General features: G+C 44.9%; 1 long non-coding RNA gene and 1 pseudogene across 1 annotated transcript; both read right to left on the bottom strand.

Moving 5' to 3' along the window:
• Positions 1 to 30,122: 30,122 nt before the first annotated feature.
• On the bottom strand, positions 30,123 to 69,176 carry LOC141073941 (uncharacterized; annotated as a pseudogene).
• Positions 35,537 to 36,185, bottom strand: LOC141073923 (uncharacterized). Its single transcript, XR_012227096.1, has 3 exons — positions 35,994 to 36,185; positions 35,813 to 35,910; positions 35,537 to 35,614 (listed from the first exon to the last, which is right to left on the bottom strand). It is a non-coding gene; the product is annotated as an uncharacterized lncRNA (long non-coding RNA).
• Positions 69,177 to 72,089: the final 2,913 nt, after the last annotated feature.

Raw genomic sequence — 72,089 nt, 5'->3', positions numbered from 1 at the left:
AGCTAACTGGTTACATAAGTCTGGGATGAGGGGAAGAGGGGAAGAGTTCCTAACCGTTATCTTGTTCAGTTCCCGAAAGTCGAGGCACGGCCGCAAACCACCATCTTTTTTCTTCACAAAGAACCCTGTTGCCACAGGTGACACAGAAGGCCTGATATGCCCTTTGCGGAGGCTCTCAGCTATGTACTCCTTCATGGCTTGGTTCTCAGGCCCAGACAAATTGAACAATCGAGCCTTAGGTAACTTGGCTCCCGGGTACTAAATCAATGGCACAATCGTAGGGTCTATGTGGTGGCAGCGCCTCAGCCTCACTTTTGGAAAAAACGTCTTTGAAATCCTTCAGGTACTCCAGAATACCTTCCAGACCGACAGACTACACAGACACGGATTTAACAGCGTTAACAAGAAGTCCCAGGTTACCACATGTATTATTGCATCCCCATTGAGTGATTTCCCCTGTAACCTAATCAATGGTAGGATTATGGCATTGAAGCCAAGGCATCCCCAGTACCAGTCCTGCAGGCAAGTTATCTAGCACAAGACAACTTAGTTTTTTCACATGAGTGGAACCCATTTTTAGAGAAAAAAGTTCAGACCTGCAACAGATACCGCCCTGGGTAAGAGGAGATGAGTCAATTGCCACAAGTTTAACAGGATCGTGAAGCCTGACTGTCCCTATCTTATTAAGAGTCATAACCTTGGTATCAATCAGGTTCACAGCAGAACCGCAGTCAATAAAAGCAGTAGTCTGAACAGGACCATAACCAAGTTCCAGTTCCACCTGCAGCACCATTTTTGCACATGAGGAAAATTGTACCTGAAGGTCTGGGTAGCCTCCTCGACTACTACCCAGACCTAGTCGTTTCCCGCCATCTTGGAGGATGACGGACAGGAGGGGCAGTCCTTCTTCCAATGTCCAGATTTCCCACAATAGAAGCACAACTGCTTTACCCGGCGGCATCTTCTTTCCTTTCCCTCACAGGTGACAGCGCTCACCTCGATAGCCATAGGAAGAGTCCGGGTCTCATCTCCACTGAAGAAAAATGGTGTTTCTCGTTGCATAATGCCTTTAGCCCGCAGCCTGCGATCCATGCGAACCGCTTGGATCATGGCATCCTCCAGGGAGTCAGGCGGAGGATGAAGTGCCAAAGCATCCTTCAGACGTTCACACAGGCCTCTGTGGAACAGCCCCCGAAGGGCGGCATCACTCCAGGAAATCTCGGCTGCCCAACGTCTGAATTCAGTACAGAACCATTCGGCCGAGTGCTCCCCCTGACAGACACTCATCACCTTGTCCACAGCCAACCGCACTCTATCAGGCTCATCATAAATAAGCCCTAAGGCTTCAAAAAAACGCATCCACAGACATTCTCTCAGGGGCAGAAGAGGAAAGCGAAAATGCCCAGGCTTGTGGGGACCCCCTAAGCAGGGACATCACCACCCACACCCTCTGTTTCTCATCCCCAGAGGAGGGGGGTCTCAAAGAGAAAAAGAGCTTACAGCCCTCCTTAAATGCCCTGAAATCATCCTTGTTACTAGAAACTGTATCTGGCAATTTAACCGGGGATTCGGGTGGGACCAAAATGACATCTCTATTCCCCACCTGCTGGAAGCCTGCGGAAAGCACCCCCTGAACTGAGTCCTCCACCCGCCGTTGGGACTGGGCCAGAGCTTGGTGTTCCAAACTTAGCATCTGCAGCGACTGAGTCAAGCATTTCACCTGCTCAGATAAAGCACACATTGGGTCCATGCTGCAGAAGTGAGGAGAGAGAAAAAAAAATTGTAGGCCAGTTATAATGTCAAGAACACCGCACTGAACTTGCTCACTGAGCAAGCGCGCGTGTCCTGACTCCTGAGTAAAGCGAACAGTGCTCAAAGATACATGTGGAGCGGGCAGCAGCCCAGTAGATGCGCATTTCAGAGCCGCAGGACCTGAATCACGTGACTGCTGGGGGCATGGCCTAAACTCCAGAGAGCTAGGAGCTGCAAGAGAACTCCTAGCAGGGTAACTGCGAGACAAAGTTACCCATGAGGCATAGACAGAGAGGATAGTCAGGACATAGCCAATGAGTCACACACAGAGATAGCTGCAAAGGTACAAGAGGGGCGAGCAGAGAGTAGTCAGGTCACAGGCAATGAGTCATACACAGAGATAATAACGCAGTACAAAATCAACAGGCAAACTCACAACGGGAAACAGAATCGGGTCAGAACCATATAAACAAGCTATAGCAACAAACAGGCACACAGTGTCAGCACACTAGGCCAAAGGCAGAAGTATAACTGGCAGGGATTGAAGCTTCCCAGGGGTTTAAGAAGCTCTCACAGAACCAGAAAGAGGCCACAATCATTAACCCCAGGTGTGCAGGTCAAAACCTGCACCGAGCTCCAGACATTAACCCCAGGTGTGCAGCTCAAAAACCTGCACTGAGATCATGACAAAAGTCTTCCCTAGCAACAGTAAAGACAAAAAGACTGAGGATCACATGTAAACCTGGTACAGGCCTAAAAGGCCCCAGGTATGTGAATGTGGGGTATTCCCAAAAAAGAGTTGTTATACCGAAATGCCTGTAACAAAAATATATGAATAACTGGAAATTACTAACAACTATATACCTGAAGAATACCTAAAGTTTCAGAATTCTATCTAAAGTAATCTTGCAGAAAATAGAAAACAATTAACCTAGCAGGTCTGCGAGGCCCCCGGTATGCGTTCTAGGGTTAAAAGCCTCTATCGCTTGGTGTATCAGTTTGTAATGCATCTCTCTCCACTGCTCATTAATCATTACCTTTCTTATTTTTTCCACCCGATCAGTATTTTGTTACCTAAGTCTTCATCTGGAATAGATTTATACCAGGTTGTAAATCTTTTTGAGCACCATGGTGACTGAATCTGGACACGAATACAGTCATAGATGCTGGAAAGCGATTCCAGGTCTGCACTCTGCCCCATCATGGAATCAAAATTGTTTATTCTTTCTACCTTCCCCAGGCCTTTCACCAAATTTGTGTAATGTTTGGTGATTTGTATAAATTGTAAATATTGATTATTTTGTATTCCAAATTTGCCCGAAAATTCCGACCAACTCAATAATCTTCCCTCTGCCGGTTGTAAGATATCCCCCAGAACCCAGATTCCTTTTTCCTTCCATTATCTAAAAAGTTTCTGTGTTCCTTGTGAAAAGTTCGGGTCTTTCCAAATCATCAAATATTTGGAGACACAGAAAGGGAGAGTGACCAGTTTCCTAATAGCTTTCCATGCCCCCAATGTGTCTCTGAGCAAACTGCTCGCTGTTACAGAGTTCGGTAGATGGGCACATTCTGTATGTGAGATTGTGCTGAGGTACAAAGGACCGGCTCGTCCCTTCTCCAGCACTAGATTGGAATAATCTGATGTGTCCTGTAGCCAGTCTCTAATGTGTCTCATCAAAGCTGCCAAATCATAGATTCTAATCAAGGGCACCTGCAATCCCCCATCATCTTATCTCAAAGCCAGTTTACTGTAAGCTATCCTTGGCCTTTATAAACCTAGTGAAGGCCGATTGTAAGGTTTTCGTGTCAGAGTGCTTTAATAGTAATGGAATGGTCTGCATTGGGTATAAAAGTCATACAAAGTTAACCATTTTTAGCAAGTGCATTCTCCCAAACAACGAGAGGTTTAGATTTCTCCATCTTTCCAATTCTAACAATATTTTTTCAACTAAACTAGAATCATGTAATCTATATAGAGATTTCACATCTCTCCCTATTTTCACCCCTAAGTAGGTTATATGTTTCTGTGCTACTGAGACTCCAGCAGTTATCCCAGGATCAGCTATTTTTTGTGTCAGATATAAGGGCTGGCATTTACTTACATTTACTTTGTATCCTGAATATGAGCCAAAATATGTCAATTTATCGAGTAATCCCTGCAAGTGTCTCCCCGGGCCTGCCATAAACAACAGCATATCGTCTGCAAAACATGTATAACTTCTCCATCCCCCATCTTTATGCCTTCAAAACACTCTGAATTAATCAAAAATCGGGCAAGAGGTTCTATGGCTAAGGTGAACAATACCGGTGATAGTGGCGCCCCTGCCTTGCTCCCTTTATGCAGATGAATTGTCTCAGATAGAAAACCTGGGGGGTAAATCTTGGCCTGCGGTGCAGTATACAAAGCAGTAAGATCATTTCTACAAGTCCCTGTTATTCCAAACTTATCCAATATATTACATAACCATCCCCATTGTATGTTATCAAAAGCTTTCTCAGCATCTAGTGCCAAGAGAGCTGAATGTTCCTTCCCTTTCCCTTCCCGATACAGACGATCTTGGACCGCTAATACTGTTCTAATATTAAATACCGCTGCCCGCTTTTTATGAAACCTACTTGATGTGAGCCGATCAAGTCTGGGAATAATTCAGCAAGTCTATCTGCCAATATTTTTGACAGAATTTTTATATCCTGGTTTATCAGCAAAATCGGTCTATATGACCCTGGCTCTTTGTTAGGCTGGTGGAACGCACCAAATAACAAAATGATAATGAGGTGCGTCCGCAGCCTGGAGTCCACTGTGCAGAGATGGAATACTGCAGCTAAGTAATGGCAGATACTATATGGCGGTATAATAAGCGAACACACACGGGTTAACGTCACCCGGTGTGTACAAGGCAGACTCTGTTGCCTCACAGAGCCGCACTACCGCCGAATATAAGTGCCGAAGCACGTTAAGCTCACAGAGCTCGGCGAAGTGAGCACTGGTGTAAAGTCACAGGACTCTGCCCCAAGACACAGGGTCGGAGTCCCTTTAGACTCACCAGCACTCGGCGCCACAGTAGATGCCGTACTTTTGTGTCTTGCGCTGGATGGCACAATATGGCGCTATGTGATATGCTGACCAGGAGCACTGTGGCATAAAGCCTAGCCACTGACAGGCGCTGACTCTAACCACTAGACCCTAACAACAGGCACAACCAAGGGTAGGGGTTTCCAATGAGTCAGTCACCAGATACATGCATCCATCATCATACACACCTTAAGCATAAGAGTCTATACTAGTGCATGGTCGAGCGGCCATGTGACTCTTTTATAGCGGGGTCCTTCCGGGACTTGCCCAGTAGTGGAGCAATCAGAGCAGGAACGGACCTGCGCTTGTTACCTCCGACCTCCAATGAGATGTCGTCCCACGGGCATGCTCAGTAGGCAAAATACAGGACATAGTCCCTGGAGCGTCTGCTTGCTGCTGACTCAAGCATGGTGTTGCAGCAGAGCCTAAAGGAGCAACCAGATGCCTAGCATTAGCCTGGGCAAGACGTCTGGACCAACGCCTCTGCTGAGCAGGAATCTCTGCAGCCACAGAGGAATGGGAGACTGCAGAGGACATGGCTTGAGATTCCCTCTGTGCAGTGGGAGAAACTCGACGCCTAACACTCTTTCTCATCTTTTCCTTGTTTGTGGAGAACTTTAATATAAGCCACGTTTCCTGAGTCTAGCAAAATTTTGTTTTGTAACGTGAAATTAAATACTTTGACAAAAGTATTAGTTATATCATCCTTAAGCAATTTATAGAACTCCCCTGGAAGTCCACCCGGGCCGGGGCCTTATTACTCTTCACATGTGTCATCATTTTGACTAGTTCTTCTTTCTTTATTAATCCGTTTATCTTCTCTCTGTCTGTTTCATTAAGCTGAGGCAATTGTAAGGAGTCAAGAAAGCGAGTCCCCCTCCGCCATATTCACGTCTCCTTCTTTGTATAAGGGTGAATAGAAATTGCTAAGAATTTTAGTTATTTTTTGGGGTCACCCTGTATAATACCCTCAGAGTCTCTTAGATTATATAAGGGATGGGCCTTTTACCTCTAGCCATTTTTGCCATAAGAGATCCGGCCTTATTCACAAATTTAAAGAATTCTGCCAATTTTCTTTGCCCCTTTAATTTTTCTGACCTTTCCAACCAAAGGTCAAATTCTGATTTGGATTGTAACCTTCTATCTCTATTGGAAACTGGCGGATTATTGATATATTCTGTGGAACTTACTCTAGTTTTCTGACTTGCTTCATTATCGGCTATCCTTGTTTTCTTTTATAAAGAATTTACATCTCCAATTATTCTCCCCCTCACAACAGCCTTTGCTGTATCCCAGTATAAATGCACTGAACCCCTATGTTCTCTTCTAACCACCAATTTTTTATGATTTTTTGAACATTTTCATCTTGTGCCAAGAACGTCGGAAATCTCCATAAGATATCAGAGCCTTTTGGGAAAGTGTCCTGCAAGGATAACGAGACCAGGGTATGATCCGAAATTAGAGTTGAACGACTTTGGTCGGATCGGGTTTCGTGAAACCCGAATGAAACAAAATTTGAGTCAGAAGAAACTGGTCCGACTAGGGCAAAAAAAGTCGGAGTTTCGTCCGAAACCCGACCTCAATGCAAGTCAATGGGGAATAAAAGTCGGCATTGAGTGAATGAATATTTCGGACGAAACTCCGACTTTTTCCGACAAATTTTGTTTCATTCGGGTTTCACGAAACCCGATCTGACCAAAGTCGCTCAACTCTATCCAAAATAATTAGATCTAGAATGTTAATATCATTCAGCCTATTCACCAAGTCTTGAGAGATCAGAAAATAATCTATTCTAGACCAAAAGTTGTGAACCTGTGAAAAATGAGTAAATTCTCGATCTATTGGATGAGATGTACGCCAGATATTTATCAACCCCGTGCTAGGAATGGTGCCACCACTCTGTCACTTGATCTACTACTGTCTGTCTGTTTCACTCTAGATCTATCTTCAATGTTACTCACAACTGTGTTATAATCACCACCAATGATTATCTTTTCCTCCTCGTCATCCAATATTTGAGTTTCCAGCTCTCTAAAAAAAGCTTTATTGTTCCCATTTGGAGCATATATGTTATATAATCTAACCCTGCCCACCGGGGTGCCTAATAATACTCTTATCTTCCTTCCATATTTATCTGAATCCCAAGATATTACTTTACACTTCGCCTGTTTGCTTATTAAAATAAGTACACCTGCTATCCTATTCACCGACGAAGATCCCAAAACAGAACCCACCCACATTATATCCATCCTGCAGAAATCTTGCTCTTTTATGTGCGTTTCTTGTAGCATCGCAATGTCTACTTTAAGTTTCTTAAGGTGTCTGAAAACCATCTTTCTTTTATGTGGGGATTGAAGCCCTTTGACATTCCATGTTACTACTTTCATATTAAATGTATAAAAAGAAATTAAATATTTTTTAACGAAACAGTCTGTTGAATTAAACAGTTTAAAACCTAAAGAGTATTAAGTCTTTTTTTGACCTCACTTTATTCGCACATGTATCTGTGGGCACTCTGTAAACCCAGCCTTTCACCAAAGCTAGACTTTCCCCCCTCCTTTAGAACTCAGCCTCCATCTCCTCCATTTTAACCCCCAAAATCAAACATATCATACAATTTATTATTTTGCAATGCGTGCCTTAGGAGGAAAAAAAAGAAAAAATGTGCCATCTTCTAACAGATTTTGCCATCACCTCTTAATACGACAGATTGTTATAGTCTCTCTCCATCTGGGTCTCATCCAGGGACTCATCCGCCATTATTCTGAAACAACTTCTTTATATATTCTCTGGCCATGTCCGGTGCATTAAAGCATCCTCTACCTCCTTCTGGGGGAAATATCTTCAGAGTAGCAGGAAATTGCAGTGTGAATCTGACCTTTTTTCCCACCAGTTCAGTACACAGATCACTAAATGCTCTCCTCTTCTTTGTGACTTCTACGGAACAATCGTTGAATAATAAACCTTTGTAGCCTCTAATAGTGATCTGAGTCGACTTTTTTCTGTCATGTTTTAGAAGGGCAGATTTATCCACAAAGTCCAGATATTTCACAATTACCGGTCTCGGTCTACTAGAAGGAGAGGGAGAATTGTGCTGCTGTGGCAGAGGTGGACCCACTCTGGGGGCTCTTTCTACTTTCATACTGTTTTCTATCCCCAAAGATCTGGGAAGTTCCTCCATACAAATCTTCATTAAATGAGTAGGGGGGATAGATTCTGGGAGACGTATTATCCTTAGATTGTTTCTCCTCGATCTGTTTTCTAGATTCTGGGAGACGTATTATCCTTAGATTGTTTCTCCTCGATCTGTTTTCTAGATCATTTACTTTTTCAGACAATTGCAGGCTCAATTTTGTGGCTTTTCTCAGCTTTAGTTGTATATTCTGAAGTTCATCCTCTGCTGCACTCAATCTGTGCTCAGCTATATCAAGCCTTTCAGACCGCTGGGTGATGGAAGCCTGCGGCTGCTGCAATGATGCAGAAACTGTTTGTTCGAGACTTTTTTATGTCTGGTGCCAATATTTTAGCCACCTCTGCAGCCAGAGCTTTATATGATATATTAAGTCCTACTGGTAGTTCCCCCTCTTCCTCCCCCGTCTGTATCGTATGCGGTGCTGTGCCCGAGGACTTACTAGATTTCTTTGCTTTTGGTGCATCCGGCGCCATCTTGTTGCACGCCTCTAGTGGTGTGTGGGGATTAAAACTTTTCCGGGACCCGCTTCTGTTAAGAAATCTCTCCATACGCCGATGGAGATGTCTGGAGAGTCTCACTGACAGACAATTAGCCAGTCGCAAGGTTGAATAGGTCCCAGGAATCACACTGGCAGAAGCTGGTTTACGGAGATCTTGTCACACCGGAAGTTCCTGATATGTGTTTTAGCGCATTTATAAATATTTATATCCCTGTTCATTTTAGTTAACATTTAACAAAATTCAGTAAAAATACCTATTTGAATAAAAAGCATAGTGAGCTCCTACTTCACTGCCAGAAGAGCAAGCACCGAGAACGGAGAAAAAGAAGGAGCCGATCGCCACATCAGATGGAAGCTCTGGGAAGGAATTCCCCTTAGTGCCGAGCTCAAAGAGTAAGATCAACTCAATTCAATAATGTCTCACATTTCACTCTGCTCACAACAGCATGAACAGGAAACCAGAGAGGTAATATACCAGGGTCGTGGACAGGAAACCAGAGAGGTAATATACCAGGGTCATGGACAGGAAACCAGAGAGGTACTATACCAGGGTCATGAGCAGGAAAGCATTGAGGTAATATACCAGGATCATGGACAGGAAACCAGAGAGGTAATATGCCAGGGTCATGGACAGGAAACTAGAGAGGTAATATACCAAGATCATGGACAGGAATCCAGAGAGGTAAGATATCAGGATCATGGACAGGAAACTGGAAAGGTAAGATATCAGGATCATGGACAGGAAACCGGAGAGGTAAGATATCAGGATCATGGATAGGAAACAAGAAAGGTAATATACCAGGGTCATGAACAAGAAACCAGAGAGGTAATATACCAGGGTCATGAACAGGAAGCCAGATAGGTAATATACCAGGGCCGTGGACAGGAAACTAGAGAGGTAAGATACCAGGGTCATGAACAAGAAACCAGAGAGGTAACATACCAGGGACATGAACAGGAGACCAGAGAGGTAATATAACAGGATCATGGACAGCACACCAGAAAAGTAATATACCAGGGTCATGGACAGGAAACCAGAGAGGTAATATACAAGGGTCAAGGATAGGAAACCAGAAAGGTAATATTCTAGGGTCATGGACAGGAAACCAGAGAAGTAATGTACCTGGGTCATGAACAGGATACTAGAAAGGTAATATATCAGGGTCATGGACAGGAAACCAGAAAGGTAAGATACCAGGATCATGGACAGGAGACCAGAAAGGTAATATTCCAGAGTTATGGACAGGAAACTAGAGAGGTAAGATACCATGGTCATGGACAGGAAAACAGAGAGGAAATATACCAGGGTTATGGACAGGAAACCAGAGAGGTAAGATACCAGGGTCATGGCCAGGAAACCAGAAAGGAAATATACCAGGGTCATGGACAGGAAACCAGAGAGGTAAGATACCAGGATCATGGACAGGATACCAGAAAGGTAATATACCACGGTTATGGACAGGAAACCAGAGAGGTAAGATACCATGGTCATGGACAGGAAACCAGAGAGGTAATATACTAGGGTCATGGACAGGAAACCAGAGGTAAGATACCAGGATCATGGACAAGAAACCAGAGAGGTAAGATACCAGGATCATGGACAGGAAACCAGGGTCATGGACAAGAAGCCAGAGAGGTAAGATACCAGGATCATGGACAGAAAACCAGAGAGATAATATACTAGGGTCATGGACAGGAAACCAGAAAGGTAATATACCAGGGTCATGGACAAGAAACCAGAGAGGTAATATACCAGGGTCATGGACAGGAAACCAGAAAGGTAATATACCAGGGTCATGGACAGGAAAACAGAAAGGTAATATACCAGAGTCATGGACAGGAAATCAGAGAGGTAATATACCAGGGTCATGGACAGGAAACCAGAAACGTAATAAACAAGGGTCATGGACAGAAAACCAGAGAGGTAATATACCAGGGTCATGGACAGGAAACCAGAGAGGTAATATACCAGGGTCATGGACAGGAAAACAGAAAGGTAATATACCAGAGTGATGGACAAGAAAAAAGAGAGGTAATATACCAGATTCATGGACAGAAAACCAGAGAGGTAATGTACCAGGGTCATGGACAGAAAACCAGAGAGGTAATATACCAGGGTCATGGACAGGAATCCAGAGAGGTAATATACCAGGGTCATGGACAGGAAACCAGAAAGGTAATATACCAGGGTCATGGACAGGAAAACAGAAAGGTAATATACCAGAGTCATGGACAGGAAATCAGAGAGGTAATATACAAGGGTCATGGACAGGAAACCAGAAACGTAATAAACAAGGGTCATGGACAGAAAACCAGAGAGGTAATATACGAGGGTCATGGACAGGAAACCAGAGAGGTAATATACCAGAGTCATGGACAGGAAACCAGAAAGGTAATATACCAGGGTCATGGACAGGAAAACAGAAAGGTAATATACCAGAGTCATGGACAGGAAATCAGAGAGGTAATATACCAGGGTCATGGACACGAAATCAGAGAGTTAATATACCAGGGTTAGGGACACGAAATCAGAGAGGTAATATACCAGGGTCATGGACAGTAAGCCAGAGAGGTAATATACCAAGGTCATGGACAGTAAGCCAGAGAGGTAATATACCAAGGTCATGGACAAGAAACCAGAGAGGTAATATGCCAGGGTCATGGACAGGAAATCAGAGAGGTAATATACCAGGGTCATGGACAGGCTACCAGAGAGGTAAGATATCAGGCTCAAAATTATGAGGTCCAGAATAAATGTTTGAATCATTTCTTATGTACTGATGTGTATTTTTGTGGCAATTTAAATGTATAAATATTTTAACCATGTTAATGTTATGTAGATTTTATTTTAGTTGTTTAAATGAAAATAATTATAAACTCAAACTTCACAGTGTGAGGAGCAGGTGCAGAGGGCAGTAAATCACCAGAATGAGCCGAACGCTGCATCACTTTCTAAATTGAGGTGAACGGAGTTCAATATTTTGGGAATTCGTTCTGCTCAGTAATAGCAGTATGGGCCAGAGACCAGAAGCACAGTGTACTAGGGCACAGAGAGAAACATGGGTTCCAGGACATATGGGCCCCCAATGTCCTGTTAAAAAACTAGAAATCAGGAATATCAAGGAATTTATGGAAAAAAGAAGACAAGAGAAAATGCTGATGGGTAAGTTTTTCATATTAGGCTCAATATATACCTGGCTTGGTTTTAATAAGGTGGAAATATAATTTTCCCACCAGGTTCAGGAATTGTCAAGGAAGTTATCGATTGTAACCAGAACCTTTGAAATTTCGGGATATTACAGACCCGCTTTTTAGTTTGACATATGTTAAATCTACCGATCTGAAAGAACAGCTGCCCATAATAATATATGCTATTCACAATACTGGACGTGAGGCACCATGTATCTTATCAATGGTATCTAGTGGAGCAGAAGCTCCAGAAACACAGACCAATATAGTATATCATTAATCTGCAGATAGCTTATCACTATAGTCGGATGGTAGATATACACTCACTGGCCACTTTATTAGGTACACCTGTCCAACTGTGTGTTAAGACTTAATTTCTAATCAGCCAATCACATGGCGGCAACTCAGTGCATTTAGGCATGTAGACATGGTCAAGACAATCTCCTGCAGTTCAAACCGAGCATCAGTATGGGGAAGAAAGGTGATTTGAGTGCCTTTGAACGTGGCATGATTGTTGGTGCCAGAAGGGCTGGTCTGAGTATTTCAGAAACTGCTGATCTACTGGGATTTTCACGCACAACCATCTCTAGGGTTTACAGAGAATGGTCCGAAAAAGAAAAAAAATCCAGTGAGCGGCAGTTCTGTGGCCGGAAATGCCTTGTTGATGCCAGAGGTCAAAGGAGAATGGGCAGACTGGTTCGAGCTGATAGAAAGGCAACAGTGACTCAAATTGCCACCCGTTACAACCAAGGTAGGCAGAAGAGCATCTCTGAACGCACAGTGCGTCGAACTTTGAGGCAGATGGGCTACAGCAGCAGAAGACCACACTGGGTACCACTCCTCTCAGCTAAGAACAGGCATCTGATGGCTACTTTCAGCAGGATAATGCGCCATGTCATAAAGCTCGAATCATCTCAGATTGGTTTCTTGAACATGACAATGAGTTCACTGTACTCAAATGGCCTCCTCAGTCACCAGATCTCAATCCAATAGAGCATCTTTGGGATGTGGTGGAACGGGAGATTCGCATCAGGGATGTGCAGCCGACAAATCTGCGCCAACTGTGTGATGCCATCATGTCAATATGGTCCAAAATCTCTGAGGAATGCTTCCAGCACCTTGTTGAATCTCTGCCACGAAGAATTGAGGCAGTTCTGAAGGCAAAAGGGGGTCCAACCCGTTACTAGCATGGTGTACCTAATAAAGTGGCCAGTGAGTGTATATCTAGATGGGAAAAGATGGCTGGGGGGGAAAGGGTGAGGATGGAAGTAAGATGGGGAATTGTGGCCAGGGAGAGAGCACAGTAGGAGCTCATCCGCGCTGATTCTACCGGCAAGAATCTTCTTATGGGAGACAAAGAGGGGGAAATACAATATATTTGATCATATATATTATATTTATACCTAATTTATAACCCACTTGCTGATTGTCTCTCTTAGGCCAGACACATCCACAATCACAGGGAGTGAGTGTGAAGACAAAATAGTATTGTGACCCGGTCACTGCTTCACATAGTCTTCATTGCTAGTGCACAAATCCAGAAGCAGGAGAACGTGGCGAACCCCACAATGTCCACATACCAAAGAGGCAGACACAGACAAGACCGATCTATAGAGATGGAACATTACCCAGAGGCGCCCTTTTAAGCACGTTTCGCTTGTAATGCTTCCTCAAAAAGGGGTTTCTACAAGAGAAACGCGTGTAATGTGCAGTTTGCCCCGTTCTGCTGCTTCTGGATTTATGCACCAGCAATGAAGACTCCATGTGAAGCCGTGACCGTGTCATGCCCATAATGCCACACATGCCCTATGGAATCGGCTTTATTACATTCATTGTTTGTACTATTTTTTGATTGTTTCCATGAGCACTGTCACTTTATGAGTCTACAATGTAATATTTATTCATGTGTGGATTGTAAACACGTTCTATATATTCTTTGTATCTGGGTTTATTGTGAATTGCTATTTACAATTCGGCGGAGACCTTACACCTGAGATATGTAATGATATAGGATGATATGCTATATACAGTGCCTTGCGAAAGTATTCGGCCCCCTGGAACTTTTCAACCTTTTCCCACATATCGTGCTTCAAACATAAAGATACCAAATGTAAATTTTTGGTGAAGAATCAACAACAAGTGGGACACAATTGTGACGTTGAACGAAATTTATTGGTTATTTTAAATTTTTGCGGAAATGCAAAAACTGAAAAGTGGGGCGTGCAATATTATTCGGCCCCTGTAACTTAATACTTTTTTGTGCTCCCTTTTGCTGCGATTACAGCTGCAAGTCGCTTGCGGTATGTCTATCAGTTTTGTACATCGAGAGACTGAAATTCTTGCCCATTCTTCCTTGGCAAACAGCTCGAGCTCAGTGAGGTTGGATGGAGATCGTTTGTGAACAGCAGTTTTCATCTCTTTCCACAGATTCTCGATTGGATTCAGGTCTGGACTGTGACTTGGCCATTCTAACTCCTGGATACATTTATTTGTGAACCATTCCATTGTAGATTTTGCTTTATGTTTGGGATCATTATCTTGTTGGAAGACAAATCTCCGTCCCAGTCTCAGGTCTTTTGCAGACCCCAACAGGTTTTCTTCAAGAATGGTCTTGTATTTGACTCCATCCATCATCCCATCAATTTTCACCATCTTCCCTGTCCCTGCTGAAGAAAAGCAGGCCCAAATCATGATGCTGCCACCACCATGTTTGACAGTGGGGATGGGGTGTTCAGGGTGATGAGCTGTGTTGCCTTTATGCCAAGCATATCGTTTGTTAGTGTTGCCAAAAAGTTTGATCTTGGTTTCATCTGACCAGAGCACCTTCTTCCACATGTTTGGTGTGTCTCCCAGGTGGCTTGCTGCAAACTTTAAACAACACTTTTTATGGATATCTTTGAGAAATGACTTTCTTCTTGCCACTCTTCCATAGAGGCCAGATTTGCGCAGTGTACGACTGACTGTTGTCCTATGGACAGACTGTCCCACCTCAGCTGCAGATCTCTGCAGTTCATCCAGAGTGATCATGGGCCTCTTGGCTGCATCTCTGATCAGTCTTCTCCTCGTTTAAGATGAAAGTTTAGAGGGATGGCCCAGTCTTGGTAGATTTGCAGTGGTATGATACTCCTTCCATTTAAATATGGTCGCTTGCACAGTGCTCCTTGGGATGTTTAAAGTTTTGGAAATAATTTTGTATCCAAATCCGGCTTTAAACTTCTCCACAACAGTATCACGGACCTGCCTGTTGTGTTCCTTGGTCTTCATGATGCTCTCTGTGCTTCAAACAGAACCCTGAGACTATCACAGAGCAGGTGCATTTATACAGAGACTTGATAACACACAGGTGGATTATATTTATCATCATTAGTCATTTAAGACAACACTGGATCACTCTGAGATCCACAATGAACTTCTGGAGTGAGTTTGCTGCACTGAAAGTAAAGGGGCCAAATAATAATAATATTGCACGCCCCACTTTCCAGTTTTTGTATTTCCACAAATATTTAAAATAACCAATAAATTTCGTTCAACTTCACAATTGTGTCCCACTTGTTGTTGATTCTTCACCAAAAATTAACATTTGGTATCTTTATGTTTGAAGCATGATATGTGGGAAAAGGTTGAAAAGTTCCAGGGGGCCGAATACTTTCGCGAGGCACTTTAATTGTTATACTTCTTCCATATGGACTTTCCACTTACAATTATATATATATATGTAAAGGATTTTTCTAAACTATACTTTGGGGCAGATTTAGATACGTTTTATATACATACCTGATGATTTTTCTCTGCATAATCTCTTCTTTTTACATTTTTTATGTGTTTTGTTGAAATACAGATATATTTCATACTGAAATGTTGTTTATGGGAGTAACGTTTGTAGGCTGTGTTGTTGTTTTCTACTACTGAATATATGGAGGACCTCATTTGGGCTTTTTATATATATGGTTAGACAAACGAACTACATATAGCAGCAAAAGGTGTATACATGATAACCTCATACTGCAGGGAAGACATGTATTCTAGAATACTAAAGAAAGTGATAATACAAAATGACAATATTTAGGAGTATTTCACCAAACTCCATTACAATCCATAAATCCCCATGTCCCTTTTATCTAATGTCATTACTCACATAACTCTTCACATATTGACTACTGTATTGTCCTCATCACAGACACTACTTACTACCATGTGACACCATTATTTACTCTCACAATGCCCTGCAGCTACTCCTATTAACCCTTGTGTATGCCAACCATACCTGCTAATGGCTCTGATGTCATTTATGTCGCCATTCTGGCTAGAGCTCCCATAAGGTCATCTCATTAGCTGCAAAGTTAGTTAGCGAAAGTTTTTCTAAGATGGCAGCTCAGTCTGACATGGCTGTTCAATATATTTACTACTGATCATTCTCGTACAATGAGTGCTTTTTAACATGGCCAAACATGAGGAATGACAAGGGGTGTTAGGAATCTGGGTCATTCTGTTATGGAAATATATATGTATTTCATATAGATCTCACTTGCCTGCTATAGGCTATATACTCCATATACTGCTATATACTCATGTATTCTTATATACTCATATATACACAGATGCATATTCACAGTTTGAACCTTGTAACTAGTTGGTGGAAATGACCTACTGCCCCCCCCATGAGAGAGTCTGGGGAGCAGATGGTATCTTATGATAGCATTGTCTTGTGATATTTGTCCCAGACATAGAAAGAGGAAGTTTAGGCCAGATGTACCAGCCGATATCAGAACATTGCTGACATTGTAAGACAAAGAGCAGTATATCATCTGATGCTTAAGTCACCTTAGGTCGACACCCATATATGTTTATGCATTAAAACTGGCCAATTAGCTAAGAAGTAAAGCCTTTCTGTACAACTGATAAAACCAAGTATATTGAATAAACTTCCAGAGTTTTGCTGGGAGGTATTGCTGCCAACCACGTCTGGCATCTTTCCTTCTTTGAGCGCTCAATAAGACTCTGTCTAATTAGGACAGGCCACAGTATGCACAGGGGTAAATCTACCCAAATCAAAAGTAAATCCACAACAATTCTATGCTTATGCAGCAACCCAGATTCTCACATTTGTCTCCAGAGGCTAAGTCCTTTTTCCCTGCTACTGAGCGTGCTCACGGGACGAGCTCTCACTGGAGTTCAGGAGTCAGGTGCTCAGGTCCTGCTCCTGATTTGATTGGTTATGCTCGGGGCTCTGGAGATTTCCGGCAGGTCCCGTACGCTATAAAAAGTGCGCATGGCCGCTATGCCATGCGCTAGTATTTTCTATACTTGCTGCTGTATGTTTGTTGATGGATGCTTGGTCTGGTGTATGACTTATTATGAAACCCTTCCCTCGGTTATTACGAGTATGTGAGTGATTGGGTCAGCCAGTAGCAGCGCTAGCGCCAGCGCGCTCAAGCTTCAGCCATCTCAGCAGCAAAGCGTCCTGCATCGCGCTTGTGTTATTACGGTTGCAGACTTCTGTGGCGTTCGCAGTTGCGACGCCGTGCACACGCTCATTCACGGTAAGTCCATTTGGTTGTAGTGCAACTTTAACTACTCCTGTGTTCAGCTACCGTACGTGTGCCGCTGTGTCCCTGTGTGTTTAACAAGCTCAGCGCTACCTTTTCCTTATTTTTCTGTTGTCCTAGTAGTGGTCAACACCTTTAAGAAGATACAATTTTGAGGTAAAATATTTCCAACATTTTGAACATGAAAAAAGCTTCTCCCCGTATGACTTCGCTGATGTTTATTAACCCCTTCCTGACATCAGACGTACTATCCCGTCCATGGGACCCGGAACCCTATGCCCATGGACGGGATAGTACGTCTAGCGCGATCAGCGGCGCCCACATGGTGAGCGCCGCTGATCGCGGCCGGGTGTCAGCTGATTATCACAGCTGACACCCGGCACTATGTGTCAGGGGCGGTCACGGACCGCCCCCGACACGTTAACCCCTTGCACACCGCGATCAAACATGATCGCGGTGTACCGGGAGTTAAAGGGAAGCATCGGCAGGGAGGGGGCTCCCTCCATGCTTCCCTGAGCCCCCCACGGCAGCGCAATGTGCAGCGCTGCTGCGGGGGACTCCTTTCCTCCAGGCCCCCGGATCCAAGATGGCGACGGGGGCCTTCGGGGGCCTGGAGGAAGCTGGCTTCCTCAGTGCCTGCAAAGCGCAGGCATGAGGAAGCCTTGTGCACTGCCTGTGACAGATTGCTGATCTGTCACAGTGATCTGTGATGTGACAGATCAGCGATCTGTCACAGGACAGTGATGTCCCACCTGGGACTATGTAATAAAGTAAAAAAAAAATAAAAAAAAAGTGTAAAAATAATTTTAAAAAAATCGCCAAATAAATTAGTAAAAAAAAAAAAAATATTCCCCAATAAATTCATTTTTTGAAAATAAAAAAAACCCAAAACAATAAAAGTACACATATTAGGTATCACCACGTCCGTAACGACCCACCCTATAAAACTTTCACATTAGTTAACCCCTTTAGTGAACCCCTTAAAAAATAAAAATAAAAACGAAGCAAAAAATAATGATTTATTATCATACCGCCAAACAAAAAGTGCAATAACGCGCGATCAAAAAGACGCATATAAATATCCATGGTACCGCTGAAAACGTCATCTTGTCCCGCAAAAAAAGAGCCAAACACAGCATCATCAGCGAAAAAATAAAAAAGTTATAGCTCGCAGAATAAAGTGATGCAAAAATAATTATATTTTATATAAAATAGTTTTCATTGCATAAAACCGACAAAACATAAAAAAAGACCTAAATGAGGTATCGCTGTAACCGTACTGACCCGAAGAATAAAACCGCTTTATCAATTTTACCGCACGCGGAACGGTGTAAACGCACTCCCCAAAAGAAATTCATGAAACGCTGGTTTTTGTTCATTCTGCGTCCCAAAAATCGGATTAAAAAGCGATCAAAAAATGTCACGTGCCCGAAAATGGTGCCAATAAAAACATCAACTCGTCCCGCAAAAAATAAGACCTCACATGACTCGGTGGGTCAAAATACGGAAAAATTATAGCTCTCAATATGTGGTGATGCAAAAACTATTTTTACAATAAAAAGCGTCTTTTAGCGTGCGACAGCTGCCAAAAATAAAAACCGCCATAAATAGTAAATCAAACCACCCGTTATCACCCCCTTAGTTAGGGAAAAATAATAAAATTTAAAAAATGTATTTATTTCCATTTTTCCATTAGGGCTAGGGTTAGGGTTAGGGTTAGGGCTAGGGTTAGGGTTAGGGATAGGGTTAGGGCTAGGGTTAGGGCTAGGGTTAGGGCTGAGATTAGGGTTAGGGGTGTGTTGGGGTTCGGGTTGGAGTTATAATTGGGGGTTTCCACTGTTTGGGCACATCAGGGGCTCTCCAAATGCAACATTGCGTCTGATCTCAATTCCAGCCAATTCTGAGTTGAAAAAGTCATATGGTGCTCCTTCCCTCCCAAGCTCTGCCATGCGCCCAAACAGTGTTTGACCCCCACATGTAGGGTATCAGCCTACTCAGGACAAATTGCAAAACAATTTTTGGGGTCCAATTTCTCCTGTTACCCTTAGGAAAATAAAAAATTGGGGGCAAAAATATCATTTTTGTGGAAAAAAATGATTTTTTTTATTTTCACGTCCGAGCGTTATAAACTTCTGTGAAGCACTTGGGGGTTCAAAGTGCTCACCACACATCTAGATAAGTTCCGTGGGGGGGTCTAGTGTCCAAAATGGGGTCACCTGTTGGGAGTTTCAATAGTTTAGGTACATCAGGGGCTCTCCAAACGCACATGACTCCCGCAGACCATTCCATCAAAGTCTGCATTCCAAAATGGCACTGCTTCCCTTCCGAGCCCCGACGTGTGTCCATACAGTAGTTTTCTCCAACATATGGGGTGTCAGCGTACTCAGGACAAATTGGACAACAACTTTTGGGGTTCAATTTCTCCTGTTACCCTTGGGAAAATAAAAAAATTGGGGACTAATTGATCATGTCTGTGGAAAAAATACAATTTTTTTATTTTCATGCCCTGGCATTATAAACTTCTGTGAAGCCCTTGGGGGTTCAAAGTCCTCACCTCACATCTAGATAAGTTCCTTAGGGGGTCTAGTTTTCAAAATGGGGTCATTTGTGGGGGGTTTCCACTGTTTAGGTACATTAGGGGCTCTCCAAAGGCAACATGACACCCGCAGACCATTCCATCAATGTCTGCATTCCAAAACGTCACTACTTCCCTTCAGAGCCCTGACGTGTGTCCATACAGTAGTTTTCTCCCACATATGGGGTGTCAGCTTACTCAGGATAAATTGGACAACAACTTTTGGGGTTCAATTTCTCCTGTTACCCTTGGGAAAATAAAAAAATTGGGGAATAATTGATCATGTTTGTGGAAAAAATACGATTTTTTTATTTTCATGCCCTGGCATTATAAACTTCTGTGAAGCCCTTGGGGGTTCAAAGTGCTCACCACACATCTAGATAAGTTCCTTAGGGGGTCTAGTTTTCAAAATGGGGTCATTTGTGGGGGGTTTCCACTGTTTAGGTACATTAGGGGCTCTCCAAAGGCAACATGACACCCGCAGACCATTCCATCAATGTCTGCATTCCAAAACGTCACTACTTCACTTCCGATCCCCGACGTGTTCCCATACAGTAGTTTTCTCCCACATATGGGGTATCAGCATACTCAGGACAAATTGAACAACAACTTTTGGGGTCCAATTTCTCCTGTTACCCTTGGGAAAATAAAAAAATGGTGACTAAAAGATCATGTTTGTGGAAAAAATACAAATTTTTTATTTTCACGCCCGGGCGTTATAAACTTCTGTGAAGCACTGGGGGGTTCAAAGTGCTCACCTCACATCTAGATAAGTTCCTTAGGGGGTCTAGTTTTCAAAATGGGGTCATTTGTGGGGGGTTTCCACTGTTTAGGTACATTAGGGGCTCTCCAAAGGCAACATAACACCCGCAGACCATTCCATCAATGTCTGCATTCCAAAACGTCACTACTTCACTTCCGATCCCCGACGTGTTCCCATACAGTAGTTTTCTCCCACATATGGGGTATCAGCATACTCAGGACAAATTGGACAACAACTTTTGGGGTCCAATTTCTCCTTTTACCATTGGGAAAATAAAAAAATGGTGACTAAAAGATCATGTTTGTGGAAAAAATACGAATTTTTTATTTTCACGCCCGGGCGTTATAAACTTCTGTGAAGCACTGGGGGGTTCAAAGTTCTCACCACACATCTAGATAAGTTCCTTAGGGGGTCTAGTTTCCAAAATGGTGTCATTTGTGGGGGGTTTCCACTGTTTAGGTACATCAGGGGTTTTCCAATCGCAACATGGTCTCCGATCTCAATTCCAGCCAAAAACGTCAAATGGCGCTGCTTCCCTTCCGAGCTCTGCCATGCGCCCAAATAGTGGTTTACCCCCACATGTGATGTTACCCTTGGAAAAATAAGAATTGAGGGTGAAAAGATCATTTTTGTGGAAAAAATATGATTTTTTAATTGTACGGCTTTATGTTATAAACCTCTGTGAAGCCCTTGGGGATTCAAAGTTCTCACCACACATCTAGATAAGTTCCTTAGGGGGTCTAGTTTCCAAAATGGTGTCATTTGTGGGGGGTTTCCACTGTTTAGGTACATCAGGGGTTTTCCAATCGCGACATGATGTCCGATCTCAATTCCAGCCAAAAACGTCAAATGGCGCTGCTTCCCTTCCGAGCTCTGCCATGCGCCCAAATAGTGGTTTACCCCCACATGTGGGGTATCAGCATACTCAGGACAAATTGCACAATAACTTTTAGGGTCCTGTTACCCTTGGGAAAATACAAATTGGGGTGAAAAGATCATTTTTGTGGAAAAAATATGATTTTTTAATTGTACCGCTGTACGTTATAAACTTCTGTAAAGCCCTTGTGGGTTCAAAGTTCTCACCACATATCTAGATAAGTTCCTTGGGGGGTCTAGTTTCCAAAATGGGGTCACTTGTAGGGGGTTTCCACTGTTTAGGTACATCAGGGACTCTCCAAACGTGACATACTATGAAAAGTATAATATTACAGGGTATATACACTAGTCTCCTTAATATTGCGTTGATCCAGGGAGCTAGTCTGATTGCCGTATGTGGAGTCGGGAAGGAATTTTTTTCCCCAATGTGAAGCTTACTGTTGCCACATGGGTTTTTTTTGCCTTCCTCTGGATCAACATGTTAGGGCAAGTTAGGATAGGATATGGGTTGAACTAGATGGACTTAAAGTCTCCCTTCAACCTTAATAACTATGTTACTATGTTACTATGTTACATGGCGTCCGATCTGAATTCCAGCTAATTTTGCATTGAAAAAGTCAAACGGCGCTCCTTCCATTCTGAGCTCTGTCATGTGCCGAAACAGTCGTTCCCCCCCACAAATCAGGTATCAGCGTACTCAGGACAAATTGCACAATAACTTTTGCAGTCCAATTTCTCCTGTTACCCTTGGTAAAATAAAAAAAATTGAACCTGAAGTATTTTTTTTGTGAAAAAAAGTTAGATGTTCATTTTTTTTTTAAATATTCAAAAAAATTCCTGTGACGCACCTAAAGGGTTAATAAACTTCTTGAATGTGGTTTTGAGCACCTGAAGGGGTGCAGTTTTTAGAATGGTGTCACTTTTGGGTATTTTCTATCCTATAGACCCCTCAAAGTGGCTTCAAATGTGATGTGGTCCTAAAAATAAAATGGTGTTGTAAAAATGAGAAATCGCTGGTCAACTTTTAACCCTTATAACTTCCTAACAAAAAAAAATTTTGGTTCCAAAATTGTGCTGATGTAAAGTAAACATGTGGGAAATGTTAGTTATCAAGTTTTTTGTGTGCCGTATCTCTGTGATTGAAGGGCATAAAAATTCAAAGTTGGAAAATTGCGAAATTTTCCAAATTTTTGCCAAATTTCCGTTTTTTTCACAAATAAACGCAAGTTATTTGAATGAAATCTTACCACTAACATGAAGTACAATATGTCACGAGAAAACAGTGTCAGAATCACCAGGATCCATAGAAGCGTTCCAGAGTTATGACCTCATAAAGGGACAGTGGTCAGAATTGTAAAAATTGGCCCGGTCATAAACATGCAAACCACCCTTGGGGGTGAAGGGGTTAAGAGTTGATTTCAGTAGAAAACATTTCCCACATTAAGAACAGGAAAAAGGTTTCTCCCCTGTTTGAGTTTTTTTGCCCTGATGACATTCACCCTCGGGTATTATGGGAGTTAAGCAATGTGATAGACAGGCCTCTATTCCTTATATTTAAAGACTCTATAGAAACAGGGTCTGTTCCTTTTGATTGGCGGCAAGCAAATGTGGTACCAATATTCAAAAAGGGGTGTAAAAGGGAACCTGGAAACTATAGGCCGGTAAGCTTAACATCTGTTGTGGGTAAAATTTTTGAAGGGTTTCTAAGGGATACCATTATGGAATATCTCAATGTTAATAAATGTTTAACTCCATATCAACATGGATTTATGAAGGATCGCTCCTGTCAAACTAACCTGATCAGCTTCTATGAGGATGTAAGCTCTGAAATGGACCCAGGAGAATCATTGGATGTCATTTCTCTCGACTTCACTAAAGCATTTGACACTGTCCCACATAAAAGATTGGTAAGTAAGATGAGAAAGCTTGGGCTGGGGGAAAATGTGTGTAGATGGGTAGGTAGCTGGCTTAGTGATAGAAAACAAAGAGTGGTTATTAATTGTGCATACTCAGATTGGGCCAGGTGTTATGAATGAGTCACCGGAGGAGGAAAAAACAAAAATGCAAGCTAAGTCCAGAAAACAGGAGAGGTTGGTAGCTAGCGGATTGCAGACCCCTTGTTAGGAATCTGTGTCCTGCCATACGTATGCAGAGATCCAGATACTCACATTTGTCTCCAGAGTCCTTTCAGCCAGCTTCTGTGCATGCTCCCATTGGAGTTCAGGAGTCAGGTGCTCAGGTCCTGCTCCTGATTCCATTGGTTCAGCTCAGGGCTCTGGAGATTTCCGGAAGGTCCCGGTCACTATAAAAAGTGCGCATGACTGTTCCGCCATGCGCTAGTATTTTTCATACTGCTGCTGCGTGTATAGTGATGGATGCTTGGACTGGTGACTGACTTATTATGAAACCCCTTCCCTCTGATAATACGTTTGTGTGAGTGATTGGGCATCAGCCAGTATTAGTGCCAGCGTGCTCAAGCTTCATCTCTGCCAGCAGCTAGCATCCTGCATCGCGCTTGCAGCATAGCTGTGCTTTTCCTGCGGCTCAGTTATCGCTGCGCTGCGGTTGCAGTTTCTTGGACATTCACAGTTGCAACGTTCCGCTTTTCAGTTTACGGTAGGTCTAGATGGAGTAGTCCTGACGTCTAAGGCTACTCCAGTGACTTTTAAATACCGTGTCTGCTCCGCTGGAGTCTGTGACCTAGAACAGACTCAGCGGTTTTGCATGCTTTAAAGCTTGCAGCTCTGTGTCTCTAACAGAGCTTGCTTTAGTGCACTGGGTGCAGGTAGAACCCTGTGCACATTACCGCCCTTGTGCTCTGCCTCTCTAGCAGCACTTTTTACACCTGCCGCACGGTGGACCCCGGGTGGCGAACACCCTTTAATTATATTTTTATTTAGCGTGTTCCACCGTCCCTAACCCCCCTGATCCTATTCACAACAACTAACAGTAGCCGTGGAGCATTCCTATGGTGGTCCAAGATGCCTCTTCACAGCCGGAGAACTAAATAAGCCTAAAGAAAGAAAGGGGAAATCTAAACTGCCCCAGAGCAGACCCCAAAGCAATAGACAGCCCCCAACATGTATTGTCAGTGAAAACAGATGAAAACACAAACACAGACAGAAAGACAGGCAGAGCAAACAATGGGGCCCAACTAACTAGATAGGAAAGGACAGAAAAGATGCTGGCTGCAATCCGCAAAAACCCTGCCAAAAATGTCCCAACACGTCTGAGAGGAAAAAACGGCCCTGAAGTCACTAGACTTCAAAATCCCTATATCAGCACTCCGATATATTCTGAAGACAGAGCAAAAGAGATTTAACCGATCAGGGACAAAAATGGAAATTCAGCAGAGCCCCAGCCGGGGCTGGCAGAACACAAAACTAAGCAAATCAGACAAAATCTTATGGAACAATAACAGAGCAAAACTTAGCTTTAGAAGACAGGAACTGAACTGGAGGCCAGAGCTCAGAGCAGAGAAATCACCAGCAACCCTACAGGGCGTCGGCTGCCTTATATCCACTCAGAGATTCCGGATGTCCAATCGCAATCCCCCTGTTCAGGTGACAGGTTTCTCCCATCCAAATCAGTTTCACCACCTCCTTTCACCAGCAGAGGGAGTTCATTGGACATCAAAGGTGAACGAGAAAATGAGCTCACAACAGTACCACCCCCTTGAGGAGGGGTCACCGAACCCTCATCCACGCCACCAGGCCGATCAGGATGGGCCCGATGAAAAGCACGAACCATTCTTTCGGCATGAATATCAGATGCTAAGACCCAAGAATTATCCTCCTGGCCATAACCCTTCCACTTAACCAGATACTGGAGTCTCCGTCTAGCCAGACGAGAATCCAGTATCTTCTCAACCTCATATTCCACAATACCTTCAACCAATACAGGGTCAGGAGGTGCCACCACAGGAACTACTGGTTCAACAAACCTCTTCAACAGAGACTTATGAAACACGTTATGGATCTTAAATGTAACAGGAAGAGCCAATCGAAAAGAGACCGGATTAAGAATCTCCAAAATCTTGTAAGGTCCAATAAATCTAGGTTTAAACTTTGGAGAAGCCACTTTCATAGAGATATTCTTTGATGACAACCAAACCATATCACCCACCTTAAACCGGGGACCAATCGTCCTATGCCGGTTGGAAAACCGCTGGGCCTTTTCCTGGGAGAGAGACAACTTATCCACCACTTGGTCCCAAATCTGGTGCATTCTCTCCACCACAGTGTCAACACCTGGGCAGGCAGAAGACTCCACCTGCCCTGAAGAGAATCGAGGATGAAACCCAAAGTTACAAAAAAAAGGTGACATCAAAGTGGCAGAACTAGATCTATTATTTAAAGCAAATTCGGCCAAAGGCAAAAATGAGACCCAATCATCCTGATCAGTAGAGATAAAACATCTCAAATAAGACTCCAAAGTCTGGTTTGTTCTCTCCGTCTGCCCATTGGTCTGAGGGTGAAACGCAGAGGAGAAGGACTACTGAATTCCCAGCTTGGAACAAAAAGTCCTCCAAAATCTAGAGACAAACTGAACTCCTCTGTCAGATACAATGTTCATAGGAATCCCATGCAAGCGAACCACCTGTTGCAAAAACAAGGGCACCAACTCTGAGGAAGATGGCAACTTAGGGAGTGGTACAAGATGGACCATCTTAGAGAATCTATCACAAATCACCCAGATAAGTCATTCTCTGAAAGACAGGCAGATCAGAAATAAAACCCATTGAAATATGGGTCCATGGCCTCCTGGGCAAAGGCATCAACAACCCACTAAAGCGAGAGCAAGGTTTAGACCGGAAGCAAGTCCCACAGGACTGCACAAAATTCCTGACATCACGAGATAAGGCGGGCCACCAAAAAGATCGACTCACCAAATCTCTAGTACCAAAAATACCTGGATGACCAGCCAATGCGGTGCAATGAACTTCAGACATTACTCTCTTCCTCCACTGGTCAGGAACATACAATTTTCCAATGGGACAACGCTCAGGTTTGTCCTCCTGAAACTCTTCCAGAGCACGTCTCAAATCGGGCGAGATGGCAGAAAGAACTACCCCCTCACCTAAGATGGTAGCAGACTTGGTCTCAATAGGAGAATCAGTAAAGAAACTCCTAGAGAGGGCGTCTGCCTTGACATTCTTAGTGCCCGGAAGAAAAGAGACCACAAAATCAAAACGTGTGAAAAACAAGGCCCACCTAGCCTGTCTAGGATTCAAGCGTTTGGCCGACTCAAGGTAAATCAAATTCTTGTGGTCAGTGAGGACCACGACTTGATGTCTAGCTCCCTCCAACCAATGTCTCCACTCCTCAAATGCCCATTTCATGGCTAACAGTTCCCGATTACACACATCATAGTTGCGTTCAGATGGGGAGAACTTTTGGGAAAAGAAAGCACAGGGATTCATTTTAGATGTTACCGGATCTTTTTGGGACAAAACAGCTCCTGCACCAATCTCTGAAGCGTCCACCTCTACCTGAAACGGGAGTGAGACATCAGGTTGCCGCAAAACTGGAGCAGAAGTGAACCTCCGCTTCAGCTCCTGAAAAGAAGAAACAGCCTCTGGAGACCAATTCAGCACATCAGCACCCTTCTTAGTCAAATCAGTCAATGGTTTGGCAATACCAGAAAAATTAGCTATAAATTTATGATAAAAATTAGCAAAACCCAAAAACTTCTAGACAGCCTTCAAAGAGGTGGGCTGAACCCAATCATAAATGGCCTGTACCTTGGCCGGGTCCATTTCAATAGTTGACGGAGACAAAATAAATCCCAAAAATGAAATCCTCTGTACACCAAAAAGGCATTTCGATCCCTTGACATACAGGGAATTCTCCCTCAAAATCCGGAACACAGTCCGAACATGTTCCACATGAGAGTCCCAATCCTTGGAAAAGATCAAAATATCATCCAGATAGATGATCAAAAATTTATCCACAAAGTCTCGGAAAATATAATTCATGAAGCACTGGAAGACAGAAGGGGCATTAGTGAGCCCAAAAGGCATCACCAGGTACTCAAAATGTCCCTCCGGAGTATTAAACGCCGTCTTCCATTCATCCCCATGCTTAATGCGAATAAGATTATACGCCCCCCTGAGGTCAAGCTTGGTAAACCAGCAAGCACCTTTAACTCTGGAGAATAGATCAGAAATCAGGGGTAACGGATACTGATATTTAACAGTAATTTTGTTGAGGGAACGATAGTCAATACAAGGCCTTAATGAACCATCTTTCTTGGCCACGAAAAAAAAACCAGCACCAAAGGGAGAAGAGGATGGTCTAATATGACCCTTCTCCAACGACTCCTTAATATAAGATCGCATATCCTCATGCTCGGGTACAGATAAATTGAAAAGTCGACCCTTGGGAAATTTACACCCAGGGCTCAGCTCAATTGCACAGTCATAACTCCTATGAGGAGGCAAAGACGCAGACTTATTCTCACTAAATACATCATAAAAATCAGCCAAATAGTCAGGAACATCATGCGACTGTGGAGAGGTGGAGAAAACAGGAGTGTCACTAAGAGCACACTGACAACCCCAACTCACCACAGACACAGATTTCCAATCCACAACTGGATTATGGATTTGCAAACAGGGAAACCCCAGAACAATGGTATCATGCAAATTATGCCACACCAAAAATCTGCAATTTTCTTGATGGTCTTGGGCGACCCGCATTACCACCTGGGTCCAAAACTGAGGTTTTTCTTCGCCAAAGGAGTAGCATCAATACTCCTCAAAGGGATAGGAGTCCGCAGAGGTGCCATAGGAAACCCACAAAGTTTAGCAAAATCCAAGTCCATCAGGTTCAGAGCCGCTCCTGAATCCACAAAAGTCTTAGCGGAAAATGTGGACAGGGAGCAGATCAGAGTAATTGCCAGAAGAAACTTAGTTGTGCACACCCACAGCAAATGTGTGTGCAAAATGTTTCTCTCGTTTAAGGCAGACAGAAATATTATGAGAGGCATCTCCACAGAAAAAACACAGTTTATTATGCCTTCTGAACTCCTGACGTTGCGCCCTAGACAAAACTCTATCACACTGCATAGGTTCAGACATTTGTTCAACAGGTGGCAACATTTCTCGTGTAATTTTACGTTCACGTAAACGCCGATCAACCTGAATGGCTAATGACATAGAATCATCAAGACCGGAGGGAACAGGAAATCCCACCATAGTATCTTTTACGGTTTCTGACAAACCCTTCCGAAAGAGAGCTGCCAAGGCACCATCATTCCAGGTAGTAAGGACCGCCCACTTTCAGAATTTTTGACAGTACAACTCTGCAGAATCCTGACCCTGGCTCAATGCCAACAGGGCTTTTTCAGCTCGATCAATAGCATTAAGTTCATCATACAACAACCCCAAGGCTTGAAAATATGCGTCCACATTAGTTAGAATAGGATCATCAGGTGTCAAAGAAAACGGGGATCGCCGTGCAGCAAAGAGATGACAATTTTAAGCTGCTGCGCAGAGCTCCCCAATGAGCTAGGTTTCAAGACAAGAAATAATTTACAATTATTCTTAAAATTCAAAAATTTAGACCGATCCCCAAAAAACACATCAGGAGTAGGGATCTTTGGTTCAGCAGCACGTGAATGAGCAAGATAGGCAGAAATTCCCCACACTTCAGCAGCGAGCTGCTCCACACGATCAGAAAAAATTCCTCCTACGGCCCCAGAGAAAAAGAGGAAAAAAATATACATTAAAAAAAAAAAAAATTCTGACACTTTTTTTTTTTTTACAATTCTTTCCTGCTATTGAGTACCCTAGAATCTGCGGTATGGCTGGTGATTCTGTTATGAATGAGTCACCGGAGGAGGAAAAAACAAAAATGCAAGCTAAGTCCAGAAAACAGGAGAGGTTGGTAGCTAGCGGATTGCAGACCCCTGATCCTATTCACAACAACTAACAGTAGCCATGGAGCATTCCTACGGTGGTCCTAGATGGCTCTTCACAGCCGGAGAACTAAATAAGCCTAAAGAAAGAAAGGGGAAATCTAAACTGCCCCAGAGCAGACACCAAAGCAATAGACAGCCCCCAACATGTATTGTCGGTGAAAACAGATGAAAACACAAACGTAGACAGAAAGACTGGCAGAGCAAACGATGGGGCCCAACTAACTAGATAGGAAGGACAGAAAAGATGCTGGCTGCAATCCGCAAAAACCCTACCAAAAATGTCCCAACACGTCTGATAGGAAAAAACGGCCCTGAAGTCACTAGACTTCAAAATCCCTATATCAGCACTCAGGTATATTCTGAAAACAGAGCAAAGAGATTTAACCAATCAGGGACAAAAATGGAAATTCAGCAGAGCCCCAGCCGGGGCTGGCAGAACACAAAACTAAGCAAATCAGACAAAATCTCATGGAACAATAACAGAGCAAAACTTAGCTTTAGAAGACAGGAACTGAACTGGAGGCCAGAGCTCAGAGCAGAGAAATCACCAGCAAACCTACAGGGCGTCGGCTGCCTTATATCCACTCAGAGATTCCGGATTTCCAATCGCAATCCCCCTGTTCAGGTGACAGGTTTCTCCCATCCAAATCAGTTTCACCACCTCCTTTCACCAGCAGAGGGAGTTAATCGGACATCAAAGGTGAATGAGAAAATGAGCTCACAACATCCAGGGTTACTAGTGGGGTACCACAGGGTTCTGTATTGGGCCCCCTACTATTTAATATATTTATTAATGATCTAGTGGATGGCTTACACAGTAAAATATCAGTATTTGCAGATGATACAAAACTATGTAAGGTAGTTAACACAAAGAAGGACAGTTTGCAACTACAGACAGATTTGAGTAAATTGGAGAATTGGGCTGAAAAATGGCAAATGAGGTTTAACACAGATAAGTGTAAGGTTATGCACATGGGAAGGAGAAACAGATGCTATAATTACTTACTAAATGGGAAACTGCTGGGGAAATCAGGCATGGAAAAAGACTTAGGCATCTTAGTCAATAAGAAGCTAAATTGGAGTGCCCAGTGTCAGGCAGCTGCCACCAAAGCAAATAGGGTCATGGTATGCATTAGAAGAGGTCTGGGGACACGAGATGAAAACATAATTCTCCCTCTGTACAAATCACTCGTCAGACCACACTAGGAGTATTGTGTGTAATTTTGGACGCCGATGCTCAAGAAAGACATTACTGAACTTGAAAGGGTTCAAAGGCGGGCTACTAAAATGATAAATGGAGTTGGTTCACTACAATACCCAGAAAGGTTATCAAAATTAGGTCTATTTACTCTAGAAAAGAGAAGACTTAGGGGAGAACTAATAAATATGTTCAAGTATATCAGAGGGCAATACAGAGATCTCTCCAATGAACTGTTTGTACCAAGGACTGTGACAAGAACAAGGGGGCATTCTCTTCGTTTGGAGGAAAGACAATTTCTGCACCAGCATAGAAGAGGGTTCTTCACGGTAAGAGCAGTGAGGCTCTGGAGTTCTCTTCCTGAGGAAGTGGTGATGGCCAACTCACTGAATGAATTTAAGAAAGGAATGGATGCTTTTCTTGTGAGTAACAGTATAGAAGGTTACGAATAACAGAATATTATAGGTAGATGGTTGACCCAGCTTAGGGGAAGGAATTTTTTTCCCTATGGAGAAAATTGGCTTCTACTCTGTGGGTTTTTTGCCTTCCCCAGGATCAACAATGCAGAACAGCTGCACTAAAAATAGGCTGAACTAGATGGACATAAGGTCTTCCTTCAGCCTTCAAAACTATGTTACTATGTTACTATGACTAAGAAGAGATGATTTCCTCACAAAACATTTCCCACATTCTGAAGAGGAGAAAGGATTCTCCCCCGTGTGAGTTCTTTGATGCTTAAACAAATCTGATTTCCAGTTAAAATACTTCTCACATTCTGAACAGGAAAAAGGCTTCTCCCCTGTGTGAGTTCTTTGGTGCTTAATCAAATTTGATTTCTGGGTAAAACATTTCCCGCATTCTGAACAGGAAAAAGGCTTCTCGCCTGTGTGGGTTCTATGGTGACTAACCAAATCTGATTTCTGGTTAAAACATTTCCCACATTCTGAACAGGAAAAAGGTTTCTCGCCTGTGTGAGTTTTATGGTGAGTAACAAAATGTGATTTATGTGCAAAACATTTCCCTCATTCTGAACAGGAAAAAGGCTTCTCCCCTGTGTGGGTTCTATGGTGATTAGCCACATATGATTTCTTTGTAAAACATTTCCCACATTCTGAACAGGAAAAAGGCTTCTCCCCCGTGTGAGTTCTTTGGTGCTTAAACAAATCTGATTTCTGGATAAAACATTTCCCACATTCTGAGCAGGAAAAAGGCTTCTCCCCTGTGTGAGTTCTTTGGTGCTTAAACAAATCTGATTTCTGGCTAAAACATTTCCAACATTCTGAACAGGAAAAAAGCTTCTCCCCTGTGTGAGTTTTCTGGTGTGTAACAAAATTAGATTTCTTGTTAAAACATTTCCCACATTCTGAACATGAAAAAGGCTTCTCCCCTGTGTGAGTTATTTGGTGTGTAACAAGATTCCCTTTATGGTTAAAACATTTCCCACATTCTGAACATGAAAAAGGCTTCTCTCCTGTGTGAGTTTTCTGGTGTGTAACAAAATTAGATTTCTGGTTAAAACATTTCCCACATTCTGAACATGAAAAAGGCTTCTCCCCTGTGTGAGTTTTTTGGTGACTAAGAAGAGATGATTTCCTCACAAAACATTTCCCACATTCTAAACAGGAAAAAGGCTTCTCCCCTGTGTGAGTTCTTTGGTGCCTAACCAAATCTGATTTCTGGTTAAAAAATTTCCCACATTCTGAACAGCAAAAAGGTTTCTCCCTTGTGTGAGTTCTTTGGTGCTTATCCAAATGTGATTTCTTTGTACAGCATTTCCCACATTGTGAACAGGAAAATCTATTGTCTGTTATGTGAATTTTTTCATGTGTAAGACAAGTCTTTTCAAGAAAACTATTTCCATATTCTGAATATGAAAATAGCTCCTTTCCTTTAGAATCAATTAATTTTTTAATGCTTATATCGTGACTTTGATTTTTCTTAGTAGTTGGTAATGAACCAAAAGATGGGACCTGTTTCAAAGTATTAGATGACAGATCTTGGCTATGAAGGGATGATGGTATATCTGGAGTAATGGCATTAACTTCAATTGGGTCCTGTGATATCTCAAGATCATCAGATTTAAAAATTGAAGATGTCAGCGTTCCCTCTGATCTCCTGGTACAGTCATCTGCTAAAAATAAAACCAATTAATAATTTTGAATAAAATATCTTCACATTTTATACTTTTGAACATTTCTACTTAAGCTGTCCATAAAAAATACAAGCTTTTTAAAAATACTGAATTATTCTCCAAGACAATGACAGTTCACAGTCTAATCGAAAGCCTCATAGCATGAACCAGCGCATCATGGTGTTCAATGGTTTGTTCATTCTGCTTCCCAAACATGGAATAAAAAGCCAACAAACAATGTTATATAGGTAAAAATTATACCAATAAAACTTCTACTCATCTCACGGAAACACAAGACACCACTAAGGTCCATCATCTGTCAGAGGAAAACCAAAAGGTTTCCACAATATTTGTGGGTCAAAAGCTCTTGAAAAGCAACATGGCTTCCATAAACCAATCCAGCAATATCCGCTCTCCCAAAGTCAAATATCCACTCTCTTCTGAGCCTTGTAGTGCGCCCAAACCATATTTAGCATCCATATATTGGGCATTACTATAGTGAGAAGAACCCACTTAATTTACGGTGTGTGTTTCCTGGAGCACAATCTGGGCATTATGTGCTGGGTAATAAAATGGCAAATGTGCAATTTTCATGTTGCAACATCCAGTGCGAGCTAATTTCCGTAAAGTGTCACTACTCCCATAGAATAATTCACTGAGGGTTATAATTTCCATAATGGAGCCACTTTATGGGGATTTCTACTGCTTTAGTTCCCTGTAATTTTGTTATATTAGGGCATCTGCAGATGGTGTGTCCCCTCTCCACTGGAATCTGCTCCTGCGATGTTTGGTTCCATCACCAAGCAGCGCCTTATTTATTGTGCAGGCGTTGCTGGTAATAGAAGAGACGTCGAAACCAGAAGCTCTGGGTGGCGCTGGCTCTGTCCAGCCACTAAGATTAGGGTGCCTGAGACCAGTAGTTTCATCCAGCCTGGCAGTATGGGTTTGTGTGCTGTCCAGCAATCTGGTAGTAATCTGCTACCTGCTTAAGCCAATTAGAAAGCACCAAACCCTCCTAAAGCTTGAAGCCTATTCCCGGAATCTGCCAGATACAGCCTTGTTCTCCTCTGGTTCAGTCCTCTGTGCTCAGCTGGTGTATTTGTTTCCTGGTGTAATCCCAGCCCGCTTACTGACTACACTTGTGTCTTCTGATTTTGTACTTTCTCTGCCCTCCTGGTTATGACCAACTACCTGACTATTCTTCTTACCATCTCGCTCCACAGAATAGCAGGTAACACCATGGCCCAAGCCTAGGGGTCTCTGTGTAAGTCCAGATCCATGAAGAGGGGTTAAAGGATGATGCGCAAGGCAATCACTGGGATCTAGGAAAATAGAGTAGATAGAGCCAAGCCTTCTCGTGGTGGCCATCTTCTGATCTGCCAGGTGATCACTAACAGTGCTCCCAATACATAGTGTCTGCAAACTATTCCATCAAGATCTGTGTACGAATAGCTAAATGGCGCTCCTTCCTTTCTTAACCCTACCATGTGCCCAGAGAGTAGTGTACAACCATATATAGGGGATTGTTGGATTCATGAGACATTGGGAAATAATTTGTAAGGTGCATTTGTTTCCTATTATCCTGGTGAAAACTCTCTGGGTAATTAGAGTATGGGGCTCGGTGGCTCTTGGCAATCTAAACTATCGTAAGGGCCAATATTTTCTGTCAGATGAGTTTCAAGAAGAAATATTAGATATTCATAGAGAACTTTTTATAATAGTGCAGAGCTGATGTGTCTTAAATTTAGATCTCAGCCATTTGGCAGAGGTAATGGAGACTTATTTTAAAGGCTACCAGGTAGTTGCAGACTCACATAAGTGAGGCAGGCCGATCCCACAATCATCAGACTACCATACAAAATGAACCTGTACAAAAAGAACTAGAATAAAAAAACATGTTGGAGGTATTTTTTGGATTATAAGACACTCTGGATTATAAGACACACCCCAAATTTTGAGGAGAAAAATAGGAATATTTTTTTTTAATAACATGGTGGCGCTTCTTATAATCCATGCGTCTTACTGCTATGGTGAAGCGGGGTCCCAGGGTCACTGCTGGAGGAGGCAGGAGTGGGGAGTGATGCTGCAGGCCGCAGGGTGGGATGAGGGGGTGTCCGATGAGCAGTGCCCCGCTGCGAGTGTTTGGTGCTGCTGGGGTGCCTGGCGATGCTGCCCAGGGTGGCCACCGCCAATGCTGCTGCCGCTGCTCTGGGTGTCCGCCGCTGCTGCTGCCTGGAGAGTCCGCCGCTGCGGGGGGACTCTGCTGACTTTTCGTGAAAGTCCAGAGCCCCCCGCATGTCCGTGGTTTCCTCCTGTGTGGTGGACTCTGTGAATATGGCTGCCGGGGGGCGGCACATGCGCAGATGGAGATCTCGGTAACAAGATCTCAGGATATGAGATTTCAGCCCTGAAATTAGATCTCAGGATTCTATGAAGCCAACAGCATCATTACCCTCCGCTTTCTCTTATAGGCCAATCATAATATTTTTCATCAAGTGATTTTCTATCTTGTCAGCACATTCTACGTACGCTGTCATTTGGCTTTATAGTTACATATCTGGGCAGGTAACGGTCAGCGTCTCCTAATCCCAGGGGGTAGGTGGCTCCTCCAGGTTGTAAGTTCTATAGAAAAGGGCTTTCAATGTCCAAAGTCATTTGAACAGTTTTGGGTGGAGGAGAATGTTGTGGTCTAGAGGCAAAATGGTGATCATGGTAATACGGCCGGACTACACCACCGATAAAGCAGCCACAGCCGGTGACTGAGAGGAATCTGTGACTTCTCTGCATTCAGTGGTTACTACTCACCTGGGTAGTCATATGTGGGAATCTCCTCTTTACACCACTCATCACCCCTCACATATGTCTCTGTAGTATTAATATGGGTCAGATCTTCACCCTGAAACAAATATTGTAAGAGTCACCGACAGATGGAGACGTCCCATCTATGATCAGCTCTAATCCTGCCATCTCCACCGTTCTCATTACACAAGTATAAAACATATAATACTGGTGGATAAAACAAGACTGAGCACAAGACCTTCACAGCCGTCTACACATCATAGGGGAGATCTCCTGACACCTTCTCTCCATCTACCTGATGATCCTGAGGAGCACTGGGATCTTCTTGGTTACAGTCCTGTGGAAGAAGAGGACGGGGACATCTCTCTGGTGTTGTCCTCTTACTGGATAGATCTGGAGGAAACACATACAGGGACTGAATTCATTCTCTACATACAGATAATTATAGGCCGTGTGTATTTAGTCCTGTCTATTACCTGGTGATGTGAGGGGCTGGGGAACCTCCATTATGACGTTCTTGTAGGTGAGTTCTAGGATCTTCTGGTCATTGATGTCCACATGGATCAGGGGGAGAGGTGGAGGCCCCGTGATTGGGCTCAGGGGTCTTTCACATCCCTCAGACACAGGGTCCTGACAGCGATCACTAGAGGTCTTCTTCACCACTGTGTAATCCTGGTTATGGAGAGACACATTAATAAATCTCACTACAGACATTCCCAGAGTCCTCACCTCTCCAGTTCTGTCCATCTGTTATTCCCATAGATAAGAATGATGTTATGTGACGTCATCAGAATCTCTCACCTCTCCAGTGAGACGGAAGAGGATCTCTAGGGTGAGGTGTAACATCCTCTCCGCCATCTTGTCTCTGTCCATATCCATCCTTGATGGGTAAATCAGGAAAATTCTCTTCTGTAGAAGATCTTCACTGAGAGGATCCGATATTGTAGAGACCTGAATGAGAAGAAGATGATCCGATGTAACATCATAAGAATCCTGTGTAATAATACAATTACTGGAGATAATAAGGGAAACATATGAGGAGATTTATTATCTTACAGGGTTTAGTTTTCTTCCCTGACATCTACTAATAAAACCTATATATTTAGGCCACAGACAACAAGCAGTTTCCTCCTCGGAGTCGGCAGCTGAACACGTTCCTCATAGACTCATCTTCCATAACGCTAATTCTCGTCTCATTACCGACACTGGAATCGGCATTAGCAATACTGCAGGAGAGATTCATTACACGCGACATGAGAAATAACTCCTTCATGATGAGGACGACATCTTCATCTTCTACTGCGGCTCTAGAGACAGATGTGGCCAGAGTCGGTCACTGCCTCCATCCCCACCGGCCGTCTATATGAAGGTTTCCCGTCTTTCCCGCACTGGAATCTTCTCTCCCGTTAGATCTCAGCTCTGAGTCACACACAGAAGTTTGAGGCTTTTCTGGAAGAACAGGACAGGAGAGATCTGAGGCCGATGTCTCCATGTACAGGGTTTCCCCTCGGGATAAGAGGCTTTTCTATCCCTTTCCCCCAATTAGAGGGGACACCTGTGGATATCGGGGTCTTTACCGGCTGCAGTCCTGTGGGGATTTACTCGGTAACGTGGACGTTGGACAAACGTCACCATCAATTCCCATCAGACTGAAGGAACATCGCTCCTCTATTCAGCTCTATGGATCCAGGATGAAATCCACTGCGGCCCCTGCAAGAAAAGAGCGAAGTCTGGTGAGACCCCAGAGGCCGGAGATTTCTACAGCTGCTCTGTGCGCACAGGACCTGTGATGAGGTCACAGGAGGGGAGGAGTCAGGGGTCAGGTCACATGATCAGGGGCCTCAGTGTGTGCAGGACTTTGAAGTTTATGTGTGGGGTCAAGAGGGGTTTACAGGGTGGATGTAGAAAAGCCGTGTGTGTACGAGGTGTACGGAGCGGAGCCCTGTGTGTACGAGGTGTACGGAGCGGAGCCCTGTGTGTACGAGGTGTACGGAGCGGAGCCATGTGTGTACGAGGTGTACGGAGCGGAGCCATGTGTGTACGAGGTGTACGGAGCAGAGCCGCGTGTGTGTGGGGAAGGTGACTTTACGGACAGATGTGACTGGTAGAAGGAGGGGACGGTTTGTGCACTAGGGACAGAGATTGACAGGTTAGAGAGGTAACAGTAGGGAAAGACAGAAAAGGGAGTGCAGTACTGTGAAATGACCACAAGATGGCAGGGGAGAGTAGTACAGGACTTTACATCAGCTTAGGGCTATAGAAACTGCATAGTCATGGGGGGCGGGGAGATAGGAGCCGGGGTGGGAAATTCCCCTGTGAGAGGGGATAAATAGAAGAAGGCGGATCCAGGAGAGTCTAGTCCCGGGAGGAGCTCAGAAGAAGACGGAGAAAGTGAGAAGAGCTCGGCCAGGGGGACGGACAAATGAGAGACAGTCAGGGGGTGGCCCTGACCTGATGGACTGCAGGACAGGCAAGGAGAAGAGACAGTCAGGGGGAGACCCTGACTCAACGGACCGCAGGACAGACGAGGCCCCGGGGGTACCGATTCGAAGACGACCTCGGGCAGGTGAAGCGCTGGGGGTAGATTGGTCTAGGACAGCCCCCAGTGAAAGATCCGCGAGGTGCATTACTGGAGCTGAAGAATAGGTACCCGGGCCTGGTGATACAGTGGTGTAAAGAAGCTGCGGTGCATGTTTGGTGGTCGTCAGAGGACGACAAATAAATCCAGAACTGTTACAAGTGGAAGTGGAAGCTGTCTCCGTCTCGTCTTTGCCTCGTCTGGTAAGCAGTGGTCCACCCCCCTAGCCCAGCCCCCTACCACATGTGTACGAGGTGTACGGAGCGGAGCCGTGTGTGTACGAGGTGTACGGAGCGGAGCCCTGTGTGTACGAGGTGTACGGAGCGGAGCCCTGTGTGTACGAGGTGTACGGAGCGGAGCCGTGTGTGTACGAGGTGTACGGAGCGGAGCCGTGTGTGTACGAGGTGTACGGAGCGGAGCCGTGTGTGTACGAGGTGTACGGAGGGGAGCCGCGTGTGTACGAGGTGTACAGAGCGGAGCCGTGTGTGTACGGTGTGTACGAGGTGTACGGAGCGGAGCCGTGTGTGTACGAGGTGTACGGAGCGGAGCCGTGTGTGTACGAGGTGTACGGAGCGGAGCCGTGTGTGTACGAGGTGTACGGAGGGGAGCCGCGTGTGTACGAGGTGTACAGAGCGGAGCCGTGTGTGTACGGTGTGTACGAGGTGTACGGAGCGGAGCCGTGTGTGTACGAGGTGTACGGAGCGGAGCCGTGTGTGTACGAGGTGTACGGAGCGGAGACGTGTGTGTACGAGGTGTACGGAGCCGTGTGTGTACATGGTGTACGGAGCGGAGCGGAGCCGTGTGTGTACGAGGTGTACGGAGCGGAGCCCTGTGTGTACGTGTACAGAGCGGAGCCGCGTGTGTACGAGGTGTACGGAGCGGAGCCCTGTGTGTACGAGGTGTACGGCGCGGAGCCGTGTGTATGAGGTGTACGGAGCGGAGCCCTGTGTGTACGAGGTGTACGGAGCGGAGCCGCGTGTGTATGAGGTGTACGGAGCAAAGCCGTGTGTGTACGAGGTGTATGGAGCGGAGCCGCGTGTGTACGAGGTGTACTGAGCGGAGCCGTGTGTACGGAGCGGAGCCGTGTGTGTATAACGTGTACAGAGAGGAGCCGCGTGTGTACGAGGTGTAAGGAGCGGAGCCGTGTGTGTATAACGTGTACGGAGAGGAGCCGTATGTGTACAAGGTGTGCAGAGCGGAGCTGTGTGTGTACGAGGTGTGCAAAGTGGAGCCGTGTGTGTACGAGGTGTACTGAGCAGAGCCATGTGTGTACAGGGTATACAGAGCGGAGCCGCCTTTGTGCGGACACCTCTTTGTACTATGTATATCCCCATCTTCAGTTACAGACTCTTGTGTACACTATACACCCGTATACCCCCAGCTTCAGTCGCAGACCCCTGTGTACACTATACACCCGTATACCCCCAGCTTCAGTCGCAGACCCCTGTGTACACTATACACCCGTATACCCCCAAATCAGTCGCAGACCCCTGTGTACACTATGCACCCGTATACCCCCAGATCAGTCGCAGACCCCTGTGTACACTATACACCCGTATACCCCCAGGTTCAGTCGCAGACCCCTGTGTACACTATACACCCGCATACCCCCAGCTTTAATCGCAGACCCCTGGATACACTGTACACACCCGTATACCCCCAGGTTCACTCGCAGACCCCTGTATACACTGTACACACCCGTATACCCCAGCTTTGGTCGCAGACCCCTGTATACATTGTACACACCCGTATAGCCCCAGCTTCGGTCGCAGACCCCTCTGTGTACGCTGTATATACCCGTATACCCCCATCTTCAGTCACAGACCCCTCTGTGTACGCTGTATAAACCCGTATACCCCCATCTTCAGTCACAGACCCCTCTGTGTACGCTGTATAAACCCGTATACCCCCATCTTCAGTCACAGACCCCTCTGTGTACACTGTATACCCCCAGCTTCGGTCACAGACACGTGTACACTGTATACACCCGTATACCCCCAGGTTCAGTCGCAGACCCCTGTGTACACTGTGTACACCCGTATACCACATCTTCGGTTGCAGACCCCTCAGTGTACGCTGTATACACCCGTATACCCCAGCTTCGGTCACAGACCTCTCTGTGTACACCGTATACACCCAGCTTCGGTCGCAGACCCCTGTATACACTGTATAAACCCGTATACCCCCAGGTTCGGTCACAGACCCCTGTGTGTGCACTGTATAAACCCGAATACCCCCATCTTCAGTCACAGACCCCTCTGGGTACGCTGTATAAACCCGTATACCCCCATCTTCAGTCACAGACCCCTGTGTATGCTGTATAAACTCGTATACCCCCATCTTCAGTCACAGACCCCTCTGTGTACACTGTATACACCCGTATACCTCCAGCTTCGGTCACAGACCCCTGTGTACACTGTATACACCCGTATACCCCCAGGTTCAGTCGCAGACCCCTGTGTACACTGTATACACCCGTATACCACATCTTCGGTTGCAGACCCCTCAGTGTACGCTGTATACACCCGTATACCCCCAGATTTGGTCACAGACTCCTCTGTGTATGCTGTATACCCCCTGCTTCGGTCACAGACCCCTCAGTGTACACTGTATTCACCCGTATACCCCCTGCTTCGGTCACAGACCCCTCAGTGTACACTGTATTCACCCGTATACCCCCAGCTTTGGTCACAGACTCCTCAGTGTACACTGTATGCACCCGTATACCCCAGCTTCGGTCACAGACACCTGTGTACACTGTATACACCCAGCTTCGGTCGCAGACGCCTGTGTACACTGTATTCACCCGTATACCCCCAGCTTCGGTCACAGACCCCTCTGTGTACACTGCATACACCTGTATACCCCAGCTTCAGTCACAGACCCCTGTGTATGCTCTATATACCCATATACCCCCAGCTTTGGTCACAGACCCCATGTCTCTCACACTGTAGAACTAATGCCAGACACACGGTGAAACTGCGGTCGTCCGTCTCTCATCTCTCGCACTTATACTGATAACATAAGATGGAGTCAGACAAACCCTCCTACAAAATGGAAGACCAAAGTCATTACTACAGGACTGTGTGAGAAAGGGATTTATTCTACAAGAAACGCTGGGGCCACAAAAAAGGGAATCCGGGCCCCGTGGCTGGATACTCCGGGCCCCCAGCGTGTTAGGACCAGACGGGGTCTTTGTCCCTGGAGCTTCTCTACTCGGGATAATGAGACTCTGATCTTGGTCATCCGTATGGACAATGGAAATGGAATTACAAAGCTTCTCATAGACTTTCCATGTTAAGCACGGACGGCACATGTACAGCACACGGATGGCACATGTACAGCACACGGACGGCACACGGACAGCACACGGACGGCTCATGTACAGCACACGGACAGCACATTTACGGCACACGGGCGGCACATGTACAACACACGGACGGCACACGGACAGCACACGGACGGCTCATGTACAGCACACGGACAGCACATTTACGGCACACGGGCGGCACATGTATGGCACACGGACAGCACATGTACAACACATGGACGGCACACGTACGGCACACAGACGGCACATGTACAGCACACGGATGGCTTATGTACGGCACACGGACGGCACACGTACGGCACACGTACAGCACACGGATGGCACATGTACAGCACACGGATGGCACATGTACAGCACACGGATGGCACATGTACAGCACACGGATGGCACGTTTACACGGACCCATAGACTTGTATTGGCCCTTTGTCATCTGTGCTGCTGGGGAAACACGGACATGAGAGCAGCACCATAAGTCAAATAGGGGACACGTGGCATCTGTGATAAACATGATAGGTCGTGTGAAGGGGCCGTACAGTCACATAATATAAGGTGAAGCCACAAGACCCCTGCAGCTCAGTGCTGAGACTGATGGAGACCCCCACAGCCACAAGACCCTGGCAGCCTATTGCTAAGACTGATGGAGACTGCCAAAGCCACAAGACCACTGCAGCCTAGTCCTAAAACTGACAGAGACTCCAGGAGCCACAAGACCACTGCAGCCCAGTGCTGAGACTGACGGAGACTGCCCGAGCCACAAGACCACTGCAGCCCAGTGCTAAGACTGCCAGAGACCCCCGGGGCCACAAGACCACTGCAGCCCAGTGCTGAGACTAGCAGAGACCCCCGGAGCCACAAGACCCCTGGAGCCTAGTGCTGAGACTGGCAGAGACCCCCGGAGCCACAAGACCACTGCAGCCCAGTGCGGAGACTGGCAGAGACCCCCGGAGCATCAGTGCTGGAGCCGTGGGGGATTTATCAGTTCATGCTAATTATTTTTACATTCTCAGAAATCCCCTGTTGTGTCTGTTCACACTCACCATTGTTGCTGTGGATTGATCTACAGTGTTGGCAGGAAATTTTCTGCTTTTTTGCAGCCTTTTCACTTGCATTTTTGTGTCCCATTCATTTGAACAGGGAAAAAAATGATGCAGAAATGCTGAAAGACGACAGCAACAGATTTATAAAAAAAAAAAGTGACGGTGTCCATGTCTGGCCGGTGTCCTTGTCTGGCCGGTGTCCGTGTCTGGCCGCTGTCTGTGTCTGGCCGCTGTCCGTGTCTAGCCGGTGTCTGTGTCTGGCCGCTGTCCGTGTCTGGCCGGTGTCCGTGTCTGGCTGCTGTAAGTATCTGGCCGGTGTCCGTGTCTGGCCGCTGTCCGTGTCTGGCCGCTGTCCGTGTCTGGCTGCTGTACGTGTCTGGCCGGTGTCTGTGTCTGGCCGCTGTCCGTGTCTGGCCGGTGTCCGTGTCTGGCTGCTGTACGTGTCTGGCTGGTGTCCGTGTCTGGCCGGTGTCCGTGTCTGGCCGCTGTCCGTGTCTGGCCGGAGTCCGTGTCTGGCTGCTGTACATGTCTGGCCGGCGTCCGTGTCTGGTCGGTTTACGTGTCTGGCCGACATCCTTGTCTGGCTGCTCTCCGTCTCTGTCCGCTGTCCATGTCTGGCCGGTGTCCGTGCCTGGCTGCTGTCCGTGCCTGGTTGCTGTCCGTGTCTGGCTGCTGTCCGTGTCTGGCTGCTGTCCGTGTCTGGCTGCTGTCCGTGTCTGGCTGCTGTCCGTGCCTGGCTGCTGTCCGTGCCTGGCTGCTGTCCGTGCCTGGCTGCTGTCCGTGTCTGGCTGCTGTCCATGCCTGGCTGCTGTCCGTGTCTGGCCGCTGTCCGTGTCTGGCTGGTGTCTGTGTGAATTTGTTTTTTTTCTGAAATTGACTGATTTATTTCCTTAGGCCGGGTGCACACGATCAGGAATTGGCAGCGCTTTGGACGCAGCACATGTCCGCTGCCGGCTATTGAACATAGGTGACTCCACATGTGATCACTGAACCGTGCAGATTCACTGCATCCAATACATTGTACGGGTGAGGTTTATCACATCTCCAAAAGATAAATAGACATGTTGTGATCTGGAAAGACGCGCCCCATGTCCGTCTCTAAAGACAGGGAATGTAGATTGTGAGCCTCATTGGGGACAATGCCACTAATGTCTGTAAAGCGCTGTGGAATTAATAGCGCTATATAAATGAGTAAAAATAAATATATAAACTGCGGGGGCTCTGGCCTTCCACAAAATGTCGGCAGAGCCCCCGCAGCACCATACACCCACAGCGACACTACACCTATTATTGCGACTAGAGATGAGCGACTTTGCCTTTTTTCGGGTCGAGTCGGGTTTCGCGAAACCCGACTTTCTCAAAAGTCGGGTCGAGTGAGATCGGCCGACTAACGGAAAAAGTCGGGTTTCGTTCAGACTGAAACACGAAACCCAATGTAAGTCAATGGGGAAGAAAAGTCGGGAGTGAGAAAAAGACAGGAAACACACCTACAGTGCCCATTTGAATGCCAAAACCATAAATTCTTATTCCTGAAGCTTGTCACCCTTTATTTACTTCATAATACAAGTTACGCATTGAAAAATGGGGGTTATTTGGTTAAAGTTGCGGGGGGGGGTAGGGCTGGCTCCAGGTTTTCATGTGCCCTGGGCCAAAGAGCGTCCCTTTAACACATACCACAACTCATGATGCTCTGATACGGCAGAGAAATAGTGGTATAGTACAATGAAAAATACTTCACTTTTTACATCTCATGACTGATATCCATTTAAAATTCTCCAATAGCTCCAAAAGTGGACAGTATATTACTCCATACAGTATTATGGCCACCGCATAGTGCGCTATACAGAGTAATGAGGCCCATCTATTTCTCCCTACAGAATCATTGATCCCATATAATGTTTGAAACAGTATATGATGAGCTCCACATAATGCTACAGTATATGTTGGTCCACATGGATGAAGCTCCACTGTCTTATGGGCCCAAATAATGCTCCATACATAATGGACCCTATTTCTAATGCTCTAGTGTATAATGGGCCCTGGACATGCTGCTCCAGTGTCTGATGTCCACCTTTGAAATGTTCCAGTGTATGGTGGGCCCCATCTATCATTCTCCAGAGTATAGTGCTCCCCAAAAATAGCAGTCCCAACATTGAAAACAATGAAATAAGTCTCCTCGCTATGGAATCCCTGTACTAGTCAGGACTCCTTGTCGTCCCCATCTTCCATCCCACTGCACTTGGCTGTTTAGGCAGAGGGCATACAGACGTGATGTCATTGCGCTCTCTGATCAGAATATCAGTGTCAGGAAACGCGGAAGACGTCATGGCGGTGGAGCAGGGAGAGGTAAGTATTTCAACCTTGCAAGTGCTGTGATCCTGAGCAAGCAGGGGGGGCCCACTCGTTGGCGATGGCACTGGCACAGGGCCCCTGATAGTACGGCGGTGTTTCTGACGGCAGGTGGGCTGAACCTGTACTTTCATCTGCAGCTTCCTCTTTGTCACCGTGTAAGGTGGAACATTATATGAGAAGTGTAACCTGAGTTTCATCAGGGTCAGATTCAGGCTGTGTAGAGTGCGAGGGGAATGTAGTGGTCTGGGTCAATGTACCAGCAGAATCATTGAGCAGTGGCTGGGCATCAGTGCACTTGTGGCGCCCCCAGGAGTATGGTCGCCACAGTGGCATAACCTTCCTCCTAGGGAGTGTGATGTCATGCTTGGGAGCAACGAAGGATCTCTCTAGCAGGTTAACTGACTGGGCGGCATGATTCCCATGACTCACGACCCTCCAAACAGCGTCCATGAAGGCAACATTTTTGTTTGACGTGGCCAGTATGGTTGCAAAGCTGAACCTTAAAGGAATGTCCAGAAGGGCACCACCAGGAGTGGAGCCTGCGGCGTAATTGGACTCAACACGGGCAACCTCAACCATCCAGCAACCGAAAAGATGCACGCATTGCAAGCTTAATTCCGTTAACAAACGAGACTCCGTCCTGCCCACGCGGTCCGCGTCCAGCTTACTAGAGGGACACGCGAGGCTCTGGCACGCGAGATTGGCCAATAACTGGTGTGTCAAGGCCTTACATGTCCGTGGCTGCATGCGCGCTACACCGAAAGGGCCAGCGTGTGTCGCTTACAGGTGCAGATAACCCGCTGAACACCGTTAGTGATGGGGATCTGGGATGACAATTATTACCCGCGAACGATGATTTCCCAGTAAGTGCAGGTCAACCGCTGTTCCGGAATTAGGCCTAACCATCATTCCTGAAAAAAGGAAAAACTTATGTGTGCAAACCACAGCTGCTGTAGCTTGCATAACAGCTCGCCAGCCGTTCTCAGGCACAGTATGGATTACACGTGACTGCACAAAGGTGAGAAAGGGTACCGTATCACCGGATAACATGTATGGATAGCATAGTTTACACATTAAAAATATATGTCTATACATCAGGAGGCTGGCTCAGACGGTGTCAGGCCCAGTATGGATTTGACAGCCCAGACTACACAGCGGAGGAGCAGGGAGAGGTAAAGATTGCAAATGCTGGGGCCCTGGCCAAGCACGGGTGGCCCACTCGTGGGCGTCGGTACTGGCACTGGGCCCCTCATAGTAAGGCGGTGTGTCTGACGGTGGGTGTGCACCACCACCGTCAGAGACACTTGATTGCACTATGTGGGACCCTGTGCCAGTGCCCGCACCCAAGAGTCGGCCTACCCACCTGTCAAGGGCAACGGCACTCGCACGGTTGCGTGCGCTTGCTGGTGAACCCGACCATGGGGGGGGGCAGCCCAGTTAGGGAGGTTTACAAAGTGGCATATGCTGATGTTGGACATTCAGCTGATGCAAAAGGCGAAATTGGTCAAGTCACAGGAAGAGGAGGACCAAAGCAAGCCATTTTTCTGTCAACCTATGTGTCATCAGGGGAAGGTGGGACAAAATCCTTGGAAACCCATGCATGGTTCATTTCAATGAAGGTTAGATCATCCACATTTTGGGTTGACAGACGGGTCCTTTTTTCTGTCAGGATTGATCCAGCAGCACTGAAGACTCTTTCCGATAGCACACTTGCAGCTGGGCAAGCGAGCTCCTGTAACGCGTATTGTGCCAATTCAGGCCAGGTGTCCAGTTTAGCGGCCCAATAGTCAAAGGGGAATGACCTGTGTGGGAGAACATCGACCTGGGAGGAAAAGTAGTTTGTAACCATAGTTGACAAGTGCTGTCTCCTGTCACTTTCCATCGATGCAGTATTACCAGTCGTTTGAGCGGGACTTGAAAAATCACTCCACAACATGGTCATGAAACCCCTTTCTCCAACGCCACTTCTGATGTTTGAACCACCAACACCTCTTCCAAGCTGCCTCCGGCCCCTATGGCTTGTGTGACAAACATCACCGCTGCTGTGTGCTGGGAATGCCTCAACCAACCTGTTTACCAGAGTTGCTTGTTTGTTAGCCAATATTAGGTCAAGGTTCTCCTGTGGCATGATGTTTTGGAATTTGCCTTTATAGCGTGGATCGAGGATGCTGGCCAACCAGTAGTCATCATCGTTCATCATTTTGGCAATATGGGGATCCCTTTTTAGGATCTGCAAGGCATAATCTGACATGTGGGCCAATGTTCCTGGTGTCAATGATGCAGTGCGACTGCATGGTGGAGGAGCACTTTCTGGCAAATCCACATCCCTCCAGTCACGCACAAACCCTGTGCCAGCCCTTGCCACGCCAACATTTTCTCTGGACACACGAGAAGCATCCTCCTCCCCTAAATAATCATCCCCATCATCACCCTCCTCCTCCTCTTCCTCCTCCACCTCATCCAGGAGAGGTCCCGGAGCAGACAATGGCTGACTGTCAGCAAGGATTCCCCCCTCCTCTTCCTCCTTGTCAACCTCGGCTGCAGACGCCTGCTCCTTAATGTGCGTCAAAGTTTGCATGAGCAGACGCATATGTGGGATGCTCATGCTTATGATGGCGTCGTCTGCGCTTACCAGCCGTGTGCATTCCTCAAAACACTGAAGGACTTTACAGAGGTCTTTCAGCTTTGACCACTGCACACCGGTCAACTCCATGTCTGCCCTCAAAGTGCCTGTCCAGGTATCCTCCCACAAATGCATTACAGCCTGCCTCTGTTCGCACAGCCGCTCAACCATGTGCAGGGTGGAGTTCCACCTTGTAACGTTGATAATTAGACAGTTTGAGGCCTTGCACGCTGTGCTCTTTTGACCATCTGGCCAAGCTGTCCTGCAATTTTTTGGGTTTTTGTAACCCGTTTTTGGACTGCTCCGGGCCTGCCAGATAACAACTGTTGCAATGTTGATGCCTGCTACGGATGCTCCTCCTCATCCTCCTCTTCTGAGCTATTGGCAGCGGCACACTCTAACCCCAATGGATGCCAATCTGGGTCAACAACTGGGTCATCCATCACCTCCTCTTCAATGTCATGTGCACCTTCCTCTGTGTCACCGTGTATGGTGGTATAGTATGCGCGAAGGGGCACCTGAGTTTCATCTGGATCAGATTCTGGCTCAGTACACAGCGAGGACAATGTAGTGCTGTGAGTGAATGTACCAGCAGAATCATCTATCAGTGGCTGTGCATCAGTGCACTCCATGTCAGATTCATCTTTGCCTGGGTAATTCACGATTTGACTTGATAACCCAGGGATGGTATGTGAAAACAGCTCCATGGAGTAATCTGTAGTGTGGCCTGCCGCATCCTTCAATTTTGGTAGGGGTGAAGGACACAAGGAAAGGTGTGGTTCATGACCATGAGCCTCCAATGACGAATCACTGCTTTTATTTTTTAAAACTTCAGAAGAGGAGGCAATAGAGCTGGAGGCTGAGTCAGCAATGTAAGCCAAAACTTGTTCTTGAAGCTCCGGCTTTAGAAGCGGTTTACCTACTCCCAGAAAAGGGAGCCTTCGAGGCCTTGTGGAGTCAGACGATGACGCAACCTCAACACCTCCTGCATTAAGTGCTATTTTGCTTTTGCCACTACCAGCAGATCCACCACCACCACCATCATTACCAGCTGCCAACCCCCGCCCACTTCCACGGACTCTTCCACCACACTTCCTCATTTTTTGGAAAAATTTACCTAATTTCCACCAACTCTCTAGTACTGTAAAACAAGGTACAAGGTGTATATAGTAGAGGGGAGAATTGGAATGTCTCTACACTTCAGGACACTGTTGGATTCAGTAAGGCCTTGTTTATTTAACACCACAATGTGAAAGGCAGATTCTCTATGCTGTTTGAAAGGTGTATGGAGGACTGTGGAGAATTGGAATCTGTCTACACTTCAGGACACTGTTGGATTCAGTCAGGCCCTGTTTATTTAACACCGCAATGTGACAGGCAGATTCTCTATGCTGTTAGAAAGGTGTATGGAGGACTGTGGAGAATTGGAATCTATCTACACTTCAGGACACTGTTGGATTCAGTCAGGCCCTGTTTATTTAACACCGCAATGTGAAAGGCAGATTCTCTATGCTGTTAGAAAGGTGTATGGAGGACTGTGGAGAATTGGAATCTATCTACACTTCAGGACACTGTTGGATTCAGTCAGGCCCTGTTTATTTAACACCGCAATGTGAAAGGCAGATTCTCTATGCTGTTAGAAAGGTGTATGGAGGACTGTGGAGAATTGGAATCTATCTACAGTCATGGCCAAAAGTTTTGAGAATGCTACAAATATTAATTTTTACAAAGTCTACTGCTTCAGTTTTTCTAATGGCAATTTGCATATACTCCAGAATGTCAAAGAGTGATCAGCTTTACAGCAATTACTTGCAAAGTCAATAATGGCTAAGAAAATGAACTTTAACCCCCAAAACACATTTCAACATCATTGCATTCCTGCCTTAAAAGGAGCAGCTAACATTGTTTTAGTGATTGTTCCATTAACACAGGTGTGGGTGTTGATGAGGACAGGGCTGGCGATCAGTCATGATTAAGTAAGAATGACACCACTGGACACTTTAAAAGGAGGCTGGTGCTTGGTACCATTGTTTCTCTTCAGTTAACCATGGTTATCTCTAAAGAAACACGTGCAGCCATCATTGCTCTGCACAAAAATGGCCTAACAGGGAAGAGTATCGCAGCTACAAAGATTGCACCTCAGTCAACAATCTATCGCATCATCAAGAACTTCAAGGAGAGAGCTTCCATTGTTGCCTTAAAGGCTCCTGGGCGCCCAAGAAGGACCAGCAAATGCCAGGACCGTATCTTAAAACTGTTTCAGCTGCGGGATCGGACTACCAGCAGTGCCGAGCTAGCTCAGCAATGGCAGCAGGCTGGTGTGAGTGCTTCTGCATGCACTGTGAGGCGGAGACTCTTTGAGCATGGCCTGGTTTCAAGGAGGGCAGCAAAGAAGCCACTTCTCTCCATAAAAAACATCAGGGACCGACTGATATTCTGCAAAAGGTACAGGGAGTGGACTGCTGAGGACTGGGGTAAAGTCATTTTCTCAGATGAATCCCCTTTTCGAATATTTGGGACATCTGGAAAACAGCTTATTAGAAGAAGAGGTGAGCGCTACCACCAGTCTTGTCTCATGCCAACTGCTAAGCATCCTGAAACGATTCATGTGTGGGGTTGCTTCTCAGCCAAGGGAATCGGCTCACTCACAGTCTTGCCTAAAAACACAGCCATGAATAAAGAATGGTACCAGAATGTCCTCCAAGAGCAACTTCTCCCAACCGTCCAAGAGCAGTTTGGCGCCCAACAATGCCATTTCCAGCATGATGGAGCACCTTGCCATAAAGCAAAGGTGATCACTAAATGGCTCATGTAACACAATATAGAGATTTTGGGTCCATGGCCTGGAAACTCCCCACATCTTAATCCCATTGAGAACTTGTGGGCAATCATCAAGAGACGGGTGGACAAATAAAATCCAACAAATTCTGGCAAAATGCAAGCATTGCTTATGCAAGAATGGACAGCTATCAGTCAGGATTTGGTCCAGAAGTTGGTTAAGAGCATGCCAGGGAGAATTGCAGAGGTCCTGAAGAAGAAGGGTCAACACTGCAAATATTGACTTGCTGCATTAACTCATTCTAACTGTCAATATAACCTTTTGGCACTCATAATATGATTGCAATTATATTTCTGTATGTGATGTAAACATCAGACAAACACAAATAAAACCAGAGGGCAACAGATCATGTGAAAATTTAATTTTGGTGTCATTCTCAAAACTTTTGGCCATGACTGCACACTTCAGGACACTGTTGGATTCAGTCAGGCCCTGTTTATTTAACACCGCAATGTGAAAGGCAGATTCTCTATGCTGTTAGAAAGGTGGTCGTGATAACAGTCGTTACACGGTACTGAGAGAGGAGCGTACACGTACACCACTGTACGGTGTATGTAAAATTGTCAAGCTCCGTGTTTTTGGATACGGACTGACGCACGCTGTCTCTCTCTAGTTTTGAATGTAATCAAACAGCAAATATACTATACTGTTTGAAAAATGGACAAAACTATAAGGTGCAGGTCTGTAAGAACGGACAAACTCCTCGACTTTTCCTTACAGAGTCACACACGTATCTAGCTTCTATGTTGGCCGTGACAACAGCCGTTACACGGTACTGAGAGAGGAGCGTGCACGTACACCGCGGTACGGTGTATGTAAAATTGTCAAGCTCCGTGTTTTTGGATACGGACTGACGCACGCTGTCTCTCTCTAGTTTTGAATGTAATCAAACAGCAAATATACTATACTGTTTGAAAAATGGACAAAACTATAAGGTGTAGGTCTGTAAGAACGGACAAACTCCTCGGCTTTTCCTTACAGAGTCACACACGTATCTAGCTTCAATGTTGGCAGTGATAACAGCCGTTACACGGTACTGAGGAGCGTGCACGTACACCGCGGTACGGTGTATGTAAAATTGTCAAGCTCCGTGTTTTTGGATACGGACTGACGCGCGCTGTCTCTCTCTAGTTTTGAATCTAATCAAACAGCAAATATACTATACTGTTTGAAAAACGGACAAAACTATAAGGTGTAGGTCTGTAAGAACAGACAAACTCCTCGGCTTTTCCTTACAGAGTCACACACGTATCTAGCTTCAATGTTGACCGTGACAACAGCCGTTACACGGTACAGTGTGAGGAGCGTACACCGCTGTACGGTGTGTGAAAAATGAACGCTCAGTAACTCACAAGGACAAAACAATAAAATCTGGATTGCTTTGAAAAAAGCAGTTTGCTCAGCAGTGTGCACACAGCAATGCAGCTACCAGGGAACCTTAAAAGGCAGCATAATAACCAACAGAGCTGATGCACCAAGATATAGCCTCCCCTTGCACTGCACAGTGATTGGTGTGTTGTACAGGCAAAATCGCTAGCAGCAGAATCAGTTTTTGGTATCTTCTTCCCTGCCTAACGCTCTTCCTACAGAATCAGCAGCAGCAGCTCTCCCTATTCTGAGATCAGCATGAGTAACATGGCGGTCGGCGTCCCCACCCTTTTATACCCCCTGTGACGCCCCACAAAGCAAGCCAATCACTTGCATGCCCTTCTCCAAGATGGTGGTGACCGCTGCCTATGTCATCACGTTGCCCACAGTGTCCGTTCTTCCTGATTGGCTGCAAAAAGGGCGCTCAAGCATCATGTGAAACGCGACTTTGGCGATAAAGTCGCCGACCTTGTGGCCGACCTCACGCTGGGGTCGGGTTTCGCTTGATGAAACCCGACTTTGGCGAAAGTCGGCGACTTTTGAATTTTTTCGACCCGTTTCGCTCAACTCTAATGGCGACACTACAATTACAGGATGATATATGCAGCACATATACACAGATACACACTATACATGTACACACATTATTTATGCTTTATAAATATAGAAACATACACTATATGCTGTATATACAGTACACACATACTGTGTATATAAGCACATATATACAGTATATACACACAGAAACATTCAGTTTATATACAGTATATACAGTATGCTCACATACATATACAGTTTATATATTTACACAATATAGTGCACACATGCAGTATACAAATATAATATACATACTATATACTGTATGTACATGTATATACATATTATATATAAACTCACATGCACCAGATATACACAATCATACTATATCCTGTATATATGCACACACATACTATATACACATATACAGGCACACAGTATACTGCACATGTACACACACAGATACACATATGCATGTATACTTACCAGGTTCTGTGGTTTCACTTGTACAGATCCTTTCCCAGGACAGTGCTTTACAAGCAGCCATGATGAGTACTCAGGAGGAGATGACACAGACACACAGGGTGGCAGGCATCTTCATGGCTCTGCTCTGATCTCTGCTGTGCTGTAATCGGCCCCTTCCCACTCACTCTCAACTTCTAACCTGACTGTAGGGAGAAAGAGAGAAGGGGGCTGGAGGGGGGTTTGGGAGAGACGCTCTGGGACTACAGGGGATGCACAGCGTTATTCACTGCTGTACACCCTCTACTATAGAGCGAAATTGGGATTTATATCATTGTAACCGGTTGTTGTATTGTTTACTGGTTTTTATTTTTTTTATTGTTTTTCTCACAATGTTTGTATAAGAAAAACAAAATGTTAGTAATTCTTTGTTTTGTTCAATAAAAATTATCTGATTGAAAAAAGAAAGACGATTTAGTTGTTAATAGATGAAACGTATAGAAAATACCAAGATCACATGAGAAGGTACTCGTACGAATCCACAGATAAATGTGGTCTCTCATTGGCAAGGAGGTTATATCCATGCATGCAAGGGACATACGTATGTATCCAAAATAAAGAAAATAAAGCTGAGGCATGTTGTTGCTGTTATAGCTCGCTCTATAATATCCATGGATAATACCACGACATGCCACCTAATATTCTGGAAAGACAAACTGACAAATATATTATGGACGCTGCTCTTCCTTCCTTACAGACCCCTGAGCAGGAGGAACTAGACAAAGCTGTCACTCAGGAAGAGATCGGAGAGGCCATTAAATCATACCCTATCGGGAAGAACCCTGGGCCAGATGGAGGCAATAATAGATTTTATAAGAGGTTTGCACCCCAGTTATTACCATTTTAGGAGAAGTGTTCAGTAATATCTCAGAAGACTCCCTCTCTGCCCCTTAATTACTTGAGGCTGACATAACATTGTTTTTGAAAGCCTGGAGAAGAACCAAATGTCTGCCCTAATTTTCATCCAATATCACTAATTACTGTAGATGTGAAAATATTCTCTAAAGTGATTACAGCCCGGCTCTCCCACTACCTGCCCCCAATTGTTACCGACCATCAGGTTGGCTTTATTAAGGACAGAGAAGCTCGTGAGAAAACATTGTTATTAATGTCAAATGCGGAAACCCCGGGGATCCCAATGTGCCTTGTTTCTGCCGACACTGAAGAAGCGTTGGACATAGTGCCCGGACTTTCTTCAAGATCACTCTATGACATATTGGGTTGGGACTTTTCTTGTTATGTATCATTCTCTCCTTATACACTGACCCTAAACTGATAATTAGGGGAGACGGCCTTCTATCCGACACATTATCTATTAATAATGGGACGAGATGTTAAATATTAATAATTTGGTTGTTAATTTCTTATCACACTCAGTTCGGTTCTGGCAATTGCCTTCCACTGACACTGCATGTGCTATTTTAGCAAATGGTAAATGTCAACTCCACTACATATGTAAGATTAGCTCATGGTAAAAGGTCAACTCCATATGTGGAGATCACGTGCTTTGAAAGATGTATATTTAAGGTGGGGGCTTACTCTAGAGGTCGCTGTTGCTCCCTCCCCATCTTGAGACACAGACGCGAAGATGTCATCTCTGCACGTACATAGCATTGAATGGACAGACAGCTGATATGTAACTTTACTACGTAAGAAGCCTAAGAGAGACAGACGCCATTTGCCATGTGAGATCCCAGAGAGGAAGAATACATGTTGCTTTGCTATGAACTAATGGACAATCTCTCTTTCACCTATTTTTTATGTTTTTCTGTAATAGTTATTTCTCTGATGGAAGAATTCAAATAAACCACTACATTTTTATCTGGTAACTAGTCCTGAGTATTATACAAGAATACGCATTTTTTACATTGGCGAGCCAGCCAGGATCTGAATTTTTGTACTTTTTTTGCGGATTTCCCTCAACTTGCCCAAAAGGGGGATTGAACTTTGCTAACGTCAGTCATATGTGCAAGTTATGAGGAACTCCACTACTCACAAGAATCAGACAGAACCTAGAAGTGAGGACTAAGAATTGCCAGATGGATTGAGAAGTACTACAAGTGCCAGACGTGCTGAAGCCAGACGTGTGAAGACAAGAGCCCAGCGTTGTCCATCAAAGGAACGACAAGCTGAGATATTTCAAGGTAAGAAATATGGATGTCATTACTTGTTATTCTAAGCAGAGTAAATTGAAATTTAAGTCTGTAGATGAGTCTAATTCAGAAGTATTATGGCTCAGCTTATATGCAGAATGTGAAGTGGAAAATCTAAAGATAGATACTAAGCTTTTCAATAGAGAAAGAGAGAGATTAAAAAATATTCCACAAATGGTATATTTCATAGGTCGGTGTCAGAGAAATCCAAAGATGATTGCTGTGTGAAGGAAAATAGTGATGTTCCCGAGATTGGCTGTAAAGTTAGGGAGATTGAACAAGACTGTAATCAAGTGTCTGTAGCAGCCATTCAAGGTGACCTTGCAGACGTGGAACAAGATGGAGGAGGAGACTTCAGATTTGACGTAGAGGATGTACAAGGGAAAGACGGACCACTAAGAATAGACCACTCAGAGGCCCAACTCTGAAGTAAAGTAAGGAAAAATGTGTTAAAAATATGCAAAATCATTCCTGCATGTGATAACAAAATCCATGTTTGTAGAAACTCTGAGGTTTTTGAAAGCTGTGCTGAGAAATTTGATTTAACTAACGAAGAGAAGAATCAGTTGTTCAAAATGTGGATCCCTGTAAATTTTGCTAGGAGATTGACTTTAAAGTTATCTGGTGAAACACATGAGAACTTAAATGATAAAGACAGATTAAAAATTCTGATTTTTTTGTGCATCAAATGAAAATTATCCAGATATTGATATTCTTCAAAAATTAAGGATTGGTCGGAAGGAATGTACCTACACATTCATGTCCATATATGAACGCCTGTATAGAATGCTGAGTGAGAATGTCAAGACACAGTCCCTCATAAAGACTTTTGTAACCAAATTTTGGTTTTTAAATCCTGCATCTCATGTTATTGCGTCACAAAAAGATTCTTTATTTGAATTTGTAGAACTGTATTTTGTAGTGAAAATTAAAATCTACTCCAGTAATATTTAGAATTATGAATATGATATTAACCTTCTCTTTTATTTTTCCTTAGAATTATCATTTCAAAGCAGGACTTAATCGCGAAAAATTCTCTTACAAGGATTTATGCCTTTATTTACACAGGAAGTTATAATAATTGCATGATTTTATATATTTAACACTTAAATAATATTCCTATAACTAACAATTTAAAATGTGTTCTGTGTGTATGCCTTTACTGCATGGCATGAATGACAACTACAGCATGTGAAATTTGAACTTTGTTCTAATAATAAGTATACCAGTATACCATGTCCTTGTTCTTTAGGAAAAGAATTTTTAAGGAGTCTCAACTTTTGCATATCAAAGGAATTTTTTTTCCTAGGCCTAAAGTTTCAAGTATAGCTATACAACATATATTTATGTCATGTGTATTTGGGGAATTTACCAAGAAATATTAAGATACTAAATGTAATAGTTTACAATGCGCATTGATAATTAGGATAATTTGGGTTAAAATACACTTTCGTATGTGAAATCTGTGGTGTGAACTTATATGTGACACAGTCTGAGTGACAGATGATGCGTGTATGAGCAGCTGCTTAGGAGTAATGTGATACATTTGATGTATGAGACGCCTCGAGGTTCTGTATGAGGAAAAACTTTGTCTTTAGGAGAAATATGCAGATCAGTTAAATTCTTAGAATATTAAGATATAATGAAATATTATCTACACAGCATATATTTCTAGATTTCTTTAGTAATTATTTCTTGATTTAGTTAATTGTGGATAGGTGCAATCGCACATCAAAATGGTTTAAGAAAATCTACATTTAAATTAATTTTTCCAAAGGATAATTTTATGATATTCAAATTAATTTTAATGGTTACACATCTTCAGACAAATAATGGTATAAGCAAGTATAAATTCACATAATTTATAAATTAATTATTTTTCATTTTGGTTTGATAAATGAATTATTTCATAAAAAATATTTTTTGGTATTAAGGGGGAAATATGTTTTTGATCCTGACTTCATCATCACATTAGATTAATACCTCTTCTTCACACATTTTAATAAAAAAGAAATATTAATAAGGTACAATGGTATAAGTATTGGGTATAATAACATTAAGTATTATAAAGAGTCATTTATTTACACTGAGAAGAGTATTACATGCAAAGTTGCATAATTTGGATATTTTGGTAACAAGTTTATGACAATTATGAAATAATCGAGATCATGGAAATATTAAGAGTATATGTTACTGAGGACATAACTACTCTGCATTTGGTATCAATATAAAGGCCTTATTTTTATTCTTGTTTTTCATTTTCAATTTTATTATTCTATTTTTATTTGAATTCCTAAATTTTTATTTTTTCTGTCAATCAAGAAAAAAACCATCAATATTTAATAAAGTAATGTCTAGTATAGAATATTGCTTCATTAAATATAGCGATGATATGGTTCTATTACAAAGGAAAATGTTTCAGTTCTGAATTCTATGCAACAATTCTTTTATTCATTCATTCATTTATATATTCTTATTTTGGTTCATGGCTATACATTCCTACATATTATTAGTATAATAAATATATTCTATTAATAAAGTTGAATAATAAAGATGAAAACACTGGTTACATAAAACACATTGACACCTATGGGTTGAAAAAGGTAATTACACCTATGACATAAAAATGTTCTAACACATGAAGAATATGGATAATAATGTATCATCACTTATTATTGGTTTATTATTGTTTTTGAAATCCATATGTGGTACAAATTCTGATAATAATTATATGGATGTTACTGATTGCTATGGTACGCTGTGATATTATAGGTTAGGAAAATTACCAGGTTTGGTATAGAATAGGGAATGAAGACTTCAAGCAAGAACTGAAATTATGTTAATAAAGACTTTTCATATTTCTAAATTCAATTGATTCTTACCAGTAGCAAGAAGAAAAACACCGCGATCCAGAAGTCCCAGAAGGTAACAAAGCTATGATTTCTGAGTAATAGACTGTGTCAATTACAAGTGCAGTATCCACCACTGACAGTCACAAGTGCAGTATCCACCACCGACAGTCACAAGTGCAGTATCCACCACCGACGGCCACAAGTGCAGTATCCACCACCGACGGCCACAAGTGCTGTATCCACCACAGACGGTCACGAGTGCAGTATCCACCACCGACAGTCACGAGTGCAGTATCCACCACCGACGGCCACAAGTGCAGCATCCACCACAGACGGTCACGAGTGCAGTATCCACCACAGACGGTCACGAGTGCAGTATCCACCACCGACGGCCACGAGTGCAGTATCCACCACCGACGGCCACGAGTGCAGTATCCACCACCGACGGCCACGAGTGCAGTATCCACCACCGACGGCCACAAGTGCAGTATCCACCACCGACGGCCACGAGTGCAGTATCCACCACCGACGGCCACAAGTGCAGTATCCACCACCGACGGCCACAAGTGCAGTATCCACCACCGACGGCCACAAGTGCAGTATCCACCACCGACGGCCACAAGTGCAGTATCCACCACCGACAGTCACAAGTGCAGTATCCACCACCGACAGTCACAAGTGCAGTATCCACCACCGACAGTCACAAGTGCAGTATCCACCACCGACAGTCACAAGTGCAGTATCCACCACCGACAGCCACAAGTGCAGTATCCACCACCGACAGTCACAAGTGCAGTATCCACCACTGACAGCCACAAGTGCAGTATCCACCACTGACAGTCACAATTAAGTGTCTAACCTGAAAACTAGAGGACGATGATCCTATGATGCTGAGATGAACGGTGTTATCACGTTCTTACCAAGTTCCACCTGAAAAGCTTCAATGAAGGCTGGTGAACAATAAGGTAATTGTCAGGAAGCTACAACCCTGACATATGTCCTGTGCATTAGGACTGAGCAGTGGCGGATTAAGTGGACTATGGGCCCGGGGCTGTTCATAAAACCTGGGCCCCTGTACCCCCCTTCCCACCTGAGCGCTGCGGTCCCCGTGCGGGAATTGACAGCCGTACGGACCGCAGCACTTGGTTTGCTGCGGGTCCATACGGAAAACCCGCCACCATTCCACCACGTGTGGACATGGCCTAAAAAGACGTTGCACATAACCTGTAGGCCTATGGCCAATACGCACAAAATCGCCCAACGTGATCCTGGCCATAGGGGATCCACTTTAATGTCCCCACTTTAATTTGAAGTCCCCTTACTTCATCCATTGCAGTCCCCTATCACCCACTCACTTCATCTGCAGTGCCGCTTCATCATTTGCAGCCCCTTATCCCCCCTTCCATTTCATCATGTGCTGTCCCCTTCCCCCCCAACTTCATGTGCAGCCCGACTCCCCCATCATCATGTGCAGCTAATTTTACCCCCACTTCATGTGCAGTCCCCCTTACCCCCACTTCATGTGCAGTGCCCCTTACCCCCAATTCATCATGTGCAGTCCCCCTTACCCCCAATTCATCATGTGCAGTCCCACTTACCCCTTAATTCATCATGTGCAGTTCCCCTTACCCCCAATTCATCATGTGCAGTCCCACTTACCCCTTAATTCATCATGTGCAGTCACACTTACCCCTTAATTCATCATGTGCAGTCCCACTTACCCCTTAATTCATCATGTGCAGTCCCCCTTATCCCCCACTTCATCATGTGCAGCCCCACTTATCCCCCACTTAATCATGTTCAGCCCCACTCACCCCCTTCATCATATGCAGCCCCACTCACCCCCCCTTCATCATGTGCAGCCCCACTCACCCCCCTTCATCATGTGAAGCCCCCACTCATCCCCCCTTCATCCTGTGAAGCCCCACTCACCCCCTTCATCATGTGAAGCCCCCATTCACCCCCTTCATCCCGTACAACCCCAGTCACCCCCCTTCATCCTGTACAGCCCCACTCACCCCCTTCATCATGTGAAGCCCCCACTCACCCCCTTCATCATGTACAACCCCACTCACCCCCTTCATCATGTCTAGCCCCACTCAACCCCCTTCATCCTGTGTAGCCCCACTCACCCCCTTCATCACGTACAGCCCCCAGTCACCCCCTTCATCATATACAGCTCCAGTCACCCCCTTCATCATATACAGCCCCCAGTCACCCCCCTTCATCATATACAGCCCCCAGTCACCCCCCTTCATCATATACAGCCCCCAGTCACCCCCCTTCATCATATACAGCCCCAGTCACCCCCCCTTCATCATATACAGGCCCCAGTCACCCCCCTTCATCAGATACAGCCCCCAGTCACCCCCTTCATCATATACAGCCCCCAGTCACCCCCCTTCATCATATACAGCCCCCAGTCACCCCCCTTCATCATATACAGCCCCCAGTCACCCCCCTTCATCATATACAGCCCCCAGTCACCCCCCTTCATCAGATACAGGCCCCAGTCACCCCCCTTCATCAGATACAGCCCCCAGTCACCCCCCTTCATCATATACAGCCCCGTCACCCCCCCTTCATCATATACAGCCCCCAGTCACCCCCCTTCATCATATACAGCCCCCAGTCACCCCCCCTTCATCAGATACAGGCCCCAGTCACCCCCCTTCATCATATACAGGCCCCAGTCACCCCCCCTTCATCAGATACAGGCCCCAGTCACCCCCCTTCATTGTGTACAGCCCCCACTCACCCCCTCCCCCATTTAATTCATTTTATAAATAAAAAAAGTTCCCCATACTTACCTCACAGCCGGCTCGCTCCCCAGCAGCGCCTCTGCTTTCAGCATCCTCCGGGACATGTCGGGCGTGCACGATGACGTCATTGCACATGCCCGACATCTGACCCGGAAGTGCAGCCGGAGGGAGCCGGAGCTGAGCAGCCGAAGATGACTGCGACGGCCGTGCACAGCTCCCGGACCCGGCCGGCCCCATAGACTGTGACGCGGGCGGCTGTCTGCTGCCGGCGGCGTCACAGCACAGGGCACGGCCGGCCCTGTACAGGTGCTGGGGGAGTGGCCCGGGGGGGGCATTTGCCTCTCTGCCACCCGGCCCAGCCCGCCCCTGCTCCCTGGGCCCCCAAAAAACCTTGGGCCCGGGGCGACCGCCCCATCCGCCCCTATTAAGATCCGCCACTGGGACTGAGGACTGGTTATGGTGCTATGTTTAGCAAGGAAGAGTCATTTTAACCCTTGCTTTGCTGACCAAAGACATCACAGCTGTTCAAAGACCAGTACCGATGGAGGATTCCAGAATATCCAAGGCGAGCCAATGTAAGCCCAGGTTTTTAAAGGTGACACTGCACAGATATTAAAGCTGCATTTCATCTATAGACTTTGTTATCAACATTTGAATTTATGGACTTTGACTTGACACAACACGATTTCTACAACATCTATATGCTATAGAAAAACTGTGTTTTTTAAAAGAACCAAGAAGACATCAAAATGAAGACCAGATGACATCAGATGATGATGACTGAACCTGAGATGCTTCAATTTAGGTTTAGGGAAGTATAATTATACATATTTTATATGAATATTGTTCACGGCTTACCATAACATGAATTCACATCAATTATGTCATCGAGTACGTATAACAATAATCTGATATTATTATTATTGATATTAAACTATTTTATCAAAGAAGAAGAAAAGAAGAAAGAAGATCTCATTATATTTTGAGGGTTCCAATTAATGTCTGTCTCCCTCAAAAGGGGGAATTGTTAAATATTAATAATCCGTTAATTTCTTATTACACCCAGTTCTGTGCTGAACAGTGCCTTCCGCTGACACTGCATGTGTTATTTTAGCATGTTTAGCTCATGTTAAATGTCAACTCCACTACATATTTAAGTTTAGCTCATGTTAAAGACAACTCCATATGTGGAGATCACATGCTTTGAAAGATGTATATTTAAGGTGGGGGTTTACTCTAGAGGTCGCTGTTGCTCCCTCCCCATCATGAGACACAGACGCGAAGATGTCATCTCTGCACGGACATAGCATTGAATGGACAGACAGCTGAGATGCAACTTTACTACGTAAGAAGCCTAAGAGAGACAGACGCCATTTGCCATGTAAGATCCCAGAGAAAGAATACATGCTATGAACTAATGGACAATCTTTCACCTATTTTTATGTTTTTCTGTAATAATCTTCTTTGATGGAAGAATTCACATAAACCACTACATTTTCATCTGGTAACTAGTCCTAAGTATTTTACAAGAATACGCATTTTTTACAGGCAGAGAGTTCCAGAGTATGGGGGAAGCACGGGAGAAGTCTTGTATGCGGTTGTGGGAAGAAGAGATAAGGGGGGAGTAGAGAAGGAGATCTTGAGATGATGGAAGGTTGCATGCGGGTAGGTACCTAGAGACCATGTCACAGATGTATGGAGGAGACAGGTTGTGGATGGCTTTGTATGTCATGGGTAGGGTTTTGAATTGGAGCCTCTGGGCAATAGGAAGCCAGTGAAGGGCCTGGCATAGGGGGGGGCTGGGGAATAGCGGGGAGACAGGTGGATTAGTCGGGCAGCAGAGTGTAGGATGGACTGGAGCGGAGCCAGAGTGCTAGAGGGGAGCCAGAGAGTAGGAGGTTGCAGTAGTCGACGTGGGAGATGATAAGAGCATGCAGCCCAGCACAGCCTCCAGGTGATATATACATTTGCCTGAATTTTTATATCTACACATGGTTTACACAAATTATATTTTCTTGTCGTAACTCTATACTATTTACCATTAGAAGCTGTGTATTTTTGTAATTGTATGTATACTGTACATGATTAATTACTTTTGTCTCTGTAAAAACAATCCCCTCTCTGACATCGGGCGTAAATGTACTTCCTCCATTTGATGTGGGCTCCGGGGGTGAGCCCACATCTTTTCCGGCACATGTCAGCTGTTTTGAACATCTGCCATTTGCCCCTAACAGCCTCTGACAGCGGCACTTCCAGCAAGATTTCCGGAAATCCCACCATCGGTGACCTCGTCACCGATGGGCTGGCATGACAACCAGAGGTCTCCAGCAGACCTCTATGCTTGGCACTGCCGGAATGCTATGAGCGCCGCCCGCTAGCCAAAACCACATGGACCAGGCATTGTCCTGCTGAACTCCCGCTCTCCTTTTAACATGTTCAAAACGCTACTCAGACAACACAGGGTGAGGATAAAAGTGTGGCAATGCTTTATTGAACTACAAAACAGGCAGATAACACAAAGAACAGTCCCAGCACAGTACCCAAGATGGTGGACATTACAGAGTCTCACCCTCCACTAACCCGCCGGGATAATAGCAGCTGTGACTTCAGACCTTCCAGGGTCGCTACCCCACCTGTGGCACGCACACAGAGAGGAGGTAACAACAAGTGTAGGAAGATGACAGTCCATACAAGGCCAGTTGATCCAAGGATCACAACCTGGCTTCATCTTCCAGGGTCGACTACTCCACCTGTGGCCCGCACACAGAGAGGATGTAACAATAAGTGTAGGAAGATGACAGTCCATTGAGTCCATACAAGGTACAAGGCCAGTTGATCCAAAGACCACAATCTGGCTTCTCCGAACGTATCCATGGTTCAGTGATCGTCAATGGAGCAGATCTGTATTCTTCCAACCGAGGCTGAAAACCCCTAGGTTGTTTCCTATAGAATGATAGGTCCATGTCCCTTGTGAAAATATGGCTGCTGTCCTGTCTCTTGTCCTTTGGATGTATAGATGTCTTGGCAGAATCTCTCTGGCTGTTTCTCTCTCTCAGTCTCTTTATACAGAGGCATGTAACCTATTTTTAGACTTAACAAGTGTCCCTCATTCAGTGTTTACATAAAGGGTAAGAATGGAGATGAGATTATTGCATTACTTGATTATTTAAACTATTTGCATAGTTTTTCCCTCTCTGCTTTAGAAGTCAGCAAACTGGCTCCATAACACAATGCATAATTAGCATATCAGCAAACATCACTAGTGATCAAGGATAAGCGCACAATAAAAGTCAATATTACCGGCTTACACAAGCAAAAGTCTGTTTTCTTGACCAACCAGAAATCAGCACTTAAATTTAAAGCCAACATACAGATAACATTCTATTATTCTTCGTTTGCTAAAAATAGTCGTCTGGTTAATTAAGATACAATGCTGTATGTCTTCACAATGCCAAAAGTAGAAAAAAATGTTTTTAAAAATACTAAAATATAAAAGTTCAAATCACCCCCCTTTCGCCCCTTTCAAAATAAAACAATAAAAAATCAAACATACACATATTTGTTATAGCCGGATTCAGAATCGCCCGATCTATCAATATAAAAAAGAATTAACCCGATCGCTAAATGGCGTAATGAGAAAAAATGTCAAAACCCCAGAATTACTTTTCTTGGTCACCGCAACATTAAAATTCAGTAAAGGACGACCAAAAGATCGTATCTGCACCAAAATGGCATCCATTAAAAAAGTCAGCTTGACATGAAAAATAAGCCTTCACCCAACTTGAAATCATGAAAAATGGAGAAGCGACGGATATCGGAAAATGGCGCAATTCTTTTATACTTTACCTAATAAAGAGGAGTTATTTTTACTGATACAGTGGGTATGGAAAGTATTCAGACCGCTTTAAATTTTTCACTCTTTGTTTCATTGCAGCCATTTGGTAAATTCAAATTCATACTATCTATTCCTGACACTGGAGGGGCTTATAACCTTCCGAAGTATATAGTTTGAGGTCTGGGATCTGCCAATATGTGGCTAGTTTTCTGACTGTTCTGAATAACATGATACATGATTATAGTTTTTTTTTTCGCTTAGTCTCGCTTGAATATAGGTCAATATTAAATAGTCTCTTGATGAGTCGCCTTTGGTGAGGACGATGAAACCCGCAGAAATGAGAGGCTTGGAGAGTGAGTGTGTAAACCTCACCTCACCCTATATACTGAGATGTGGGGTATATGTTTTTTCTATTAGTCACCTTCTGACTAATCTTCAGGGGGTGAATTATGGGTATAGCTTTATATTTGGAATTAATAAAGTTTAGTTTTATCCTTTTGTCAGCAAACATGAGGAATGACAAGAGACAACCCATTTAAGAACATTTAATTTTGGTTAAAACTATTCCAACATTATGAATATAAAAAAAGGCTTCTCCCCTATGTGACATCTCTGATGTTTATTAACAGTTGATTTCCAAGTAAAATATTTCCTACATTAAGAAAATGAAAATGGCTTCTCCTCTGTGTGACTGCTCTGATGGCGATCAAGAAGCGCTTCCTGGTTAAAAAATTTCCCACATTAACAGGAAAAAGGCTTCTCCTGTATGTGGGTTCTCTGGTGCTTAACACAATTTGATTTCCTTGTAAAACATTTCCCACATTCTGAACATGAAAAAGGCTTCTCCCCTGTATGAGTTCTATGGTGTTCATCAAGACTCCCTTTCTGGTTAAAACATTTCCCACATTCTAAACATGAAAAAGGCTTCTCTCCTGTGTGAGTTCTCTGGTGTTTAACACAATCTGATTTACTGTTAAAACATTTCCCACATTCTAAACATGAAAAAGGCTTCTCTCCTGTGTGAGTTCTCTGGTGCTTAACACAAGCTGATTTACTGATAAAACATTTCCCACATTCTGAACATGAAACAGGCTTCTCCCCTGTGTGAGTTTTATGGTGTTCATCAAGATTCCTTTTAAATTTAAAACATTTCCCACATTCTGAACATGAAAAAGGCTTCTCTCCTGTGTGGATTCTATGGTGCTTAGCACAAGCTGATTTACTGATAAAACATTTCCCACATTCTGAACATGAAACAGGCTTCTCTCCTGTGTGGATTCTATGGTGCTTAGCACAGGCTGATTTACTGCTAAAACATTTCCCACATTCTGAACATGAAACAGGCTTCATCCCTGTGTGAGTTCTATGGTGTTCATCAAGATTCCTTTTAAGGTTAAAACATTTCCCACATTCTGAACATGAAAAAGGCTTCTCCCCTGTGTGAGTTCTCTGGTGCTTAACACAAACTGATTTATTGATAAAACATTTCCCACATTCTGAACATGAAAAAGGCTTCTCTCCTGTGTGAGTTCTCTGGTGCATAACACAATCTGATTTAGTGTTAAAACATTTCCCACATTCTAAACATGAAAAAGGCTTCTCTCCTGTGTGAGTTCTCTGGTGCATAACACATTCTGATTTAGTGTTAAAACATTTCCCACATTCTGAACAGGAAAAAGGCTTCTCCCCTGTGTGAGTTCTTTGGTGGGTAACAAAATGTGATTTATGTGCAAAACATTTCCCACATTCAGAACAGGAAAAAGGCTTCTCCCCTGTGTGAGTTCTTTGGTGGGTAACAAAATGTGATTTATGTGCAAAACATTTCCCACATTCTAAACATGAAAAAGGCTTCTCTCCTGTGTGGATTCTCTGGTGCTTAACACAAACTGATTTATTGATAAAACATTTCCCACATTCTGAACATGAAACAGGCTTCTCCCCTGTGTGAGTTCTATGGTGTTCATTAAGATTCCCTTTATGATTAAAACATTTCCCACATTCTGAACATGAAAAAGGCTTCTCCCCTGTGTGAATTCTCTGGTGAGTAACAAAATCTGATTTCCGTGTAAAATATTTACCACATTCTGAACATGAAAATGACTTCTTTGCTTTAGGAGCAGTTTGTTTTTTAATGCCTCTTTTGTGACTTTGATTTTCCTTAGTAGTCAGTAAAGAATCAGAAGATGGGACATGTTTCATAGGTTCAGATGACAGATCTTTGCTGTGAATGGATGATGATGTGTCTGGAGTAACGGCATTCATTTCAGGTGTATCTTGTAGGATATCAAGATCATCAGATTTAAAAATTGAAGATGTCAGCTGTCCCTCTGATCTCCTGGTACAGTCATCTAACATAATAAACAATTTTTTTAAATAAAATATCCTTGAGGTTTATATTTTTCAACACTTCTACTTAAAAAATGGCAAGCTATGTAAAAAACTTTATTTACCAAGACAATGACAGTTCACAGTCTAATTGAAAACCTTGTTGGATGAGCCAGTAGTGTGCGGTGTTCAACTGTTTGTTCATTCTGCCTCCCAAATGTATATATATAATTGCCTTAAATTGTCTGTCATCCACTTCCATCTGGATGTCCCCGAATCCCACAATCCACTGCGCCGCACCGGAAGTACGCCGACCGCTATTTTGGTACACCCAAGTGATGCCGCTCAGATCCAGGACGCAGCTGCGATCCCGAATACCCCTGGGATCCCAGCTGCCGCTTATATCCAGGCTGCCACTGTGATCCCTACCGGCGCTGGGATCCCGACCGCTACTCGGATCCCGGCCACCGCTCGGATCCCGGCCATCACTGCGATCATGAGGCTGTTAAAGGGGTGTAACGAGGGGGTATAAAGAGAGGGGTGTAATAAAGGGGGTATAATGAGAGGGTGTAATGAGGGGGGAGTAATGAGAGGGATGCCACCGCCAGACCCCCGCCAGGACCCACTGTCTGACTACATGCGCCGGATCCCACCGCTGCCTCCCCACCCACCTCCATGCAGTCACAGTCACCAGGAAAGACTGCGACTTGAGGCCTGTGCTGGAGATTGGGTGCGGCCACCCTCTGGAAGCGCCGCACACCATCTCCAGCACAGATCGCAAAACAAAGTCTTTCCTGCCAGTTGTGACTGCATGGAAGTGGGTGGGCCGCCACCCCCAGCACCACAAAGCTGCCCCCATCGTGATGTTACTGCCCTCCCGATGCGATAGCATCGGGCACACATCTAGTATCAAATATAAAGAAACCAATCAATGTTATGTAGGCGAAAATAACACCAATTCTCATCTCACAAAAAACAAGTCCTCACTCAGGTCCATCATCTGTCAATGGAAAAACAGAGGTTCCCGCACTATTAGTGGCTCAAAGGCTGCTGAAAAGCAACAAGGTTTCCACAAACCAATCCAGCAAAATCCGCTCTCACTTCTGAGTCTTGCAGTGTGCGCAAACAACATTTAGGCTGCGTGCACACGTTGCAGATTTTGCCGCGGATTTTTCCGCACAAAATCCACAGTTCTTGGGAGAAAACTCAGTTGCGTCTTTGATGCCTTTTTGCTGCGGTTTTTCAGGCGGATTTGTATGCGTTTTTGTAAGCTAAATAAAGATATCTTATTTAACAAAAAAAAAAGATTTGTGATGTCATTTCTGTCCAACCTCCTCATTTACATTTGTCCAACCCACACTCCATAACACACAGATACATAGATAATAGATAGAAGGATAAATAGATAGAAGGATAAATAAATAGAGAAATAGATAGATAGCTATAGGATAGATAGATAATAGATAGATAGATAGAAGGATAGATAGAGAGATAGATAGAAGGATAGATAGATAGATAATAGATAGATGGTGGCTTTTGTCCTCAACAGGATAAAATTTAGACTTAGCAGGTACGTTCAGGTGAAACCATTCATCTGTTTCTTCAGTATTTTCTGTGTTGGTTGGAGGGTTGGATTTATTTTCCTTAATAAAGAAATGTCTTTTAAGGTTTAATTTCCTTATGAAAATTTGTAAATCTAAAAATAAATTAAAATCCTTAGGTTTGTTGGAGAGACAGAAGGACAATCCTTTAGATAGGAGGGATTCCTCACTTTCAGAGAGTTTGTAGTCAGAAAGATTACAAATATTAGAAGTTAATTCATTAGCAATGGAGGGGTTAAGGTGGTATTTTTCCTCTTTTTCTCCCTCCCCTAGTTCCTCTGTAGTGCTTTTTATTTTTACGGTTTTGGGTACAAAAAATTGGTTCAGTTGGGAGTTTTTTTATTGCCCGGGGTAAAAGAGGAACCGTCCCGGATTTAGAGGCATCTGAATGATCCACTACAATAGTGTCATTGGTGGGGCTGGTGGAGTGGAGGTATCAGGGTCGTCAGGACCTAATGAGATAGTGGTTAGTGAAGGTACCAACATGCTTGGAGTGGTATCATGAATGGAGAACTCAAGAAGTGAAAGAGGGAGAGAACTGGACAGATCCGAATTAGAGTTGGCTCCTTTGGTCCAGATTTATTATTACCTCTCAGTGTCTTCGGGGCAGCAGTGGTTTTATCTTTAAATTAGATTAATTTGTAATTTAATCTTTTCTAGATGTTTCCTGGCTTCGGATAGTGTTTGAGAATGATTTGGTACAATATTTGTGGTATGTCCTGATGAAGGGGTCACCTGAACCCCCCAAACACGTAGAAGAAACCACGTTAACACCTCTACAATTTCTGGAATTCTTCTTGCGGCAGCGCGGGGATGATCCTTCCTTCCAATCTAAGTGTATAAGCACTGACAGTGTAGCAGGCATAGCCCGATGGGACTTGTAGTACACACAGCCCCGCAGACCGCCCAATGACCCCCGCACAGCCCCGACATATGCCTAATGACCCCCGCACAGCCCGGCAGACCGCCGAATGACCCCCGCACAGCCACGGCGTATGCCTAATGACCCACGCACAGCCCAGCAGACCGCCCGATGACCCCCGCACAGCCCCGGCATATGCCTAATGACCCCCGCACAGCCCGGCATATGCCTAATGACCCCCGCACAGCCCCGGCATATGCCTAATGACCCCCGCACAGCCCAGCAGACCGCCTGATGACCCCCGCACAGCCCGGCAGACCGCCCAATGACCCCCGCACAGCCCCGGCATATGCCTAATGACCCCTGCACAGCCCAGCAGACCGCCCAATGACCCCCGCACAGCCCCGACATATGCCTAATGACCCCCGCACAGCCCGGCATATGCCTAATGACCCCCGCACAGCCCCGCAGACCGCCCAATGACCCCCGCACAGCCCGACAGACCGCCCAATGACCCCCGCACAGCCCCGGCATATGCCTAATGACCCCTGCACAGCCAGGCAGACTGCCCAATGACCCCCGCACAGCCCCGACATATGCCTAATGACCCCCGCACAGCCCGGCAGACCGCGCAATGACCCCCACACAGCCATGGCGTATACCTAATGACCCACGCACAGCCCAGCAGACCGCCCGATGACCCCCGCACAGCCCCGACATATGCCTAATGACCCCCGCACAGCCCCGGCATGTGCCTAATGACCCCCGCACAGACCCGCAGACCGCCCAATGACCCCCGCACAGCCCCGACATATGCCTAATGACCCCCGCACAGCCCGGCAGACCGACCGATGACCCCCGCACAGCCCCGGCATATGCCTAATGACCCCCGCACAGCCCAGCAGACCGCCCGATGACCCCCGCACAGCCCCGACATATGCCTAATGACCCCCGCACAGCCCTGACATATGCCTAATGACCTTTGCACAGCCCGGCAGACCGCCTGATGACCCCCGCACACACAGGCCCATACACGCACACAGTCACCGCCCACACACATACACAAGCAGACAGTCTCCGCCGACACGCCGCCCCCACTCTTCCCCCCCCTCCCGATCTGCAGCGTTTCATCCACAGCAAAAACGCAGATATTTTTTAGATCTGCGGTTTTGCTCCGGATATGCCCGACTTAATGCAAGTCAATGGGTGCAGAAACGCTGCAGATCCGCACAAAGAATTGACATGAACCCGCAGCGTTTCCACGCAGATTTTTCTGCAGCATGTGCACAGCGTTTTTCAATTTACATTCACTTTCATGGTACTGTACAACGCAGCTAACCTTATATAAGTCAGTTCAGATATGGTGTACCAAGATGGCGTCTGTGTCTTCAGACAACACCTTGGAAGGAATCCTTGGAATGCAGAAGCTGAGATACTGGATACCATATATGGAAGTGAAGCTGAAATGGACCTATCATAGACTGACACTGGCTACTCAGAAGATTGTGTGACACCCATTTCCTGTCTCTTTGTCTTGAGAATAAACTTCAGTTGTGTGCAAGCCTTTGCTGAGAAAGGAGTAGACATCTAACTCTGTGTTCGGTGTGACTCTTTAAGCGCGCACTCGGCCTATATTGGGTTAGGTACAAGTAATCATATAGATCTCTCTTTAAGGGATCACCCTCACACTAATACCAGGGAGTAGGTGGATCCTCCAGGTTGTAAGTTCTATAGAAAAGGGCTTTCACTGCCCAAAGTCATTTGAACAGTTTTGGGTGGAGGAGAATGTTGTGGTCTAGAGGCAAAATGGTGATCATGGTAATACGGCCGGACTACACCACCGATAAAGCAGCCACAGCCGGTGACTGAGAGGAATCTGTGACTTCTCTGCATTCAGTGGTTACTACTCACCTGGGTAGTCATATGTGGGAATCTTCTCTTTACACCACTCATCATCTCTCACATATGTCTCTGTAGTATTAAGATGGGTCAGACCTTCACCCTGAAACAAATATTGTAAAAGTCACCGACAGATGGAGAAGTCCCATCTATGATCAGCTCTAATCCTGCCATCTCCACCGTTCTCATTACACAAGTATAAAACATATAATACCGGGGGATAAAACAAGACTGAGCACAAGACCTTCACAGCCGTCTACACATCATAGGGGAGATCTCCTGACACCTTCTCTCCATCTACCTGATGATCCTGAGGAGCACTGGGATCTTCTTGGTTACAGTCCTGTGGAAGAAGAGGACGGGGACATCTCTCTGGTGTTGTCCTCTTACTGGATAGATCTGGAGGAAACACATACAGGGACTGAATTAATTCTCTACATACAGATAATTATAGGCCGTGTGTATTTAGTCCTGTCTATTACCTGGTGATGTGAGGGGCTGGGGAACCTCCATTATGACATCCTTGTACAGATCTCTGTGTCCTTCTAAATACTCCCACTCCTCCATGGAGAAATAGACAGCGACATCCTGACACCTTATAGGAACCTGACACATACAATGATACCGTCATCCCCCCGATCCCTTCATAGTGTTACTGTATAATGTCCCAGCATTCCCAGCAGTGTCACCTCTCCAGTCAGCAGCTCAATCATCTTGTAGATGAGTTCTAGGATCTTCTGGTCATTGATGTCCTCATGGATCAGGGGGTGAGGTGGAGGCCCCGTGATTGAGTTCAGGGGTCTTCCACATCCCTCAGACACAGGGTCCTGACAGTGATCACTAGAGGTCTTCTTCACCACTGTGTAATCCTGGTTATGGAGAGACACATTAATAAATCTCACTACAGACATTTCCAGAGTCCTCACCTCTCCAGTTCTGTCCATCTGTTATTCCCATAGATAAGAATGATGTAATGTGACGTCATCAGAATCTCTCACCTCTCCAGTGAGACGGAAGAGGATCTCTAGGGTGAGGTGTAACATCCTCTCCGCCATCTTGTCTCTGTCCATATCCATCCTTGATGGGTAAATCAGGA

The sequence above is a fragment of the Dendrobates tinctorius genome, unplaced genomic scaffold, assembly GCF_039654945.1.
Source record: "Dendrobates tinctorius isolate UK_male_01 unplaced genomic scaffold, ASM3965494v1 ptg000320l, whole genome shotgun sequence".
In the NCBI taxonomy this organism is placed as follows: domain Eukaryota; kingdom Metazoa; phylum Chordata; class Amphibia; order Anura; family Dendrobatidae; genus Dendrobates; species Dendrobates tinctorius.
Note: the sequence above shows the minus strand (reverse complement) of the source record. Positions and strands in the feature narration are given on the sequence as shown.